Source organism: Mya arenaria, chromosome 6, assembly GCF_026914265.1.
Source record: "Mya arenaria isolate MELC-2E11 chromosome 6, ASM2691426v1".
NCBI lineage: Eukaryota > Metazoa > Mollusca > Bivalvia > Myida > Myidae > Mya > Mya arenaria.
In genome coordinates, this window is record NC_069127.1 from 80,661,067 (window position 1) to 80,722,014 (window position 60,948).

The window sequence follows — 60,948 nt, forward strand, 5'->3', positions numbered from 1 at the left end:
TGCCAAAATCTCATTATGAGTAAAGCGTTAGTAATGCTTTAACCATAAAACCATTAGTTACGAATGTAAATATGAAAAACATGATCTTATCTTTTGTCAGCAGTCTTATATCATCAGTTTCATACTGCTTTTCGTTAGCTTTTTCCAAGCCCACAAGTAAAAGAAGTTGTCAAACCCTTCAATCTGTGAGAGTTCAGCACTCTCACAGATTGAACGTTTTGACAACTTCTTTATTTTTTGTCTTGGTACGAGCCAATTTATGCGAACATGCATGTAAACCATTCATATAAGATTGCTGACAAAAAGTTAGTTACAATTTTTATATTTAAGTTCAACATTTGATGTTCTATGCATTTTTTTAAACTGTTAGTAACGCTTTAAAGCTGCACTCTCACAGATATATCATGTTTACAACTTTTTTATTTTTTTGTCGTGGAAAGAGCAAAGTTTTGCGTAAATATCTGCAAACCAATGATATAAGATTGCTGACAAAAAATCAGATCGTAGATTTTTATATTTTCGTTCGAAAATCAATGTTTTATGGCTTAAACCGTTACTAACGGTTTAAGAAAAATGCATTAAACATCAATTTTTGAAATTAAATATAAAAATCTGCGATCTAATTTTTTGTCAGCAGTCTTATATAACTGGTTTTCATGGATTTTCGCAAAAATTGGCTTGTTCCAAGACAAAAAATAAAAAAAGTTCTTCAATCTGTGAGAGTGCAGTTTTAAGCCATAAAACATTAATTTTCGAACTGAAATATGAAAATCTGCAATCTAAAAACGGTAGTTAGAGTGCAGCTTTAAATGACTGAATGTTTTGATTGGGCTCAATTCTCACCTAAACTTTTATAGTTTAATATTTGTGGCACCTAAATGGTTTGTTACATGTGCATATCTGTAAATTTGTTTTAGATTGGAAGATCTGGAATGTAGAAAAGGGCGTGTTATAAACTGTTATCACAGCCATGACAGAAACCATATTGAGGAGCTGTGTAACGACGCATAACAGCATCGCCGCATAACCGAAATCAACCACGTTTATGAGGTGATTTTCAACGCATAAACATGACTTTCTTATGTGGCAAAAAGGCACACTTTCGCCGCATAAAAAAAATACATACTTGTACAATATAAGTGATTGATAAAGTTTCATCAAGATCGGACTTAGGTTTTTGTGTCCACTTAACCAAGCTTTGAACTAGACTTTTAGAGACGTAAAGTCTGACAAAGATTTTAGTAAGATCGGTTTAAATGTGAATCAAACCAATTGATCTTTCTGCGAAAACGTTTGAAATGACTTTTGACCGACCAAAGGCGGGAATGTATGTTACGACAACGCACCACACCGTCATTTGGGACAATCAGAAAATTGAATCGTCGTATGACGTAACATATATTATCGCCTATTTGTCAGACTGACGGGCATGTACCCTTGACAATGTTCACTTTCAACGTCATTTCAAACGTTTCTAGAAAAGTCAATTGTTAACGATGGACAAACAACAGAAATCCAACAGTCCTCACAACTCCACATGTGCTCTTTGTGCTCAGATGAGCTAAGAATTATTTCCTTGTCAAAAACCACTGGTAATTTATTTTCAACTTTCAGTTTTGGCTCAACTTTAAAATTTTACCTTAAATTTGACCAATTTGCCTGCTTGCATCATCAATGCCATCACCATCGTTTTTGTTGAAATATTAGAGCTCTATTTTTAGCTTTATAATAAATGGTTATGTTAATCCTCTTTATGTGGCAAATAGGCACAGTTGCGCCCCATATAAGCAATTTCTGCTTTATGCGTTGAGCGGCACCGCATAAACGTGGTCGCCCTGTTTATGCGTTGGAAATCACCGCATTAACGAAAGAACACGTTTATGCGGTGATGCTGCTATGCGGCGTTACAGAGCTGTTCTACCCTAAGGAAGAATTGCGCTTCCGGTTGGAGCAGCACTATTCCCCGGCCATACACCAGCACTTTGATTGTCAAAGAAAGCATTTCTGAGCAGTTATGGAGACCACTTACTATGCAGGTATGTCATAATCAAAATCTTGGTTTAAATATTTTAAATCCCGCGCCAGGAGGGGATTATAGGAATGCACTTCGTCCGTCTGTCCGTCTGTCTGTTCGTCTGGCTGTAACATTTCGTGTCCGGGCTATAACTTACTAATGCATGGATGGATTACCATATTACTTGGTACAAATGTTGTCCTTATTAAAACGATGTGCAGTGACCTTAACCCGGGTCCATACCTCAATGGTTAAGGTCACATCTGACATTTAAAGGTCATAGTACACATGCTCGTGTTCAGGCTTTTTACATTAAGCAGTGTAGACATGTCAATTCTTACTGGAATTATTGACCTTATATATTTATACATGTACTTTTATCAACAATAACTGAATTTGATCCAAGAACTCGAACCAATTGCAATTTGTGCCAGTAATCCATCATGAAGTTTCGGGTCCATATCATGACAATGCTAAATATAGGATAAGATATAAATGTTAATTGAAAGTGTTAAACAAGTTGCACAGATTGATACATAGCGCACTCTACCAAGCATTATCATTATGTGCAACAAATTTAATATTTAAGGAAACAAATGGACACAAATGTGATAATATATTTATAACATGTGTTTTCTCTTCAAAAGCAATAAAACAATGTTATGACGTCACCACAATATATATGTATCACTTTATCGAAAATACTTAAGGCTTGCTATTTCATCAATGGTATAAATCAAGGACTCATTTTCCTTCCTATTTTTATCCAAAGTAACCTTGACATTGGTCTTACCTACACTACACACAATATGAAAAACTTTAACAAATATCCTTTTATAATATGTTCAAATATACAAAAATATTTATTCAAACAAATTGAATTTCCTATATTCCCACTCTTGACCAGTGGTTGTATACAGTTTTGGTCAGATTCAAGATACCAGTCAGGTTGCGAGAAAAACAAAATATACTAAAAAAACAACGGCAACCGTCCTTTGGACTGCCTTGTTGTTGTTGTTTTTATAAATTTAGCATCTGTTGAGAAGAAATATATTTCAAGATTGAAGGCACACACTAAAGATTGATTTCCCCAAAATACTTCTAATTTTAATGCATTATCATTTCATTTGATTTAAATGATCAAAGTAAAAAAAAAGTGTTAGGTGCAGATATACAGATTTAAGCATTATTTCGGCACCTTTTTAACCGGGGAAATTGTTGCCTCTTGTCTATTAATTAAAAAACACATTTATAATTAATATTGTTTCATCTGTATACAAAATATATGCCTTTTTGTTTTAAACCATCAATGTCAAAGAGTCTTACATGATAATGCATTTAATTGAAAAAATGCGTTTATTTATATAAACCCTTTAAAACAAAGCCATTTCCTAAATCCAATAAAAAATAATTGAATATTGATACAGAGTTCAGTAAGAATATAACATCTTTTTTTGCAGGTGTTACATTGTAATTTGCACCAATGTGTTTTCTGTGGAGGTAAAGAGATTGTGTCCAGGGATGAAGACCCAACTCCAGATCTGACCTTGTTAGGCTAATATGAAAAGTGTCAAATGGGAAAAACCTGCAGCAAGGAATGCACTTAAATCATCAAAAACAAAGTGTGAAATTAATCCTGAATAACTTGACATTTATTTTGTTTGACATATTTATCCATGATGCAGTGAATAATGCTTATTTTCTCATGGTTATTTTAATTTAAAACTGGTTGGAGGGAACATCACTATGTAGTTTCATTTTCATCGTCAGATCAAAACCCATGTACATGCCCAAATGAGCATTTGAAAATATCAAAATGGTACCTGTTGTATGAAGTGTTAGTAAATTAACATAATAAACAAAAATATTTAATCAATTTCAATTTATTATGGCCCCTTCGAAGAAGAGAAAAATATTGCTTTGGACATGTTGGCCGGTCCGTTACACTGCCCGCCAGTAGACCAAAGCTTGTCCGGGTAATAATTCCACTATTCCTGGACCTATTCTCAAACTTGACATGAAAATAGGGGTTAACCAGTAGATGACCCCGTTTGATTTTAGGGTTTGAAATTTAGTTTGTTTTTTTTCAGCACTTTTTGACTTTTATAATAAAAACAAACTTGAAAACATATTTTGAAGATATCAGTTTTTTTCTTGGTTTGATGCCACAACACCATGACAAATTGGTTTCACTTTTATATCAAAGAAAGAGTAACTAGAGCACACATTTTGTAGATATCTGGACTCTGTTGATAGAAGTTCTGGGAGGCATTTTCAGGCTAGAAAGAGCATCATATTAAAGTTATATTTTCATTCTGTCTCTTGAATCGTGGGTATAGATTGTATTGTATTTGCATTTTAAAGACATTGGCTTCAACAGACCCTAATTAAATGAAGGCATGTAATTGCTTACTGAAACTGTTATAAGCGATGTCAAATATCATATATTGAAGCATTTCTAACGTGGTAATAAATATGCATTTAACTGATTTAAAGCGGTTTAAACTTAGGAAACATGAATTTAGGATATTATTGGCCATTGTTTACATGGTTAAGTAGGGCCGATATATTTGTGCTTATTATAATCACATATATCCTTCTTCATCTACCTTAAAGAAAGTGTGGCCCGAGTGCGAGTATAAATAAGCTTACACACACTCTTTCCTGTCCTCTGACGATATCTTCAACTTTATTTTCATCAGTTTTGCGAATTAAGTGCGTGCGTTCCCTCTGGACCATTCACATTGTTTTACAATATCTTTTCAAATTTAGAAGTCTTTATTGTTCCTGAGATGTGAATTTTCTTTGTTGATCAATTTTAAAGAGTTATATATCATTTATTTTAGGGTTTTGTTTAGTTTTAAGATATTGTTCTGTTGATTGTCAATTTATGACACTCAGATATATTTAATGTTATGCTTACAGTCAACAGTTTACATTATAGCTTGCCTGAGCGGCTAGGTGTGGCATAGACACTTATAGTTTCATATTTATATAGTAAACATTGATACATCATTATTGCTATTTGAATGTCTTGAGTTCTGAATAGACTGTATGAAAAAAACGAACACATCTCAGTCGTTTTTCACTCCCAACCTCTCTGCCTTTGTACTTGGTCGAAACTGAAGGTTTATGTAACCGCGCGTGCGCTTACCACAGCTCGTTAAATAAGAGTCCGGTTATAGCAAAAAATCATAAGGATATTTACATAGGCTCAATATGGTCAAAATGATCAATAAAACATGATAAGTTCATAACGAATCAGTTTGGTTTTCAAAGGGAAAGTCTACAGTTGATTGGTTTTTCACTTTACAGTAAATTGTATCTAAAACACTTAATTCGAATAAGAAATTGTATTGTGCCTTTTTAGACAACGAGAAATGCTTCGATAAAATAAATCAGTTACTTCTATGGCAAAAACTATTTAACGAATGTATGTGTAACAGTGGTAAAGGCGTTTCAAGCTATCTATAGCGTTATCAAATCTTGTGAACAGTATAATTCAAACACATCACGGTATTTTGAATCAAATACCGTTGTTAAACAATGGTATCCAAGTTGTAGTCTTATGGGGTTTTCTTAATGACATTATAAACAATATTAAAACTGATGTGGATGGAACTTTTCGCCAAATAAAATTGAAATATTTCTGTTACCCGTTGCAGATGATGCGATATTATTCGCTCAAACACCAGAAGCATAACAGTCTATGGTAAATGACCTTAAACGATATTGCAATGACTGGGCATTCAGAATAAATACTACCACAACAAAAGGCATGATATTTAAAAACGGATATTACGCAAGCTTTGAATTCCTACTCTGTAATACTATACTAGACGTTTTAAAATAGTTCAAATATTTTGGTGCCTCATCTTCGAATATCGCAAATTGTTTGATCACAAAAACGACTAGCGCAACATGCATTATACGCTTTCCATAACTTGTTCATCGTCTTCAATCAAAATGAACTACATTCAACTCATAAATGTAAAGTATTTGACAGTCTGGTTTCACCAAGTATTAACAATAGTGCAGAGGTTTGAGGAAATCACGAATCTATGACTATGAAATTAATTAACTGTAAATTTCATCGAAAAATTCGAAAGGTAAAAAGTCGATCAATCTAGATGGATTATACTGTGAACTTTGAAGCTTCCCAATGATATTAGCTAGGCGACTATATTGGAAAATATTGGATTAAACTCATTCATACTTATGTGAAAAACAACAGAAACAAGTTCAATAGCCAACAGTTTAAACATAAACCTTGTTTAATGGCACAGGGTAAATGCCAAAAACATAGAACACAAAAACACAAATAATGCGCTATTGGTGAAAGAATATGCGTTTCTCAAGACTGACGCTGACAAAAATATCATTTACTGATGCAACATTTAGGCTTATCAAAATAAAGACAATAATTAATGAAATACGAATGACAAATATCTGGCAAAAGTAGTACACATCTGACAGCAACTTTGAATTAAATAAAACAAAGTATCGTCGATATCTACAGGCAAACCTGGTATGCAAAAGTTAATAACTCGTGAAGACTATCAATATACGCAAGGTTAAAGCATGACTTACAGTTTGAAAAATATCTAAATCGTGTCAATGATAATAAATATAGAATAGCTATAGCAAAATTTAGACTGTGAATATCACTTCTTACTTGTATTTTCTATATAAGAAATCCTCCAACAGCAATATCTAAAGCCTTATTACAACTCTTGGCCGAATCTTAATGATTTTGACAATCTAATATCTTTAACATCTGTTCACTATATCATCATCTTAGAGAAATCTATGTATTTCACATTTTGCTGAAGACCAAATGCGTAATAGCAATAACACGTAAATAAACGGGTCAGTTATCAGAATGTTTTTCTTAATGCATTTGAATGTAAATTTTTAACATGTTTTTTTTTCGTCAAATTACATCTACTTACTTGAATGATTGACCTCTCTGTAAATAAGTTGTGTCTTCACTGTTCCATGTTGTACTATTATATGGATATAAATGTGCATATGTCGTTTTATGCTGAATATGTTATGTTATGATATGTTATGATTACTTCGAGGTCATACTTTGACAAATTTTCCTGGAAGAATGTTCCAAAAACAACAGCAATGGCCAGTATTGAAATTTTCGCTGTAAAAAATACAATGACAGATGAAATACATTTGATAAGATGTGAAAAACCGAATAGCACTGTTAACGCATGACCGCTATAACCTGATAAGGGCATTTTAGAAGATGATTGTGAGAAGTTATTGATGGGAACTTAATTGTAACAAACTTAATTGAGTTATAAACATATAAATAAATAACTACCATAACGGTCCAACATCGGATATTCAAAAATATATAGATATTATGATTCAAATGTTCTGCGCATTTCACGCTACAATGAACTTGATGAAAATTTCAAGAGAGCATTGGACGCCAATTTGTTTATACGGAACTTAATCCATTACAAATCCTACTCCCACCAAAATGCCCAAGCAAACCGTAAAAATCCTAGGTAAGGCCCATTCCCTGTTGTTGTTTTTTTCAGGAAAACTAAACTACCAGCACTTCTCCCGCTATCCCTGGTTTACCGGACTAGCTTCAATAATGAGAGATCACGGATTATTCTTATGTATCCCAGTTTCAAGTCTACTGTAGTAAAAAAATCGTCTCGTACCCCTTCTATCTTTAAAACATAACGCTTTAAGTGTACATACCCCTGGGCCTGGTGTATTACTGACTTTTGTATTGTGTATATATAAGGGCTTTAATGATTGTAATTTATTGTAAGTATTTGGTGGTTGTTGGAATTACCGAAAGCACTCTCCAAACCCTGCCCCATCCTCCCACACACAAAAGTCAGTACATTCAATAAGTAATATTTATTTTACATTGCCACCATCATTTCGCTAACGTTGCCAACACAATGAATTTATAGTTTCTTCGTTTCAGTGAGTTTGGATTCTAGTCCCTCAGATAGTAATCAGTCAACTATAGAAAGGCAAAGGAGGGAGGGATTAACTCTGCAGACACATAATTTTTTAGCTTAAATTGATAATTGTTTGATTTAAAATTTCAATTGACTTTGATTGCTACACTGAATAGCTGTTATTAGCTTTCAGATCCACTTTCTATCTTCAAAACATAACGCTTGCATGAAGTAAGCTTAACACAATAAATGCAGTCTTATTTGCCAATGCATATCAGAAAGTAACTTGCTCATGTTGATAGCGTTTGATTATATCGTGACCGAATAATAGCATTTTATTATGACATAAAATAAACATTAATAAATACTTTACACCCGAAATCGGCTATGTCACTATTTTAGGCTTTGCAAATCTCTATTAAAAGTCTGACTTGGGTCAAACATGCTTTCAAAGTTCACAGCACATGGTTGAGTTCTTAGTGGAAAACCCCCCAAAATGTAACTAGCTATTTCAAATAAAATAAAATAATTATTATATAAGTGTACGCTACATTGTATTGAACACATGACATAAAGGATCATGGTTCACAATTGTGTGAAATGTCAGCTGTTTCACATGAATACAAACAGATACAAGGAATATCAATGATTCGAAATGTTTGCAATAACGAGTAAACATATACAGTAAAACAGCGATCATTCAAACAGTTGGTCGTTCGAAAACCAGCTGTCATTGGAGGTGGAAGCTCAGTTAAATATACTACGCTGGATTGAAAGTCGAGGAGTTGGGCATCATTGCCTGTCCCAAATTTACAAATCATGTGCGAAACCTTATGATTACCTCGAGATCATTATTTCAACATTTTTCGGAAACCATGTCCCAAATAAACAAACAAACGGCAGATGGTGACAAATTTTCAAAGTTGTAGAAGATTCAAAAGGTTTAAAAACAGATTTTCACCGTTTATATTTAACTACTAAGATTTCTACAACGCAATACATAATTAGTGCCGATCTAAACTTCAATTCATCAAATTTGAAAATACATTCTAAGTTTTTTTCATAACAGACTAAAATGGAACTTTTCGGTCATTCAAAAAACCCAGATCGCTCAAGGTTTTATCTCGTTCAATTGGGTCTTCAGCTATCGCAGTTTTACTGTACAAATAAAACCCTTGTAAGAACTGTATTTGACTTATAATCAACGTAGGGTCATTAGAAATAATAACGATTAACTTCTGAACAAAAAATAATAATATCTTGCTAATCTCCTCGGACACGGAGTTATGCACCTGGGCCATTAAATCGGACTGTAAGTATCTATCATGTGTTTCTGGTACGGATAGAAAAATCCGACCTGAAGGCATGCGCGTAAGCCGGTAACGAGGCTTGCCATGCACCATGTCCAAGGGTTGGATTTTTATATTCAGACCAGAAAAACATGATTGATGAATGTTTTTTTGCATATCTAAAAATTTTAATTGTGGAAAAAATGTACATTTCACCAAAAAGCTTGAGCAACGTTGATTACTGACGTCATAAATGGCAGTAAGTTTAAATCACCATTGACGTTAAATAGTTCCTCTAAAACGGTGTTTTTTACAATAATTAATTCACAATTTAAGTTTAAAGTATTGCATACTTATATATTTGATTGCGCTTTATTGAAATGGCATAATATACTTTTTATAAACCATACAATATAAAAAATAAAAAGTGGCGCGTTGTTGCACCTGACTCATCTATCATTGGGGAATGCAGGACGAGTTTTTCCAGCACTGGAAACATGACCCGAAACACACGTCGGGTATGCAAGAAAACTGTGTGATGTACCCCTCCAAAAAATATATTGCCTGTTTAAGCCAAAGCCATCCACCTCTTTGCACACACTAATATATTTATATATATGATAATGAAAATTTAAGTATTTTCTGGTTATGCGAGTAGTAAGTGAAACCCTTTAATAGCTCTTGCAGCTTCCCCGCCCCTTCCCCAATTTTGATATTCATCCCCCCTCCCCCAACACAATTTAGTGTAAACCCCAGCTTCACCATCCGAACACAAAGCCTTTAGTGAATGTCCTTATGAAAATAAGTTTTTTTAATTCCATTAACCAAGTATAGTGCATCGTTTTATGATCCAATTCCTTAATAACTTATTAAAACTAAGCGACAGGTTGGATATAGGAATAATGACAGTCCAGCCAGCCAAACTTAGATTGGAGTAGACATCATGCGGTAATTAATTAGTATTTCACAATCACTTTATGAAAATGTATCCAAACAGTAGCATTTTTTGAGCGGGTTTGATTCTTTTAAGTTAATCTTTTCTGTTTGTTTCATTCCTATATAGGCGCTAAATTTAGAATATATTTTCAGCTCAGTTCAATGTTGATTGTAATTTAAATCACCCTGTGGGTTAAAATATTATGTGAGGATTAGAAGCCATTGGTTTTTAATTACGCCTTGATAAGTTTAAACTTCTCTAACATACTCGGTCTTTAAGAAAGTCACATGCTATGGACATTTGATTTTGACTATATCCATTCAGAATATACTTCATGTCAAAAATGTTAAGAGAGGTCATAACATATTGGGCCTTTAAAGTCTAGAAAATTTTAACATTAATTTATTCATACAATTTTATTTCCCACCATATATTAAAAAACACAACCTTTTTATCAAAAGCAAGACAAAAATGTCACTGTGGGTGAACTAAATTTGTAAAGAATACATGTGTACATGCATATTTACCTGTCAAAGGTCTAAAACTCTTCTGTAATTGTATGTGTATTTTCCCTTAAAATCACACATTTTTTCATAATTAACATTTTGCAACATTTGGGAGGGGGTTATGTTTTTGCTACAAACAAATAAGAATACATTCTGAATTCTCACTGAGATGTTTTGAAGACAATTTGCCAGAGCTGCTTGGCTACAAATTGTTCATATACAATCAATAGTATCTTCAATGAATTTGGTTAGGGGGATTTGTTTTATTATAAGTGGTAATTGAGTAAACGTTTTGCCATGTTTTACCATCATATTTTAATGGATTTTTACCCATTAAATTCTAGTTAAAATTATAATTACCCTTGCTTGTAATATACTTCAGTGCAACATTATTGGTATGTGATCATATTATTTATTTTCTGTTTGTAACATATATTCTTCAAATGCGTTTGTGTACTTGATATCAAATGCATAGTAGCTCTATTTAACTTAAATAAGAAGAACAACTCCAAACTTCGATATGAAAAATATGGTAATGCATTATATATACTTTTATTGTAGATGGTTGTGTATATACTAAATAAATTGCTAACAGCAACAGAACTGCTTGTTATTTAACGTTTCCCTTTTACTGCTTGTGTGTTTCACTTAGCCATTAAGTAAACTTTAAAGTGTCCGGCAATAACACTTCAAGCCCGTAGAGGCATCACCTTAGTTAATATTAGTTAGAACAAGCACATGAGCCTAAAAAATACGTAAATGTACGAACAATGCGGTTTTTTGTTCCACAAACAATATTGAGCGCGTGAATTCCTGATACCAAAATTCCATCAGAGCGTGACGAAACTGCGTTTGGTAGTTTTCGTCATCGCAAAATCGCCCGTACCGTAACAAATTATTTACATGAAAAAATGAGCCACCAGATGCAATTTATAACCCACTAGTAATTCTCAACATATATTAAAGTATGCTTATTGACTAAGAATATGACTGTATATTGTATACTGTAAACTAACACACAAAAGTATATCTTAATTTTGGGAGATGTATACTTTATAATTCATTTTTCATTAAATATATTCATACGTTTTGTTTTCCAATCGAAACGAAGGTCACCATGAAGTGGTTTTCGGTTTTTGTCATTACATTTTTAGACCACATTTCGGACATTATTTGCCATGCATTATTCCATCATAACCGAACCGAATTAATTTCGGCAAATGCCTACACATAGAAGAGCTGGTCACGTAACATGTACTGTATTTCTTGAAAATATCTTGATAATAATGAAGTGCCAATTTTGTTTTTGCATTACTTTGACGGAGTCAGTGTTTGCGCGATTTTTTCAATGTGATTGAAAAGATGAATTAATTGATTGCAAGCTACCACCAGACTGATTGAGAGAAAATGAATGAATACACCTATCAAGCATTAGCATGGCTGTGTGGAGATATTGAAACTAATATGTACGGGAATGGTTCCCTTCCACCATGCAACAGCAATTGTGTGCGAAAAAATACTAAAACGTTTGACGTGGAGGTATGAGGAGGTGCGTCCCCTCCCGCCAAGAAACGCAGTGTCTGTGTAAGAGATTTTGACTAAAACACCAGGCGCTTTCCTTGGTTTACCTTAAGGGTGAAGGAGTCCCCTCATGCCATGCAACACACAGATTTGGCTCTATTGATCTAAAAGTTTAATGTGTAGAGGGGTGTACCGTGTGCGGCGGCCATGGATTTGAGCCCCACAATGAGCATATTTTTCCTCCAATGGCTTTTTTAACGTAGAGGATGTCCCCAAAAGCCATGCAACACCGTGTTTGTGTGACAGATTGCAACAAAAATTGTTGGTTTGGGATGGTGCAGTAGGAGTCTCCCCTCCTTACATGCAAACTTATGACTGAGTGCGTGTTTGTAATTTGAAGGATGTACTCGTATGCTGTAGGTGTGGATCGACACCGTGACTGTATCAGATATAATAGCTAGGAACGTATGTAATTACCTGCTCATCACCAGGCTGATTGAGAAATTGAAATTATAAATATAGACGGAAACGGTGTGGCGGGCCAAGCAATTCCGTGCGAGAGATCGTAACTTAAAAGATAGACGGGAAATGTGTTGCTTGCTATACAACACCGTGTTTGTGCGACAGAGTGTTACTAAAAGGTTTGACGGGGAGGATGCGGGAGGGGTCACCTCTCCTACCAAGTAACACTTAGGCTGAGTAAGTGATTGTGACTGAAGTTAATAATGTGGCAGGTGCTGACCGACATCATGACTGTCTGAGAAATGGTGACTAAAAGGATGGTTCGTGAAGTTATGTCAACACATGCCCACTAAGAGTATAGCTAATTAAAAGATTGTCGGGGGAAGTTCAAATCTGTACCGTATCATTTTAGTCAAAAGACTCGTATTCCAGTTGTAATGTTTACAGTAGAGCTGAACCATTACAGTAACATCACTCACAAACCTCGTGATTGCGATTATACTATGTAGACGTCCGTTAAAGTGCTCTTGATTGACTACGTTCGTTCAATTAGAAATACCTAAACCAAACTATCAATCACGCAATTAATTTCTTATATCTACATGGATAGCTCATTTATTCTTTAACGAATTGTTAAAAATATTTTATTGAAGAAAACCTTTCATGTATTCCTTCTCACCCATTCTGTAAATAGATCGACCCGAACGTAACCCGAACCAGTTCATCAAATGACGTCATGCTATCGCCTGAAAAAAATAATCACTTCATACATGATGCGTTAAATCATCTTTTACGTAAAATCGCTTACGTAATTACGCTTTTACGTAAAATATTTTACGTAATTACGCTAATTACGGCAAATTAACAAATCACCAATAAGCACTTTTTGACATGCTGATTAAAGTTTTTTTGTGACCTGCTGACACAATACAAAAAATGAAGATAAAACATTTTTACGTGATCCGAACAAACCCAAAAATGTTGCGTTCGTCGGAAAAAAATCACAATTGCTGAAAGGCCGTACATTTAAGAAAAGAAGAAAAGTTTAGGTGTAAATATATACTGAAATAGATGTGAAATTAATTTGTAATGTTTAATGCAAATGTCCTCATACATGCGTATGCGCTTCATGGATTAGAAACATCACTCCTAATCGTTGATACTTGAAAAGATGTGGAACAAATAATAATAATAATTATAGGCCGAAAACTGTAAGTTTTAGGACGCCTTTACTATTTAAATTGTCATTACCCCCTTTCCCCTTACAGTTGGTTATTGTTTGAAACAGGTAAAACTGAAAACGAGAATAACGGAGCAGGCAAATGTATTTTTATTCACATACAAAAGATTGTCATTTTGGTGCAAATTTATAAACTTTACAAAAGATACCGCATAGTTTTTTTTAGATTATACAGGAGAGCTTGAATGCGAGTGAACAATATCAATCACGAGGGTTGCACGTGTCGTGATCATTTTGTACTATGTTATAAAGGATACCATTCAATAGATAGCGTGGGTATTAGTGATTAGCGATGTTTTTATCTGCACGGTAGAAATTGAACGGGTCTGCCTATTTGTCCCTTTTGTGTTCCGATATCTTAATCTTTCAATAGTGACAGCAGAACATATGAAACTAAATATTGTAGCTTAAGATAATTCTCTAATCCAATCCCAGAAAAATCATTTCGATTCCAGGTATTGGAGTATTTTTCTTGGCGATTGGGGGAGCAGTGGTTCTAATGACAAATGCTTACATCCCTGTCTAGAATCACCCACTGTCTAAAGTCGTGTAAATAGACCTGCCATGCCAGTATAAATTACGTGAATATTTTGACAGAACTGTGTTCACAGAATCAGCCTGTAAAACTTGTTCTGTTTTGTAAAACCAGATTATCGTTGCCATGAAATTTAGGTTTTGCTTATATTTAATGTTTTACAAATTGGTATAAGGGAGAGATCATACAATTAAACAGAAGGGCGAGGTCATATAACATCTGAAATTATGTTTTCAATCGATTTGTTATACCTGAACCAAAACCGACATATAGTTTGTTTCTTGAAACAGAAGTAGATTATAAAATGAGTTAACTGCAACATACACCAATAACAGAATTGAAGTACACATAATACTTACAGCGAACACTTACATCTTTGAGTGTTAGCTGCTGTGTTTTGAAGGGAAAAAGGTATTGTTAATGCCTTAGTGTCGTTTTCGTGGGCGTATTTGGGCAAAAAATTAAACCATGGCCACAACTCTTGATAAGCCGATTGCTCATTTTTAAGTGTCAGTAGTCAACATATGGTAGTCAACATGCATTTCAGAGATGTCAGCGGATCTTGCATCTGTTAATTTGAGCTGAGGGAAAATTCTTGGATCCAGTTCACTAAGCACCCATAGAAGGAATTAGAAATAAGATGGAAAGAAAAATATATTTATATATGAAAAACTACAGACACAAGCTCAGTAGCCGAGAGTTTAACCATAAAGTTCATGCAGTGTAAACATTAAATATTCAGGTGATAGTTTAATTATAACAAAATAAATACATTCATTAAAAGAAGAAACAGCTGGATTTTTGATGTTCTTTCAATTTGTAAACCTAAAACTAGTTAATTCTGATTTAAAACTGGCTTATAAGATTTTTTTTAAAGTAATTGGCTAGTTAAAACAACATTCACTTGAATAATTGAGATTGTAAATGAGAGCTTTAGCACGATCGAGAATTTCAATCAAGAGTTTTGCGGTTGCCGTTCTGTACCATGTAAGGAAGGACAAGTATATAATCATTCATTAATTGAATAGCGTTACTTTTTATTCGCATATCAATATTGGTCAAAAAAAATATCACTCAATATGTTTGTAAATGTAAAAAAATAGGAAAAAATGCAGAAATGACATGAATTTACTATATGCATTTCAGTGGTTTATAGAGATTTCAATAACTAGTTCACATACTCGTTGGCTACGGTTTTTTATAGCTTGGTTTACGAACCTAAGAAACCGATTCATCAAAGCATAGAAAAAGGTTCGGAAGATGTTTTGCTTATTGAAAAAAAACTGATGTTTGTTAAACGCGTGAACTTGATAATTCAATGACAATTCATTACATTTAACGACATGAATAATATGATATAGTAGCTGTACGATACCCAACCTTGCAACGAGCATGGCCGTATCATTGTCTTACTACCTCCCTTTCAACAAATGAATATAATTTAGCTTACAATTTAAATAGTTTATCAAAAATAATAATAAAGTATGATTATTTTGTTTTAAACATTATTTAACCAAATTACTTCTTAGTCAAAATATGAAAAAATATTATCAAGTAAAATGGAATTCAAAGAATTAAGAAAGTCACGTGATGTGCAAATTTAGACTTTTTTTGGTTATTATGTGAATAAGTATAATTGATCATGAAACGTAGATTATCCATATTCATTTTGAAGTCAGTGGATCAAATAGCAAGTTGTTGGTGACTTTAAGCTGAAAATCGTTTTCCAATCAATATCTGAAGAACGTTATGGCGTCTGGCCAAGGACCTCAAATATTGCAATCAGGTTTGGCATGACCAACAGATGAACCCTATTGCTTTTGAGGTAAGTCAATGTCGTTGTGACCGTAAGCTGAAAATAAGAAGTTTCATATCAATAATTAAAAAAACAACACGCTTAGGCTTTGAGACCTCGAACTTGGTATATGACCAGCACTCTATTTTATTGTATGTTGGTCAAAAGTCAAGTTACTGGTAACCTTGAGCTGAAAATCCGATTCCGTTCAATAACTTAAGAATGCCTGTATCCAGGTACCTCAGGCTTGGTATGCTAGTGAACTGCATCTGCTTCCTTTTTGTCATGTTTCATTAACGTTAATGCTTTTTAATGCTTTGTCACAAAATACGTCTTGATTGAAATTTACAGATTATAATAAGTTTGCACCGCCGAACAATTAATTAATATACCCTAACCATACGAATTTAATTGAATCGATCTCCAGAGATGATTATGGAAATAAAACAACAACAGTAAAATAGTCGGCATCAGAGCACAGTCAGACCATGCAGTCCTGCCATGCCGCAATGCCTGCTGGTCATTTGGCAGCTAAAACATTATTAAGTCAATTCGTATCGTTTAATCACATTTTATCAATTAGATTGTTTATATTAACAATAAACATATATATTACAGACAAGTTGCGTACAGGATTGTCGTTGAAACAAGACTGAGAATGGGGAATGAATTGGGTATTTTCCCAATAATTTAAAGTACCAAGATGAAGACAACTGAAAGAACATAGCATCAGTTTCGTTTCAGTTGAAAAGCGTTTTAATTTTGTCATAGCTTTTCGGGTGAAATCGGTCGTGTTCTGTGCTCCTTACTGTATGGTTTTGAACGGAGGACAACGTTGCAGTCCAAACCTACGCTATAAACGACAGAGATCTTAAACCCAAAGGTTTTTAAAATCGGAAACATCACATTGACAGAATTTAGTATTTCTTTCCTTTTTAAAAATACATGTACATTATTTATCAACGTGATTTCATTTTTGATGTTTCTATATAATGCCAATATTGACAATACATGACATAAATGTACCAAAATACACCGTTGTTTGCCAATTATATGATGTCAATGATTGGCACGATTCTATAAACGAACAAAAGGTATACGTGGAAGGGGTGGAAATAAGTTAAGAAACTTTTGTATAAAATTAACAATTCTGTTGAAAATTATTGTAAATTGATTATGCCACCAACACATAGGGCAGCGTTAAGTAAATTTAATAGTAATACTCTGGGATACAATAAAACCTTATCTGTCAGGTAAATCTTGCACTGAACAGCCAAAAATCATCTTAAATGAAACTGACAAAATTGTCTCTCATGACTCAAATGTTGCTGAGATTTTTAATGATTTCTTTTCAAATGTTGCCGAAAATATTGGAAAAGATTATATGTATGACTGCAGAAACAACCCTAGCATCTTGGATATCAAAGACAGAAATTTTCAACAAGACAACTTTAATTTTGTACATATTAGTCAAAATCAGGTTTCCAAGATCATTGATAAATTTAATGTTAAGAAAGCCACTGATACAGACAAAATTTTAGTAAAACTCATTAAGCTAGCAAAGCCATCACTCACACAACCCATTACCAATATGATAAATTTCTCAATTACCACAAACTCATTTCCGGATAGACTTAAGCAGGCTCAAGTGACTCCTCTATATAAAAAAATGACACTCTTTTAAAGTTAAACTACAGACCTGTAAGTTTACTTCACATTCCTTCAAAAATCTTTGAGAAACTCTTGCATGATCAATTATCAACCTATTTTGAGTCAATTTTTGACAATTTGTGCTTTCAGGAATTGCCATGGATGCCAAACTACATTACTTCGACTGTTGGAGGACTGGAAGCAGGCACTTGATTACACTGAATATGTGGCTGCAATACTAATGGATCTATCTAAAGCATTTGATTGTCTGCCACATGACATTTTACTAGATAAATTGTCAGCCTACGGCCTTTCAGAGTCTGCTTCCACCCTACTGCAGTCATATCTTTCAAACCGTAAACAAGAAATAAAAAAAGGAAATATAGTAAATTCCTGGGCCGAAATAAGCAAAAGTCCCTTACAATTCAATGTTTTCATTAATGATATTTTTTACTTCATTCATAAAGACACCTTATACAACTATGCAGACGACAATACATTGTCTTATCATTCCAAGAATTTTGATGAAGTTAAATCAGTTTTACAAGATAAAAGTAAAATCCTTATAATTTGGTTTACTTGTAATGCAAGAAAATCCTGACATTCAAGCCATTGTTGTTGGTATTAAAACCCATTTAAAACATCCGGCCCCAATTTCTCGAAACTTCTTAAGTCCCTTATAACAGGATTAAGCTAATCTCACTATTTTTGTTGTTCTTTAAAATGTGTAATATTAACTTCTTCAAGAATTTTTAGAAATTATGTAAGAATAATCTGTACGACTATCAGAATAAACCATTTTGCATTTATCAAAATCCTTTTCAGTATGTATTTTGGCTAATTGAAATAAGCGACTTAAGCCTGTTAAGCTTAAGAAGTTTCGAGAAATCGGGGCCCGAGCTTTAATATTTGCAACACTGTAATTACATGTGAAGAGTCTGTAAAACTGCTAGGGATTGATATTGACTACAAACTTAAATTTGATCTCCACATTGGTGATCTATGCAAAAAGCAGCTAAACAGCTTAACATTCTAAAGAGAATCGGTCAAAATCTAAGTAAGCTAAATTGATTAACTGTCTTTCATACCTTCATTCTGTGTAATTTCAACTTTTGTCCAATGACTTGGCATTTTTGCGGTGAAGCTAAAACTAGGAAAATGGAAAAACTTAGACTTAGAAAACTTAACTTAAAAACTTAGAAAGGGCGCTTAGATTTGTTTATAATGACTTCTGCTCACCATTTCAAGATTTGTCAACAAAAGTAAATTTACCAACACTTCATGTTAGAAGGCTGTGTACCATGGCTATTGAAACTTATAGAATAGTAAACAAAATATTACCTGTTGTTCTTCAAAATCTTGTTGTTAAACGAAACTCATATAACATATGTTTCAAATACTCTATTATCTTGCAGGTAAGAACACATTCAGATATGCTGCGCCTGTGCTGTGGAACTCCCTTCCCGAAGAATATCGCTCTAGCACAACTTGTAATCAGTCAAATTGGAATAGTAAAGACTGTAAATGTGTTGCTTGTTCACGGGCCTAAACAACATAGCACAGGTATAGCTTTTTTATCTGTAGTTCTTGTTAGCAACCTACGTACATGTATGTTAAACTCATGATCTGTTCTTTTTCTGTTTACTTGCATTTTTTACTGTGTTGTCTGTATTGCTCTGTAGTGTTGCCTTACTTTGCATTGTTTTGTATTCTTATATAATTTTGCATAGTTATGCTTTTGTATTCCTGCCTTATTTTGCATTGTGTTATTTGCATTATTTTGTCTTTTGGTTAGCTGCTTTAGAAAATATCATGCATGTCTACCTGGATACCTGTAACCAAGCATTATTGTGATTTTTTGTGTACCATGTCAGTTATAATTTTTAAGCTCTTTTAAACATCTTTTGGTAAGATTAGCATGTCTCCCATGGTTTTTATGTTGTAATTATGTATGTTTTACATTCTTGTAGCTGCTTTATATGTTATCCATATACATTTGTTAAATAGTCGGTTATAAAAGCTCATCAGAGCTTATGTTGTCTTTATATCTGTCTTGCCGACTAAATAAACCTTATCTTATCTTTTTTTTATCTTATTTAGATGCGGGGTAGCCCCTATTCGAGTGGAAAGGGCCGATAATGTATATTCATTTGTAAGTTGTTTAATAATATACAAATGCCATTGTTAGAAAAGGCGAACACAATTAATCCATTATTGCAAAGTATGTCCGATATAGATAAGTTGTCTTATATTTTAGCAAATAACATGTTGTCAAGACTTAGTGCCAAAACCTGCAACGATATTCTTAATTATATAATGTTTTATTTGTGTTTTTCAGTATTTTATTTTGTTTGATTAAACTTTTAAACAAAGATTATCATTGGTTTCTATTTTCTTACTTTCGTAAATAGATACATGTTATCCAATATGTGTGCAATACTTTGTGGAAGACTTTGGGCAGTATCGGCCCACTACGAACATATTTATTCGGAATTAAACAAAGACAATGTATGTTTTGATTCTGGGCGATTCCCACGTTAATTGACTAACTCGTTTCGTCCTCTAGGATGCCAGTTCTGTGGAAGATGCTTTTCGTTTGACCCATGGTCAGTCTATTGTACTATTTGGACTCAGTGGTGGTCGATTCACAGACAGGCGTGTTTTTCTACTCTTTTGAAAGGATATTGTCTCTATATTGGCAGCCCTCTATTATCATTATGAACGGAGGAAACGACATTAACGATGGAATAATGGATCTCCATTTGTTAGTGTTGCGTATTGTAGCCCTAGTGTCGCTATGGCTAACCCGCTTCCATCTCCGGTTAATGTTTAGTCCACAGCTTCTTCCTCGACAAAGCACAAGAACATTAGTGTCGTGGAGTACAAAGCAGCGATGGTTTTATTGAATCGAGCCCTGAAACCAGAATTTGGACAACAGGACCGTATTCATAACTGAAAATTGCGACGTCTCTCGGACACTGCCAAGGCTATCTTCCTGGATTATGTACATCCTAACGCCAGAGGACTAAATATCTTGTTCCACAGCATTCGGGCGGCTGTAATTCGGTGTTGGCCACAACATTAACTTTGACAAACGCTAAGCTCTTGCCGAATGTCCCCACATAGTTAAAGAAACATTTGTTTTCCTTTTCAAGCATGCCAATATTTGTTTTTGTTTATTTATTACGCTTCTGCTATATTTCTGACTCGTAGTACTGATAACACAATTGCCAATTTAGTGCACAGTCTGCACGACAAAAATTTACAGCTAAATTACCTCAAAATATTTATTTCCGGTCAAATTTGACATTAATTGCTTTTACATATATATCTAAAATTATATGTATGTATGCTAGTATGGTACATATTCCCTTACACCATATTAGAATTTGGGCTTCTCGTTTGCTTCCTTTTTCAGGAAATATGACTTTAGTGGCCGTCTGTTTTCATTACTTTTTGGGCGAGTATGGCTATTGTGGTTATTTGATGTATACAGTACTCGAATGGGGGTTAGGGTATTGGGGCCGTTTGTTGTATTACGGTATAGGCAAGTTCGGCCATTGGGGCCAGCAGTATGTAATGTGTTCGTCGTAACCCACTTTTGACCAATTTGGATTTTACTAGAATCGAACGTTGCAAGATAGTAGATTTTAAATGAATCTACAATTCATTGACTAGTTCAATTATTTTGGTACTAAACCATGTAATGCTTTGTAAATCGACTATCTGGCAAACGCTCAACACAAGTAAATTCCAAATAAATCCCTAACTACGAAACATTACATACTACTACGGTTTTCTTACTGTGTTAACCCTTTTACAGCTATCTTTATAAGGTGCTTACCATTTTAAAGTTGCCTATTACAGACACACTTGTTTGGGTCTCCAATACATACTACCTTTTAAAATAAAAATAATATAATGACAGATTTTAAAATAGAAAATGTAGGACAGCTTTTAACTCATTTAACCAAATAAGTCGCACCATATAGAAAGAGCTATAATCTATGTGGAAATGAAAGCACAGCTTTAAAAGAAGTCGTCGGTCTTATTGGATGCACTGCTGTTTTAACTTTAGTACCGTCCAAATCAGAAGTTGTAGCAGGTGCTGGTACTATTCCCGCAGTAATTACCGTTTTGCTATATTAAACTCATATTTAAGAAAAAAGCATTACTTAAAGTCCAACAAAGAAATTTCAAACAACTCAATTCATACACAAAAATGCCAATGCCACAGGATTAATAATACAGAAATATTTAAATCAGTATATATATATGCTTTAAAAAATATAAGCATTAATATAGATGGAAGAAATAGTAAAACACGTTACTTTATTATGACTGTAGCTTCTACTAAAGAACATATTGAAAGTAAAACGAATTTAAGCGACGATGAGAAAAACGAAAAAAAAACGTTATGAGAAAATGCAGAATATATAAAAAGGAATATGGAATAAAAACATTGCACCACCAGCTAGTGAAGTTATTTTATCCACAGATTTCATAAATTTAATTTCTTAGGAAAAGGAGATGTACTGCGATACCAGTTGAAGTATGTATGCTGCTGGCGAAGATTGGAATATAGAGCCTGGATTAATTAAAATGTGCTGCGACGGTACAAACAGAGTAAAAAGTGCCTTTTCTAAAAATGATAGAACAAGATGGAGATTTAAAGCGTAAATATTTTCTTTTTAAGTATATAGTGATGAAATTACAAGAACCAATTTTAATGGTAGACAAGATGGTATTAACACCGATACAAGTATCTAAGGATACTTAAATTGCTGAATCTGAATCATATATATATTGAGTAAACACGATCCTAAAATACAGCTGGAGGAAACAGAAAAGCCGCTTTCTATTGTTTTAAATAGTAAAGCACCAGAAACATGGTATAAAATTAAATCTAGCACTAAAAACACAAATATAGACAAAAAACAAGTTTGGTTACTTTCAATCAAAGGCTTAACGGTTTATTAACGGAAACAATACAGTTGAAAAATTAAATTTTATAAACAATGAACTTCTAAACAGAATTGTAGATTGCATTTCAGAAGGATCTGGTCGGACAATTAAAAGTGTTGATAAACATAGCATAACCATTGTTAAGTATAAGGCTTTAAGAGGTTCCTCATATTACCATTTCCAGCAGTCATTAAAAACAGACAAGGATTGTTTTCGCTGGTGTCATTGCTTTCCCGCAAAAACAAACCCACAAAGAATAACTAAATATAAGAAACGCATAGAACAACTTAACTATGAAGGTATTCAGTTTCCAGTAAAGATAAAAGATATCCCAAAAATAGGAAAATCTAATGAAAATAGATTTAATGTCTATGGAGTTAATTGTACCAATAAAAGTTGCCCAATTTATCCATTATTTATTTCAAAGACTATAAAAACCATAAATGGGACGTGTGATCTTTTATTAAAAGAGCACAATAAAGTATCCCATTATGTATGGATAAAAGATTTCAACACAATAATGAATACACAATCAATAAATCATAATAGAAAGTTATTTTGTAAATACTGCATACAGCACTTAACAGAAGAAAGAATACTCAAAGCTGATACAGATGTTTGTTTAGTGATAAATGGTGCGCACAAGATCCAATTACCAGGAAAAAATAAAGTAAGGTTTGACAATTATCACAAGCAATTAATGGCTCCATTTTCCAGAGATACACCTGGACCGTTATGTCAACATGCCAGAATTAGATTCATAAGTAAATAGTTTACCTGTACGTAAAAACTCCGATAAACAGTGTAATGCCTTGGTTTAAAATTATTAACTTTCTGTAAAGAGAACAATTTATGCATTTTAAATGGGCGATTAGAGGAGGGAAAATATACGTACCATGGTGTTTATAGAAATAAACCTGTTGCCAGTACGGTTGACTATCTAATTTGTAATCATGACTGTTATAACTCAGTTATTAATATGCATGTTTTAGACCTGTCCGAGTTATCGGATCATTGCCCGATGACGTTTAGTATAAATATTCATAATACGTGGATTGATAATAGTTCTGTGCACAAAAATAAAGTAGTTTGGAATACAGAACAAACGGACATATTTGATTTGAATTTACATAAAAATTCCGAGATATTTAATGAAATAAATACTAATTTGTTGTCTGGTAATATGTCTCTTGATGAATGTATGGAAACATTTTCAAATACTGTTTACGATATATCGTTTAAATGCTTTGGTAAAACATATGTTACAAAGGCTTCAAAATCCCGATACAAATGTCCTTGGTTTGATGAAAATTGTAAAAAGAGCAAGGATTTATTTTTAAAAACCAAGCGATTATTGTCTTTAGATAACAGTGATATAAATAAGATTGCGTTTCTTACTGCACGACGTAATTTTGCTGCAGCTAAGAGAAAATCTAAAGGATTGTTTTATAGCCAGGAAAAATCAAGGTTGTCTCAAATGAGTAAATCTTCTCCACGCAAATTTTGGAAATATATTAAAAAATTCAGAAGTACCTCAAGCAGCAATAATTCTGTTGATGACTTTTTAAAACATTTTTCTAAAGTATCAAATTGTACTGAAGGGCAATTTAATAGGGATGATCACGATTACGTTAGAAACGATACTCTGAATATTGATCAACTCGACTGCGCTATTACCATTGAGGAGATTAGTAAAACTATAAAACTGATGTCCCGTTACAAGTCATGTGACTACGATAATAATGTAGCGGACTTTTTCATAGATGCAAAGGGTTTTATTTCACCATATTTATGCACATCTTTAATTATATATATATGACAATTGTTTTTACCCTAAATCTTGGTCCAAGGGAGCTATTGTCCCAATATTCAAGAAGGGGGATAAATCGGATCCTGCTAATTACAGAGGTATTACATTAGTTAATGTTACTTCTAAAATATTTTCTTTAATTTTGAGGAATAGAATAAATAGTTGGTGTGAACTGAACAATAAGTTTAGTGATTGCCAGTTTGGTTTTCGTGAGGAATTAGATGGAAAATGACCAATATGATCAACTGTTTTTATAATGACGTACAGTCATGTATTAAACTATGCTCTGCTGGCGAGTTGGAATTTTCCCAATTTTTCGACATAACAGTCGGTCTGAAACAAGGAGAACCTCTTTCTCCTCTTTTATTTATATTGTTTATAAATGATATCTTTGAGAGTTTAAATTTTCAAGCATTTACTACTAAGGATTTAGAACTTTTATCAATGTATATGATTTTATTCGCTGATGATATTGTATTATTTACCACAGATCCAGCAAGTTTACAAGCCCAGATGGATGCTATTTACCATTATTCTGTTAAATGGGGTTTAAAAATCAATGTTAATAAAACTAAAATTTGTGTTTTTGAAAAACGGAAGCAAGCTAGAAATGTACAATTCTATATTAACAATGAATTGGTAAATATAGTAGATAACTTTACTTATTTAGGTGTTAACTTTCATTATACAGGCAATATGTCACATGCAGTAAAAATGCTAAATGATCAAGCTATAAAGGCCTACCATAGTCTCTTGTCATTGTTTGACAAAGTTCATCTCGATGTTAAAACCAAATTGTCTTTGTTTGACGCTATGGTTGTTCCAATTTTACTGTACGGTTCAGAGGTATGGGGGGTATATATCTTTAAGGAAGTTGACAAGCTACACATAAGATTTCTTAAGTATATTTTAGGTGTAACGCAACAAACCCCTAACGCTGCTGTATATGGTGAGTTTGGCAGATTTCCTTTATCCATTTTATGCAAGGAACGATCTGTTAAATTTTGGTTAAAAGTAAAGAAAAATGTAAATTCACCAATACATATGGTATATAATGATTTGAATGCTAATATAAATAATTCTTCTTGGGCAAAGAGAATAAATTCCATTATTGATCATCTTGGTTTTATGGATATGAGACTTAACTTCGATGTAAACATAAATTATCTTCCTTTACTTAAATGTAGAATTCGTGATCAGTATATTCAAGAATGGAATGCTTCTATAAATAGTATGCCAAAACTTTCGTTGTATTGTAAACTTAAAAAAAAAAAATCTTTTGAAAATTATCTTGTACAAATTAAAAATGATAGGCTAAGAAAATATATGACGTGTTTTAGATTATCAGCACATAATCTTGAAATTGAAACTGGTAGATATATTGATACTGCCAGAGCTGACAGAAAATGTAAATGCTGTTCTTCAAATATGATAGAAGACGAGTATCCTTTTATGTTATGTTGTACACTATACAATAGATTGAGACAAACTGACTTAGGCAACACCTCCTGGCCTTCTATAAAAATGTTAAAATCTGTTTTACTAAACAAATCAACTAGTTAGTTACTTAATACTGTAAGATTTATCAAATTTGCAATGGAATTAAGAAAAACTACCCTGGAACCTTAACTGTTTCTAAAATTTACTGAAATAATTAAGTATAAATCAATTGGCTTATTATTATGTTGTTTTTTTGTGTGTGTTTTTTGTGTTTGTTTTTTTGGCTTTATGTTTTTGTGTCTTTTTTGTATTATGATCTGTACTGTACTACTGAATCTTTGTGTGTTTCTATTTGTGTATATTATCACCATGACTATGTGTTTAATGGCTATAGGCATTTGTATGCCGATCTTTGCCAATAAACTTTGAACTTTGAACTTGTGTTTTTTGCTGATTTTGAGGCGATAGTTAAACCAGCTACTAAACCATCAGAAAACTCAACCACGCTTATCAATTGCGGGTATGGATATGAATAAGTTTGTACGTATGATGATAATTATTCTATGGTCTTAATATATCGTTTCATACAGAACATGTTAAAAAAAGAGGAGTATTGTGTCAAAATAATGAAGGACCATTTTAATTAAGAAATAATAATAACCGACCAACAAGAAAAATATTTTAAGAAAGCCACATCTTGTCATATTTGTAAAAGGAAATACAAAGCATCAGACTATGGGGGTGATAAGGAAAGACCAGTTAGAGATCACCGTCATGCAACAGGATTATACAAAGGGTCTGCGCACAATTTTTGTTATAGATTATATAGATTAAGATCCCAGTAGTGTTTCATAACTTACGTGGATATGACTGTCAATTTATTATGCAGGAGATAGGTAAAATAATGAAGAAAAATGCAATTATTGATCTACAATTTATAATAGAAAGTCAAATAATTCATCAGGATTATTGTAAAATTTCGTTCCACATTCACCTTTTATAATCTTGGAATATTTTTTACTTCTTTTATGTGGTTCCTTCCCAGAAAGTTGTGTTAACCTTTTTAACATATCTTTAAAAAGTTATATAATTTTGAGAAAACGTCTTTGGTATCAACTCTTTTTGTAATCAAATCAATCAAATCAAAATCGACCTTTTCATAACGTTCAACATGGTCATTGTTTTTAGCAACAAATTTATTGTTACTAACTAGTTGTGGAATGTCAATTGATTAACCCCCGTATTGTCCGCCGTAAGTAATTTTGTATGCTTTTCTTTGAACATTGCCTTTTACATATCCTTTCCCAGATAATGATTAGTTTTTTAATTATATCTTTAAGATGAACGTTGTACGTTTTGATAACAATTTTATTAAAGTTTTTATTAAGTTCTTTTAAATAATAACCTACTTTCATTGGTTCTGCATCAGTTAATTCAATAGTTTTTGCCGGATCTATTTTCTTTTATTGCTAAGTTTAGTACATATACTCTTTATCTTATAAGTAACATTCCCTCTTGTTTTACCCAAACTTCTTTATCTTCACTCAATAAGTTTAAAAATAATAGTAATTCATAATCATGAAATACATGTATAATAATATCTTTGTTTAAATCAATTCCTTTTGTTTCTCAGTCAGTTTCTTCATCTGTTTTTGTTGTTCTTCCAGATACTGGCTCATGTCATTAGCGCGGTTTAGTTGTTTCTGTTCTTACTCTTCCAATAGTCATTTTAATTCTTCATTACTTTACTAGATTAAGTAATAGGTGCACGAGTGAGAAAACCCTCTATTGCTTTGGGAATATCCTGAATCTTTTTACCAAATTCTTCTAACTCTTCCAGTAGTACATCTATGTTTTTTTGTCACAGGTTTAAATAATAAGTCATACATATCACGACTAGCATCTTGTTTTTATTTATAGTTATAAACGTTATCATCAAATTCTTTAATTATTGCTGTAGATTTTGTTTCTTTTCAAGTAATTCATTCAATTTTAGTAAAGACATTATATTATATATTATTTTTAATGTTGTTCTAACATTATCTTAAGTGTCATAATTACACTATCTTTAGTGTAAATTTACATTATCTGTAGTGTTAAAATTACATCATCAATTACATTATTGTCCATACATTGTTAGTTGAATATCTTAAATATTTGTATTTTTTAAACGAGTTAGAATATGTAAATCTTAACCAATTTAATTTACTTTTACTATTTTCACTATAATTTCGAATTATTTAATTGGTTCTCAATAGTTCTGCTAAACCTTTTTTGGGCTTAATGACATCTACAATAATATGTAAAACACACTTACTTTGTACAGTGATATTACCATCATTCAATCCAAAACAAAGTTGTTTATTATTATCGTTCCATCTTATTAAACCAGAGTCTGTTGATTTCCTATCATATGTTAGGTACATAGGTACCAATGATTTTTTTTAACTCTAGACTCAGCATCAAGTAATAACCTTTTAAACATCCCCATGTTCTATAAAATAATTCTTAATAATGTGTTTATTTTTGGATGGGTTTAACGGTTCTAGCTTTTTGTAGAGTACATGTATGTCATAGTTAAAATAGGGTTAGGGTTAGTAAACTTAACTTTTCTTGATATTGTTTATTGATTGTTGAATTTCAGGCGCAGCACTTCAGAAGGTGGGGTAACCGAAATGGATCAAAATAAAGTGAAGAAATTATGCAGCACCAGTGTGTTCCATTGCCATTATAATCGTCAAGATTTAGGATCGGACATTCTTTTTTTTGTAGTATTTGTAATATAATCTTTACTGTAGCCACCTTTAAAATTCTTAATTCCTTACTGCTTTACCCATAACATTATGTTAAAGTTTGAGATGGGAATATTTTTAAATAAAATTAGTTATTTTTATTCGGGAAATTCTTCTGAATTATTTTATTTGCGAATCAACTTGTAGTCCTCGTCCACGATCAACTTGTTAACCTATACCGAATATTCTTCCAGGTTTTGGGTGCCCCTAATGCCCCCAAAAGTAGCGGTAGAACCCCCCCCCCCTCCCTCATTTTTCTGTTGAATTTTTTTTTATCTAAGTGAAATGTTACCGTTTGTTTTAGTAAGCGCAATAAGTTGTCCCTTTGTAAGATATGGAGCAGCTTTTGCTATAAATGTATGTTGTTTGTTTCTATCAATAAAAACCATATCTGAACCAAATAGTTTACCTATTCCGGTAATTGCCAAACCACTTAATGCGCTCGTAGCTAATGGAGCCAATATCTATGGAGCAAACTTTGTTGCTTTTGGAAGTACTGTGTTTGCTTGTAGGCCTGCTAAAGCCCCAAAAAGACCACCATTCTTTGATTGAGCACTTAATTGTGTCTTTGATATTGTTAAGTCCATTCCAGTTCTTTTTGCTTTTGATTTTTTTATGTTATTTATTTGTGTGTCTGTTAACATAAGTGGAAAGTTTCCGGTCAACTGTTCATGTCTTAATATAAGGATAATTGGAATTTTTTGTTATATGCTTTTGCAAAAGATTGTTTTTGCCTATCCGTTAAATGTATTAACTATAGGTTGCTATTATATTAACATATCATTTTTTAAACTATGACATGTTCGTTTCCAACTGTATCAATATGAACTTTTTCTTCATATAAAAGTATTGCAAATAATTTGTAATCTGCTCCCGGTACACTATTTAGTCTGTACAGTAAAACAATCTGCTTTGGATCTGGATGAAAGGAGAAACTTCCATATTGCAGGTTAGGCCACACCAAATTAATGTTTAGTTCCTCGGATTTTTGCCCAAAAAAAATTGGAGCGAGCGAGCGATAAAAAAAATAAAAAAAATTTGTCAGTTTTCATAAAAACCGAAGCGAGCGAAGAGCGAAAAATATATTTTTCCTTATATTCAATATAAATAAGAAAGATTGTTCAAAATAATTGCCCTTAAAGCCATTTTAATGCCATCTTGAACTGAACCTCTAATGGACATTGAGAAAATGTCGGAAAACATACTATTTATTCATCCGTGTTTAGTACAAACATTATATGGATAAATCTAATTTCTTATATAATTAAAACGTACTTTAATATGACGATCATTCATAATAATAAATAACCCTGCTTTTAGTAAAGTTTGAAACGACTTATAAAAATCTTCCTGAATCAGTTTAACATAATATGCAACTGTATTTAGACATAACTTAGGATTGATTTTGGATTTGTAAAAAATGATCACTTACACACTGGCATCATCAAACATCAGACTCCATATAACATAGACTAAATTTTGTTTTTATTATCACAGGAAATGCAATGACATGTGCTTATTAAAACAAAAAGAACAAGGGTATTTTTCAGATTTCTTATTTTGGTTATTTAGATGTTTTTATGCACCAGCCAATTGTATATGCCCCCCCCCAAGTCCAGAATAGCGGGGACTTTGACTTCCGGTCTCTCAAAACCCGGGTAAAATACCCGACCTGCAGGGACACACTGCTGGTAAAATCCCTGCCAAATGGCCCCGCAACCCCGAATACCTATGTGAGGCCCATTCCCGACTATTTTCAATATGCCTCTGCTGTCCCTGGTATACCCCTGGAACAAGGGCGAGGGGTGGGCGGGGCAGTGGTTACAATTGACAAGTGCATTACAATCCCGGATTATGTTGCAAATAAAAACAAAATATAAGGTGATATATTTAGGCTTACTTATGTTGCGGTATATACCGACCAGTGTTTATATCGCTATTTGTGAAAAGATGTTTGTTCAAAACTGTTGCTTTGTCAGAATTTGATCAAAAATGAGCTTGATACATCAATTTGGACCAAACAATGACTCATGTTCCAGTTAAGTTGACCTGTGACATCTTCAGCATCGTCGTAACGAGGTATGATGTTGGTCCCTTGTATTATGACTTGAATAAAATGGTACTAAGTTGATCATTCCGATTTCCATTCAAAACGAGTCACTAATTACGCAATATAATCACTACCAGTCTCAGATACATATGCTTTATTGCATAATGATTGCTTTAAATAATGATCCTTTAGTGCATGAGACGATCAACAATGACTTCAAGCATGCTCAAAACATATTTATTTTCAAAAATAAGATTTAATTTCCAAACTTCGAGCCACATTGTTTATACCGGAAGCGGCCATTTTGATTGAATTTATTGAACCCATGCTAAACCGATCGATATACAGTATAAAAACACTACGCATCGGTAACTTCCCTTTACAAAAACACGAAAACTAGCGTAGAAAAATAAAACTTGATTATTTTTAGCCTTTTAATAAATAATTACCTGAAAAAAATCTGCTTGGCGATCAAAATGGAGGTGCGGGCGCACAAAAAAAAATAAAAAAAATTTTTTTTACATTTTCAAAAAAATAGGAGCGGTAAATCCGCGGAACGAAATATCAATTTGGTGTGGCCTTAAAGTAAATAAAACCAAACAAGCTCTGAAAAATTGATATATTTAGTAATGTTTCTGTGTTTTTATCATTCTGTTTGTGATTGTAATTAATTGCGTCTCCAAAAATTCTTGGCATTTCACTACTTGAATACTCTATTTGTCTGCTGCTTTGTGATTATTGCACCATATCGTGTAGGTATGTCCACTGTAATGGTTTCATGTAATTTTCCATAACCTATAAAATTATTATAGAAGCGATTATATAGTTTAAAGTTTCATAAATAATTGTCAAATTCAGTATGTGCATACCCCGTAATCGGTACTATAAAATGAGCTTTCAAATTTCCCGCCGTCCGCAAGATTTGGTGTGACGAAAGAGGAAGTTATGGTGAATTCCTTGCGTATGCGAATAACGTGTTTTTTTAAAACAAACAAGAATTGTCGTTAATGTCAATATCAAAGCACTTAATGTGCTGAATACATATTTCTTTGACCGAAGTAGGGAAACCCCCCCTAAAGAGTTTTACACCAATTTTATCATTTTTGTCCGTAGTTACCCGAATTTGTATAGTATAATTCACTTATAGTCCATGTTTTACTGTAATGACTCAAATTGCTAGATGTATCGTAATCAAGTGTCAGCGTGCACTTTTAGTGTTTATTTATTTTAAACATTTATTCATGAGAAAAAAATCACCGAGTTTCCAAATACTTGGATGTAGAAATTCCATTACTGACCTATGAACAGCGGGGAAATACCTTCTGTTTCTAAAAATAGCAACATATGGTACAGTATATATGCAAAAAGCTGTATACGCCCGATGTTCGTCGCGATCTGTTACGGCGAGTGGCGATATATGTCGATATTACCCGATGTTTCCCGAGTTGTAATACATGGCTAATACCTTAAGGAGAAAAAAAGCAGTAAAATAAAACAAAACAGCAAATGCTGAATACAGAATATTTCACCAATAAAATCATAAACAAAGCAACATACAGTAGGTCATAACATGTACATAAAAAGATGAATCCCCCAACACAAAATTTGACATACAGATTTAATGTCCTTAAACTTTGATTTTATTTTAGTTCTTCTAAATGACAGTGACAATATTCATAACAATGGTCATAAAATGGCCATGTAACATTACTATTATTAATTATTTGAAAAGTGTAAACTTATATTTCTATGAGCAAAAGTGAAACAGTATATTAATACCATGTATGGAATAGAATTGTTAAAAATCATACACAAGTTTTATAATTCTCTATTTTATGTATTAGTTTTTATTCATTACAACAAAAAAGCATGTACACAAGCATTTTATTTTTTTTAATTTTCAGAAAGATTGTTTTCAATGATCAGGACAATGAAGAAATTAAAAAAATTAATAATTATTAATTGCAACAGAAATAATTTATTGCAACAGAAATTAAAGCATATACTTCTTTTCAATAAAAAAAAGATAATTGTCAAAATTTGGGAGTGACAGAATACAGACATTGTCTATTTCACTCATTGTACTCAATGCATTTAAAGCAGCTGATTTGTTCCAAAATAACTTGTATAAATATAGTAAACATAAATTTTCAAGTGGAGGTTATTTAAAATAATTCAGAAAAAAAACTAAGATTTCAGTCAGCTGTACATCAAAAATTTAGAATGATAAGAAGGTTGTCTTATTTAGGTTTTACTGATTTGTCACAATTTTGATAGAGAATTTCACAAGCAGGTCCAGTGGGGTGGGGGCATACTGGGCAAGCCCCCCCCCCTCCCAACATCTTAGATCACTTTTGTTTCAATATAGGAGAAATGAGTAATAAATTACGCCCAAAATGCACCATTTAGGTCTAGAAATAGATAAAAGGGAGAGGGGTGAAGTTTGTGGGTTATCCTTTACGAACATGGGGCATCGGTTAGAGTGCTGTGTTAGTGTTTTAGTGAGCATAGGTTCGAGCCAATCATTAGACACACTTTTCCTCACAGATTTACTGTTAAGTGTTATTGTGGAGGTCATTCTTTGATAAAATACAAGTAATTATCAAATCACTCACCTTTATCACTCACAATTTGATCTTCCTAAGTAGAGTGCAACACAGCATTCCATTAAAAATGCTGACTTAAAACTGCCAGAAGTTAAGCAATATTATGGAATGCTGGTTGTTTCAATTTCCTTGTATAAAAAAAAATCTCCAATGTTTATAACCTGTCCAAGTCCTCGCAAGTATTACGATTGAATGTCACTGCAATTATTGTTTGGTAAATCACTCCATTTCAACCAGCTGCTCCAACATACGAGCACGGTCGTTAAATTTTAAGATCGTCTTCATTTCATTATCGCTACCTAATTTGGTGCCACTGACTTGTCTGTCATTGACGGTTTCTGAAAGTAGTGTTGCCATGGCCTCCATTTTAAATGGCTTATTTTAATCCAAGGGAAGTAACATGTTTATATTTATCGCAAGGATACAAACTGACTTCATATAAAACACTTCGTATCGCTATTCAAACCAACTTCGTAGATTTAATTCTTATATCAATATGTTGGCGATATCAGAAACCTAGAATATGTAACTTTTTCCGGATAATTAAAGCAATGAATTGTGGTAAATGGTGCAATGCATTGTGGTACTCGCTGGGCATGCGTACTTAAAACAAAGGGAGACAACAAAGTCTCCACTCATTTCAAGGGCATTAATTCATCTAGCAACCATAAGATAAGATAAGATAAGATAATCTTTATTTAAAGTCGGTTATGATAAACATAAACAACACTAGCTAATAGCTATTATCCGACCTAATAGATTATCCAATAACAGACAAACAAAAGACCTGAAAATATTCAACATCATAATATCACATGTTAATTAAAATGTTAAAACATAGGTTATAATGAGATTATAGGCTTCATTATAAAAATAAAATACCAGATACTTCAAAAGTTACAAGATAAAACATATTTATAATTTAAATACTGGTCCAATGCATTAAGTGAAATTTAAATAAAAGCAACAGTAGTTTAGTTTAAGCATATTTATTTTACAACGATTGTGAAACAAGTTATTACAACATTATATTAATCACTCTCGTTGGCACGATTTTACGCGAGAGTGTGGTCTTGTGTTGTGTGGGAAACCGAAGAACCCGGAGGAAACCCACTTGTCCGGCTTGGTGACCACAAACCAAACTCACATGCGCCCAGGCCGGGAATCGAACCCGGGTGGCCTAGGTGAGAAGCGAGTGCGCTAACCACTGCGCTAACCGGACAACCAACAAGCAACAGTAAGACACAAAACATGTAATTCAAACAGCAATACATATTTAAGTGATAAGATAGCGGTTATTACAAAGCAATTCAACATATAGGACAGATTTTTACTATATACACAAATAAGATGCTGCAGGTGAACGCTTATCGTTTTCTAAAGAATATATAAGACGAAAAGAAATTAAGACACTGAAGAAAATCCCGCATTACAATGCATAGATAAAAATGGGTATAAATGATCCTATTATCACCACGGTCAGACCTGTGGTGAACTGATTAACATTCACTTCAAGCATAGGAATAAAACCAGACTACAGAAAAGCAAAAGTTTTTTTGCTAAGAAAAAGATGATGCATTACTTACATACTAAGACATTCTTCTTATAATAAAACAGGAAAACACAGAAATAATATGGCTATAAGCTATGAAGAGGTTATTTTATTGGTCATGCACATCATTTGGAGAATATATAAACAGATAACAAAAGCACATAGTTCACATTTCATGCATAAAGCAACTAAGACACATTTCATCTACAGCCATACATTTGTTATACAATAGAATGGGCAGAACAGAGGCTAGATTCCGTGGTAACGGTAGACCGTAGAAACAAAATTTACGCTTCGTATATTAAACCTGAGCGCGTTTAGTAGAAACAATGAATAAAATTTAGAACAAGAAATTACAGTTCAGTTCACCTTTAAAAGTGTGATCGGCCTATAATTTTCTGCGCCTAGCAGGCTTCCTTTGTTTTTAAATATTGGTTGAATATTTCCCTGTGTCCACGATTAAGGGACATAACCAGTAACACTATGTTGAATATTTTTACATATATATTATCAAATAAATTCAAAGTAGATTTAATGTGTTCGTTAAAAAACGCCACCAGCCTTGCCATTTTTCAATTCTTTAACCATTTCTTCCTTAGTTATTTGGGCGTTAAGAATACTATTTATATGCTCCGGTATCTCAAAAGGTTGGTTATTATTTGTGTTTGTTTCATCGTTAACAATAGTTAAATTAACATTTTAGAAATTATTATATAGGTATGTCAGTGATGCTTCAACAATAGTTTTGCTTTTGCCATTCAATATTTTCCAGAATTGCTTTTGATATTTTTGTAACATTGTCAATTTTATAATTTTTAAATGTTGAATTGAGAGTTTTCTTGAACTCCTTACTTTCTCTTTTTAGTTAGTGTAAGTTTCAATGATTCTTATTTAATTTGTACTTATATTTTGCTCAATGGAATTTCTGTCAGGCTTTTTTACAGTTGTACAAATTATGTGTTGTGTTGTTTGCTCTGTGTTTTTTTTTGTGTTTTTTTTTTGTCTTTCGAGTTAAAAGACAATTTTGCACAGTCTACAAAATATTTGATAATTCATTTGTGATATTATCAATATCTTATAGTGTTACATAGTTACTATTTATGATATCTTCTAATTTTGCATTAATTGAACACATTTTGGTTTCATCAATATATTTTCGATGAATAGCTCTGATTTGGTTTTATCCCGCATTACAGGGGTCGAAGCATGATTGATTGTATTTTATTATGTTTTGAGCTTATATGAATTGTGAAAGATATCGGACAGTGGCCGTCTGACATCATTGGACAGAAATCAAATACATCAAACTGGTCAATAAATCTAAACACATTCGTAAACATTGGTCGAAAAATAGACTGATTGAAACATACTCTATGAAACTTTTTGGGGGCATTCGTTAGGAAATATATACGGTTTAAAATACTGGTTCAAAATATTACATTGCTGTGACAGAAAGTATTCAAAGGTGTGAGTCAGCACTTTAACTGGATTGAGTTATAACGGCAACGGAAAATCGGGAAAGGAGGTAAATATCAATTAATCGTTGTTCATGATTTAATGTTTCGATATTTTACAAAACAGTTTGTTGTATGTTACTGTTTTAAAAAATTAAAAGGAATGTGCATAACGCAAAGTAGCATTATTGTCACTATCAAATCTTTTCAGATGTGCGAAGGCGTGAAAATCACCCGTTATCTGTCATTAGAAAAACATCAATAGAACAAACTATTGCGATGGTAATACCGTATGGTTGTTTGTTCGCACTTTACCAGACGTGCCTTCCGCTGGCAAGGCTAATTACCGACACGCATTAATTATGCCGACATGCTTTAGTCCGCGAAGCGACAAGCCTTATCAAAACAATCATCAGTTTTGACAATACATTGTTTTGCAACGGTTGACTGTCATTCAGAGGGCATGTCAGGACTATTGCAACGGTTGCAACGGTTGACTGACAGTAAGAAGGCGTGTCGGAACTATTACGGCATTTGTATAAGTCTTATAATATGCGTGAATGTTCTCAAAATGCCAAGACTTTATCATTGTTGTGTATACTAAATTCCCGAAATTTTTGTTTGTTTTTTACTTCAATATATGTTATAAATACTTTTCCAACCTCAGTTTTTCGGCTCCGATTTGGACATTTTTCCGTTGCGTCCTATTTTATATATTAAGGTTTTTTACACGGTTTTTTTCAACTATTTTTTTGCCTGCGTCCTATCTATGCTAGCGTCCCAGACATGATATACGGTATGTATAAAACGATGTTAAATGAAATTGAAATAACCCAAGAAAAATTAATTGGGCAGTAAATGTTAAAAATATGTTGTGCAATTATGGTTTTCATGAAGTCTGGATTGCCCAAGGGGTGGGAAACACAAAAACATTTATCAGTATTTTTCAGCGTTGAGTTAAGGATATCTTTATCAAAAACTGATACAGCAGACTAGAAAAACTCATCTAGAGCGTCGTTCTATAAAGTGTTTGCAAATTTTGAGTTTCAGTCATATTTGACGAATGTAAACGTTAATAAATATAAAATAACATTAACTAAATTACGAATATCATCACACCGGCTCTCGGTTGAGACCGGAAGATGGAAAAATATTCCTAGAAATGATCGCTTATGTAGAGCATGCAATAAGTTAGAAGATGAGTACCACCTGTTATTTGAATGTCTTTTGTACAACAACATACGATGAAAATACATTAAGAAATATTATAGGGAGAGACCGAGCATGTTTAAGGCAGTTTCTATAATAATGTCTGAAAATGCAAACATCTTAAAAAAAATAGCTGTATATATATTTAATGCATTTGAAATAAGGAAAACGTATGTTTACGTATAGATTTCTAATGAGTAGAAACTATGCGTGCTAACATCTGTATAACATGTTCTTTGAAATACAGCCATGCAGTTTATTTGGTAAGCAAAACAATACTAAGATCGACATAGCTTTACCCTGTTAACCCTTCTAATATTTCGTTTTCGCCCTTTTAGTGGGACATATTCATAAAAGTTAGACACGTTTGTACTTATAAGAATATAACGCATTAGTAGTACATTTTGTAAAATAATAAAAAACAATCACATTTAATACATATCATATGCATGTTGTATTATTGTATTATGTAGAAATTATAGTAAAGACTCAATATTTCAAATATCATTACGAAAGTATGCATTGTCTGATTTATTGTGCAAGAAGTTTATAGTATTAGTTCCGTTTAGTTATTCCAGTGCATGGATAAAGTGCATAAGTCAGGTGTCTTTTATGATATGTTTATCAAATTCTACAGATACTGTTGTTAATAATATGATAAAAATATAATATTTCATAGTTAAGCTCATTTATGTATTTATGATATGTATATCAAACTCTATAGGTACAGCTGCAATTTATTTGATACAATTATACTTGTTTATTGTTCGCTATTTAAATTTGTATACGTAAACCATTGTATTCGATGAATTTGATCACGGGTCATGTTGGCCTTTTTCAAATATACAGTGTGTGTTATATTTCCTGGAATAAACTTTCTTCTTCTTCTTCGTGCAATGAATGAACAGAAACATTGATAAATTCTCGATTGTCACAGGCCCACAAAATATACAAATACAAAACCAGCATTAAATTCGATTGAGAAATAACTTCAAATAAGTGTGCGTTGTGCAATGTGCTTACTTACTGGGAAATAAGCATTAATGACCATTTATTGAAATGACATAACAAATATACTGTATACACCGAACGATGGAATGATACAAAGGTCGATTTATTTTCTTGCATCAAAACAAGACTATATAAATAAAGAAAAACAATAATCTATATGAAAAGGTTATGGCACCAAAAAACACAATGCATAAACAAGTATATCAGAAATAGTATATTACTGCTTAACCAGTAACATAATGCAAATGTAATTCCCAAATTATATAATAACTATTATCTATACAACTCTTGGATGTGTCCCATATAGAAATTAAAATAAAATCGAAATTATTAATAATGCTGTCAATCGATATTATAAACCGCATTGCGATATTTTAAATGTCGTGTAAATAATAACATTTCGGATATCCAATCCGTGCTTAAAGACTCATAGAATTACTCTTTTCCAAATGGACATCTTACAACACGTAAAAAACAAGGTATAATAACAATTATTCCAAAACCCGGTAAAAATTTAGAAAACCTCTCCAATTGGAGACCGATCACTCTATTGAATATTGATTATAAAATAGCAACGAAAGCAATAGCTAATATGATTAAAAAAGTAATACCTAAAACTATTGATTTTGAGTAAACTGGTTTTATCAAAGAAAGATACATCGGCGAAAATGTTCGACTTATCATAGAAGTCATGCTATATCTTGAAGAAAAACAACAACCTGGACTCCTATTTCTGCTGACTTTCAAAAAAGCATTTGATAGTATTAAGCATTCCCTAATACTTGACAGTTTGCGATCCTTAAATTTTGGCACAGAGATAATTCAATGGACTAAACTGTTTTATACAGATATTCAAAGTATAATGATAAATAATTGCCATTTATCGGAGGCCTTCAAAATTAAAAAAGGAGTACGCCAAGGGTTCCCACTTTCTTCAATTTATTCATCATTTGTCTACAAATACTTTCCGGCTATATAAAACAAAACGTTGATATCAAGGAATCAAAATCACAAAGGGAACATAAGAAACTATCATTAATGGGAAAAATAAATATTTTAATGTCCCATAAAATATTATTTATGTGTACTGGAACTGAAGTTCCATGTTTGTTTTCTATTATCTTTATTCAGTATTAAGTAATGTTTTCTTGTTTAAATTTGATAATTTGAAGTTACACTCGGGGCTAAGTTTTACTGGTTATTTACAGACCACTGTCGATTTGTAAACTGTTGAGTGCTACTCGATTGTTTTGGTTTTTTGACGTTCCGTCGTGTCGGGTGCGCTCCGCACCACGAGTCTAAAACAAGCAAATTCTAGTCCTATAGCCGCTCACAGTGTAAGTTTACTGCATCAATATGTCTTATATTATTCCTTATAACTTTCTGTATAGTTAGATTTTGACCGTATACTCTGAAAACCCTCACATTCGTTCCGAAGCCGGATTATTACCCAACCACGTTCGATTCGTAACTCGTTTCGTACCCTAGGTTATTATATACTATTACGTGTAATTTCTATAATTTCATTTGACTATTAAGAAGTTTCTTTTCTATGTGATATGCTGTATCCTAAACAAGATTTCAGTCATATTGTTAAGTGTATCCTTGTGTATTTTCAGTTTTTAACCGCAATATCTATGACGAATAAATGGTTAAACTAGATGCGTCGTCCTCCCATTGATGCAGTGGCATTATAGTTAAAAAACTGTTGGCAAGTGGAGTTTGCAACTGTTTCGAGTATTGGCAAGTCATCGCAAGTTCTACTACATGTAAATGAAAAGAATAAGAACGCTTATGCCAAAAGCAATGGCGCAATATGAAGAAAAAGTTGACGCCTACAAAGCTAAGATCAAGTCGATGCAAGATAATATAAACGTTTGCATAGCAAAACAAATTGATGAAAGTGATATTAAAGTTTTGACAGAAAGGAAAAAGGAACTTTTAGACTTAACAGCAAAGTTTGAAAACATTTATGGTGAATTTGAAGAGTATTTGACGCGAACTGGCACAGAAGACAGTACAAAACAAATTACAGAGTTACATGAACATGGAAAAGAGATAAGAAGGGTTATAACTCAATTTATGAACCACATTGACCACTTGATTGTATTGTTTAGCGAAAAAATGTCTGTTAAAAGTTCGAAGAAAAGTCTAAGTTCTGTGTACAGGAGAAAGATGGAATATGCGGAAAAAGAATTTCAGTTATTAAGAGAAAAGGCCGCGATAGAAGAAAGGTTTCAAATAGAACAAGCTAGTGAAATCAGGAAAAAAACAGAGATTGAAGCTGAATTAAATCTGCTTAAAGTCAAACAAGAGAATGCAGAAACAAGGGACTCAAGCAGTGAAACTCGTAAATCAGATAAACAGTTACCAGTTCAGTTTGAAAATCCCAAAGAGAAGGTAGACCGGTAACTTAACATTGATCCTGTGACACATGCACATGACACAAGAAGCGATGTAAACTTTCCCATGGACATAACAAAATTCTTGTTAAAAAAGGACCTTTTAGTTGCAAGGCTGTCTAATTTCAGAGATACACCAGAGACATTCCAATCTTGGAAAGGTACTTTCAAATCAGTAATGAATGAACTGGACGCATCACCTGCAGAAGAAACAGATCTACTTATCAAATATCTTGGTGCGGAATCATCCAAATATGCCATAAGCATCAAAACGGCAAATGCCCATGAGCCGAGCTATGCTAGGGACGAAATTTGGATTCGCCTTGAAGAAATGTATGGAAGGCCAGTGATGGTTGAGGTTTCTATCAAAAAGAAATTGAATAGTTTCACAAAAATATCAAAAGACTACAAAAGGCTCTATGACCTGTTAGACATTTTGTGTGAGATCCAGTATCTAAAAGCTAATCCTGTGTACACAATGATGTTTTCATATTTCGATTCATCGTCCGGAGTGAATCCCATAGTTTCCAAACTACCATACAACCTACAGGATAAATGAACAAATAGAGCATCTCAGTACAAACACAGCCACAAAGTAATGTTTCCACCGTTCAGCTTCTTTGTGAATTTTGTGGGGGAAATAAGCAGAACCAAAATAGATATGTGAACAAAAGCCTGAAATTTCCAAACCATTTAAAGTATTTGCAAGAAAAACTGAAGAAGTCCAATCTCTACCCAAAGAAAAGGAAACCAACATTGATCAAAATGCAGCCACCATAAAACGTTGCCCTATACACAATGCACAGCACTCCCTGTTGCAATGTAGAACATTTCTTCAAAAAACATTAGAAGAGAAAAAAACGATTTGTTAGAGAGAAGAACATTTGTTTCAAGTGTTTAGATTCAGTTAAACACTACGCAAGGGACTGTCGAGTTGCCGTGAAATGCTCCATTTGTGGAAAAGGTCACGTTGCAGCACTTCACGGCGGGGAGACGCAGAACCAACATGACGTTACAGCAAAGTGCACGACTTTGTGTGGCGATACACTCATCGGAAGGTCGTGTAGTAAAACTGTTCTTGTCGACATATATCCAAAAGGAAAATTTGAAAAGACTGTCCGGGCATATGTTATCATTGACGATCAAAGCAACTGTAGCTTGGGTACTGGCGAACTATTTGATAAATTGAGTATTTATGGACAGACCACTCCGTACACGTTATCGTCATGCAATGGCCGTGCTACAAAGTTTGGTAGACGCACTAGCGATATATGTGTTAAATCGATTGATGGTTCCACAGAGATTGATGTTCCTCGAGTCATAGAGTGCGATGATATTCCAAACGAACTATCAGAGATACCCACTCCAGACGTGGCAAGAGCGTATAGTCATCTGAACCACATTGCGGTTACAATTCCTAACCTACAAGGAGACTGCAAGGTGCAGCTTCTTATTGGACGTGATGTTCCTGAAGCCCACCATGTTATGGACCAAGCCATTGGATCCCGTGGCACTCCGTTCGCTCAAAGGTTAGCGCTTGGTTGGGTAATAGTGGGAGAGGTGTGTTCAGGGCGCGTGCACACAAACGAAGATGTCTCCGTGTACAAGACCTACATCATGCCCGATGGCAGAGGCACACACATCAAACCATGCCAATTCAACCTGAATATAAAGGAAAATCAAGGTCCTGATTTTCAGTCGCTTGATGATACCTTGTTTGTTCGAACAGTTGATGACGATACGACTGGACTCTCTGCAGAAGACAAACAGTTTGTAAAACTTATGGACTCTAAAATGGAACGTGATCAGAATGGCTTCTGGACTGCACCTCTTCCGTTCAAGGATGATAGACCCGAGCTACCTAACAACAGAGCACAGGCGTGGCGCCGAGCTCAAATCCTAGATAAATAGCTTGAAGAACAATTCGGTCAAGAGACAGCATTTTGTCACCTTTATGGGCAAGGTCATCGATAGCGGAGCTGCTTAAGTTGCACCCTGTGCTATTCAACAAGAGTGTTGGTATCTTCCACTATTTGGCGTCTACAACCCGAAGAAACCTGGACAGATAAGAGGTGTATTCGATTCGTCGGTAGTCTACCAGAATATCTCATTAAACAGTGTTCTCATGTCAGGCCCTGACATGATAAACAGCCTGCTAGGAATTCTTCTCAGATTCCGTAGAGACGAAGTCGCTGTTTCTGCCGATGTAGAGCAGATGTTTATCGCTTTCGAGTCACTCATGAGCATCGTGATTTCCTTCGTTTTCTGTGGTACAGAGATAACGATCCTGACAAAGAACTCATTGAATATAGAATGTGTGTTCACGTATTTGGAAACTGTGCTTCCCCATCTGTTGCTACATATGGTCTACGCAAAGCTGTACAAACTGCTGAAAAAGACATTCAAAATCTGGTTGACAAGGACTTTTATGTAGATGACTGTTTAACGTCTAAGCCTACTGTTGATCAAGCAATAGTTACAGTGAAAAGAACTCAGACAGCTTTACGTGATGGTGGAAACATTCGGCTACATAAAATTGCATCAAACAATGTCGCTGTAATGCACGCCTTCCCTCAGGAAGACCTTGGAGGTGATTTAAAATCACTAGATCTTAGTGTAGATCCTCTTCCTGCCCAGCGAAGTCTCGGATTGGCCTGGGACTTGAAGAAGGACGCCTTCATCTTCAATATCGAAATGGAAAACAAGCCATAACTGGCAAGATACTACTACGTGAAGCTACACCATCCGGTGTAGACTGTGATGCTCCTCTCCCACCAAACCATTAGATGAGATGGCTTAAATGGAAGCAGTCCTTACAAAACACAGAGACAATTGCTATTCCTCGTGCCTACGCTACGATTTCCTTCAGTACAGCAAAGAAGAGTTCAGTGAATATCTTCTCAGACGCTTCAGAAGTAGCTATTGCTGCAGTTTCTTATTTGAAAGTGACCGACCAAGTTGGTGAATCCAGTTCTGGGTTTCTGTTAGGAAAAGCGAAGTTAGCCCCTACACAAGGACATAGTATTCCTAGGTTGGAACTGTGCGGCGCAGTTTTAGCCACTGAGTTAGCTGTTATAATATCTAAGCAGTTAGACATACCGATAGCATCTATGACATTCTTTACTGATAGCAAAGTGGTGCTAGGATACATTTGCAACGAAACTAGGAGGTTCAACGACCCGTAATCCTGCCGATTGTGCAACCAGATGTCGACCAGTTTGCCTAGATGTTAGCGACAGTACGTGGATCAAAGGTCCTCCTCTTCTGAAAGATCAAGAGCTTCAGATAGAGGATAACATCGAAGAGTCCAAGAACTATGACCTGATCAACCCTGAAAATGACAGTGAGATTCGACCTGAAGTTCTCACGAGGAAAACAGTGAACGTTGAATCCAGTATAACTAGCAAGTTTGAAAAGTTTTTTACTTGGCAGTCTTTGGTGAGAGCATTCGCGCTCTTGAAAAGGTCGTGTAAAGATCACAAAAAAGTAGCAAAACCTGATGTCGTTACGAGTCACATTGAAGCAGAAAACTTCATTGTACGTACAGTTCAAGAGAGCAGTTATGAAAAGGAAATTCAGTTATTGTTAAGCAAGAGAGCTGTACCTGCAAGTAGCAGTCTGTCTACATTGAGTCCATTTCTAGACGAGAAAGGTGTCTTGCGTGTTGGTGGCAGATTAACAAAGGCAGATGTTCCGTCTAACAGCAAACAGCCAATCATCATCCCGAAGAAGTCTCACATAGCTCTTCTTCTTGTGAGACATTTCCACGAGAAAGTTCAACACCAAGGCAGACTACTTACTGAATCCACTTTGCGTAACAATGGCTTCTGGATTATTGGTGCGAAGAGACTTATTTCCAGTACTATTCATAAGTGTGTCATCTGCAAAAGACAGCGTGGTAAATTTCAAAGTCAATACATGTCCGACCTACCTGAAGACAGAGTTACTCCAAGTGCTCCCTTTACAGTGATTGGCGTAGATACATTTGGACCATGGCACATTGTTGCCCGCAAGACCAGAGACGGACTTGCAGAAAGTAAAAGATGGGGCTTGCTTTTCACATGCTTGAGTACTAGGGCAGTGCATATTGAAGTTATTAAAGAGTTAAGCAGTTCATAAATGCATTTAGAAGATTTGTAGCCATAAGAGGACCAGTCAAAGAGGTTCGATCAGATCGTGGTACGAATTTCATAGGGGCGCTTGATGATCACAAAGCCGAAGGCATTTGTGTAGAAGATGGACCTGTAAACAAATACCTTCACGACTCGAAGATAACTTGGAAATTCAACCCTCCACACTCGTCACACATGGGAGGAGTGTGGGAGAGAATCATTGGACTCACGCGTAGAATCCTAGACTCTATGCTCCTGAAGACACACGCGCAAAAGTTGACTCATGACATTTTGTGTACATTCATGTGTGAAGTGTGTGCGATTATCAACTCCCGACCTATTGCTTCAATCTCTACGGACCAAGACGATCCTGAAATGATTACCCCGGGAATGCTGCTAACCCAGAAGAAGGAACCTTTGGAAGTATTGGACTCAACCCTGAGTATGAGGGACATATACAAAGCGCAATGGAAGTACGTTCAGGTGATGGCAAACACTTTCTGGAAACAGTGGCGTAACGGATACCTTGCTTTGCAAACACGGCGAAAGTGGCCAAGTGTTCTAGAAAATTTGAAAACCGGAGACGTTGTTCTTGTTAAAAACATCGAAACCATTGGCCATTGGGGATCGTTGTTCGTGTCTTCCAAAGTGGAAGTGACTCAAACATTCGTTCAGTGAAAGTACGCATCGTTAAAGACAAAAAATGTGTAAATCATGTTAGACCAATCACGGAGTTGGTACTCCTAGTGGATTGATGTACTTTCTCAAAATAAGTCAGTTTATCTACATACACAAACATAAATGTGAGACAATTTTGAGTGCTGATTAGAATATGTCTTATTGTTTTGCATACATGCTTTCATTTGTTATAAGATACATGTATTGGCTTCAATATTGTTTAAAGCAATAATTAGGGTTTGCATCTATTGTTTTTAATAGTCAATATTTAACTGTCTAAGTCAATTATAATTACTCTCATAGTAAGAAACTTGAGTAATATTATATTTCTTTATTTTGTAAAAGTAGGTCAAATTTATGTATTTTCATATACACTTGTTAGTGAAGTTTTATTAAAATTAACACTAATGTAGGAACTTTATAATTTCAGTTTCTTTACTGATGCTTTGTATCTTGGTCATTTTGTTTTGTTTATTTAGGGCTTGTACTTTAAGGTGATTAAGTTCAAAGATATAGCTTTTTCGTCTTAGGTTTAATATGTGAATCTCTATATATGCTGTTGTATTAGGTTAAAATTTTGGTATTAGAATACCAGACGGGGAGTGTACTGGAACTGAAGTTCCATGTTTGTTTCCTATTATCTTTATTCAATATTAAGTAATGTTTTCTTGTTTAAATTTGATAATTTGAAGTTACACTCGGGGCTAAGTTTTACTGGTTTTTTACAGATCACTGTCGATTTGTAAACTGTTGAGTGCTACTCGATTGTTTTGGTTTTTTGACGTTCCGTCGTGTCGGGTGCGCTCCGCACCACGAGTCTAAAACAAGCAAATTCTAGTCCTATAGCCCCTCACAGTGTAAGTTTACTGCATCAATATGTCTTATATTATTCCTTATAACTTTCTGTATAGTTAGATTTTGACCGTATACTCTGAAAACCCTCACATTCGTTCCGAAGCCGGATTCGTACCCAACCTCGTTCGATTCGTAACTCGTTTCGTACCCTAGGTTATTTTATACTATTACGTGTAATTTCTATAATTTGATTTGACTATTAAGAAGTTTCTTTTCTATGTGATATGCTATATCCTAAACAAGATTTCAATTATATTGTTAAGTGTATCCTTGTGTTTTTTTCAGATTTTAACCGCAATATCTATGACGAATAAATGGTTATACTAGATGCGTCGTCTTCCCATGGATGCGGTGGCATTATATTATGTGTTATCAAGCGTACATAATGACTGTCACATTTCTAGCTGTTAATAAATCAACAAAATACCACGTATGTTTATAATTGGGCATTTATTGGGATGTCGTAACAAATATATACATCAATTGTCTACAAAACTAATAGGTGTATTTCTTATCTGGCAGCAAAATCCGCCAAAAGGAACGCTGCCAGACAGGGGATGTGACATTCTCAGTTTGATACTGGCAAAAGGAAAACACTATTACAAACTAAAACGGCTAAAAACAAAACAAAAAAGAAATAATTATTACAGCTGAACTAATAATGTTTTTTTTAACCAGCCAGCATTAGGCACTCTTAAGGCAAATGTAATTCGACAACCATACAGTCATATTACTGAGCTTGAACAACGCAAGTTACAAAGAAAAATAAAGAACAATAAAACATATATATATATTGTTTACATGTATAGGTCAGTATGCATGGCAATATCCAAACAAGAACATGAGATAAACCTAAACTATCTGTCAGAAAACATGCATAACGCAAGCACCTGATGAATAACGCAAACTAATGCAAAGGGCAAAGCCCAAACACATTAAACAGAAACCATAAGTAACTACTTAATCGCTGCCGTCTCAACCAGTCAGCTGGTATCCCGGAATGACAAAATAAGCCTAATGATATGCTGGCTCACCAGTCAGATTAACACATTAAAATAATATGGTATGGCATAAACTGTATGTATCCTAAACGAGAAGAAAGTTCACCAATAGTATTGACCATGTCCGTTTAACGGATAGATAAAGTAGCTGGACGAATATACTTTTTGAATGCATAGGATATCCATCGACCTTGTATGGTGGTTGTGTGCGTGTTTGTGGAATGCGCATGAGTAGCCGCATATATGCGAAATAAATGTGGTGTATATTTGGAGGTGTCAATATTGCAGTACTCAGGGCAAGATTTGAAACATTCCCTGAAGTAGGAAATTGCAATATGTGAACCATTTGACAGTTTGAACGGTGGTCCTGGTAGAGGTTCGGTGATTTATAAGTAACTGAGCAAGGTTCTTACAGGACAAAGTTTGCGTGACTGTGATTGACGGGACAGCGTGAATTTTGCTGTGCGCCCTTGGATGTGCTTGTCACTAAACATAGACACGGTTATGTCCTGAGCTTGACCGTTTTTATTCTGTGTGAACGTAATCTGTTTTCGTTGTTGTATCAAGTTGGACGGAGCATTGCGTGACAGTGCAAGTTCGCCTAACCGGAAAACCCCAAAGAATGCCGTCACAAACATGGATCGCAGAAGCAAACGCATGTGTCGTTGCTTCGTGACGTGTTTTACCAATTTTCAAAATGGGTAATGTGACCGGCAATCGTTCTTCTGTGGAAACTGATCGACGGATACTGTGTAGTAACTTTTTGATGATAAACGACTCTGCCGGGTTGGTGTAATTGTTCATTTTATGAACGTATGTTATAGCGGAAACGTATTTGGTAATTGTCGAATATTTCAAACCATTCAGTTGGGCAGTATTGGTATCAGGTAATACGTTTTTTACTCCTTGTATATGTACTGCTTCTACTAGCACATTGAATTTCATACAGGTTAGTATTAACGTTCTAACTAGGGCCATGACCGCTGAATCTTTGCAAGTTTGTTTGTTTATGATATGTTTTATGACGCTAATTTTCGTCGTCGTCGAACTACAACCCGAAGACGGCACAGCGAAGATAATGCTAGAGGGGGTCGTCCCTGTGAATAAGATGACAAGTACCCAAATCAGACTTCCGATGTTTATTGTCCAAGGTTAAATGACCAATTATAATAAACAAAATATTAAAGTAAATCAGCATAATGATGTAAATACATAAATATGTGATTATTAAGAATATTTACAATATTTGGGGAATATTGATAATAACAACGCTTAGCAATGTGAAAGGTACCAATAAATATGATGTATTAAAATAGAGAAACAACTTGTATGACTAATATAAAGTACAAGTGAATTATAAAGTCAACAGTGTGTATTTGCAACATAATTGTAACAACAATATACATAACTTATTTTAGCCTATTTAAAGAACTTTTAATTTAATTCCAAGCTTTTAAGTCAAAAATATAATAACAATCTAATAACAGAGTAAAACCAGATACCTGTGAATAAGATGACAAGTACCCAAATCAGACTTCTGATGTTTATTGTCCAAGGTTAAATGACAACCTGGACTGGGAAGTCATGGGTTTAAATACTAAATTTGAGGCTAAGTTGCCAACAACTGGCACTGTCATCTTAAGAGTTTTACTCAGCTTAGAATTAAGAGTTTCCTTTAGATAATCTTTGTTTCTTTGATCTAATATATGCTTATTACAACTTGTCTGGCTTGCATAGGTGTTTAAGCCTAATTCTTATGATTAGCAAAACCATAGAACAAAAAAGGTGCTAAAATATAGTGACAACAGTCAAATGTAAGAATTTAGTGTTGGCTTAAGAAGTTACTGAAGTTATGCAAGTTGCAAATATGATGACAAAAATACAAAATGTTTATAATGTCAAGAAATGATATTATAAGTTATCTGAGTCAATTAAATAAATAATCATTTCTATACTAAATATGATAGGTCTATTTTAAAATATAAATGTTTTATTTTTATTGAACTAAAGAAATTATTATTCAACATTTTGCAACACAATATAATGCAAAAAGAATGATCATAATATATGCACCACTGCCATATTGTCTATATGAATCACTATATGCTAGACTGCAACAACCTTTAAAAGTAGGTGACACAGCTAGGATTCAGCGTCTTAATAAAACCTGGAGTCCAGCTTCTGTGGTGATCAACACAATGAACGATCATATGTGGTCGAAACTGATAACGGTCAAATTAACCGCAGGAACAGGAGTGATTTAATGAGATCAAAAGAAATTCGTAGTAGTTCTAATGGTGCATTAATTCCTGATTCGGTATTGCCAGGTAATGAAGACCAGTGCGATTCAAGCTTAGATAGAGTATTGTCCAAACAAGAAATGCCAGCAAATGCAGCTCACCGACAAAAGTTGAAAATAATGAGCCACAGTATGTAACACTCTCCGGGAGAGTTGTTAAGTCACTAGTGGTAGCAGATGTGTAAATAGATGGTGGAAACCATGAAATTTATAAATAGATAATTAGTGACTGATAGTAAAATCATAAGTTATGATTGGTGAAACGATAACCAAGTATACAGACAGTTATCGAACATATTAAGATACAGCTGTTGATTCAAATTTATGTATATATTTGTTGTTATTTCAATATTGTGCATGCCTGTTCTAAAAATGATACTTTTGAATATTTTCATTTATAAAAACAACGGAGATGTTACATGATAGCTTTATCATCATAGGGTTATCTGCCCTAGTGAGTTAATTACCTAGGCACTGCCGCATGCTTATCAGTTCTAGTTTAGATATTGTACATTTATACATATCGCAATAAATAGTTTAGCACATTTAGTGTCGTTCTTATATTTATATGTATACCTCCATAACTAAACACAATACATAGGTGTTTTGTATGAGTGTACCCAAGGTTTGTAAAGCCAAGACAATCGGGTAAAGCTCTTTGAATGTGATGGTGTGATTGGTTAGAAGATGGGGGCCATAAACCATGGAGCCAATGTGTCTGGAAAATTTCTCCATAACCGATAGATCCAGCTGCATCTGTATGAAAATGCAATGACTCATTTGTAACCCAGCGGTCCTCAAGCATGATGTTTTTTCCCATTAAAGTGTTTTATAAAGATAATCCATGCTTTAAGGTCCTTTCTACTTTGTTTGTTTAATGTGATACGATGAGAAGGATTGGTCACCTTAATACGGCCAGGGCGGACGACCTGACAGCAAACATCAAACAGGCCAATGAGGGATTGAAGTTCAATGGTGTTCAAAATGCAATGTTTGCATCAGTGTCAGTATATCAGTAGCCACTGTCATTCGTTCCAATGAACATCACAACAAAGTTTGGCTTAAATTCGTCGATCACATGAAATTTTTCTTGTTAAATCTGACAATTTTGGTCCAGAAAATCCCGAATATCGTATGTCCGATAGATGACGCCAGTTAAAACTAGCACTATATGACCTGGATCGATCCAAAAACTTCTTTATTCGATAAACATAAAAATAACCGAAAAGTTGGATTTTTTTGTCCGCAATCTTGAATCTGTCATTGAGTAAAAATATTATAGATAAAAGAGACACATCAAGCCTAAACAACTCATATCTCATAATTAGTAAAACTCATACAAATAAAGTAATATTTTGAACAAAAAAGGGACTTTGTGTGTGTGCGCGCGTGTGCGTGAGTGTGTGTGCGTGTGTGTGTGTGTATGTGCGTGTGCGTGTGCGTGTGTGTGTGTGATAGAAGATTGTTTTCTATAAAACATAGAGATGTTTAAGCATAAATGTGTTTTTGATATATTATGTAAATATGATATATGTTGAAAATAAATAAGAAAAAAACCATCTCGGATATCCAATGTTCAAATATCATGGACGGTTAAGGAAGAACTGGGTATATACTTTTATCTCGCAGCAAGACATGGCGAAAATTCACAAACAATGGCAAAGTTTGTTCGACTGGTTACGCGTGATAGAAGCAGTAATACTAATAGGCCGGCATGTTGTTAAATACAGAAGAAATTCTTTATTCGCAAAGACCAAACCATTAAATCTTCATTAGCCTTGCAAACTACATTTTATGTGTTCTACCAGGCGCTCACACGGTTTGCACATCCCAAGCTAACGTTTTCATCTCTCTCCTCAGCGAGAACCTGACACAAGCAGTTACAACAGAAAGCTTTCAAGTACAGTCTTATGACTTAAGAGGACAGTATGCAGCTTCGGTCATTGGCTATTTCTTTTTGGCCACCACGTTTGATTCGGAGCCATCAGCTTTTGTGCGACCATGCTGTTCGGTGTTTTATTGACAAAATGTAAGTATGAGTCCTTTACGCAAGATGCCGGTCAAACGATATTTAAGGCTATCTTATCGCTTAGTTTTTGTAGGACGGGAAATTTGTAAAGTTGTTTTTGTTTATATAGTGATTGGTTTACAGTGATAAGTATGTTTGCTGTGATATTTTTTTTACTTGTGACAAAATGTATTCGTGGTGCTCCTGAGAACCATTTAATGCCAAACGTAATAGATGTGCCACAAATAGTACCATGATGCGTGTTTTGTTTGTAATGAATATTGTACTTTCTTTTTTTAAACTTGTATTGCTTTGGATTGGCCACCAACTATAAATGGTAAAAAGTAAGCTTGAAGAAATCAAGGCCAAAGATGGTTAGGTAATGTGATTATCCATTTGCCCCATTGTTTTACCAAATAGACCTTTAAAAAAGCATATACGCACTTGTTATGGCATTGAAAGTAATTTTAAAACATACTTGATAGTAACGTATCATTAAAAGAATATGTTGATATTTTTAAAAGAACAAGTAAAATTCTAAATTCCGATTGTTCGCATTGCCCTTTGTTATGTATGTACAGTTACATTTAATTAAGAGTAGTGTTACCTTATATTTCGCAATATAATAATACTAAAACAGAACTGTTACAGTCAAAATATGAACCAAATAACAATTAACTTTGTTATTAGAGAGTACTAGCATCAGTAGTCTTTTATCAATATCTGTAGTTTCACAATTGTGTTTCGCATACATATTTGTTTTGGGTCAGAGGGTTGCTATGACACGGGGGGGGGGGGTGAACAAAAAAGTCACGTGAACGCAAGTAGTATTTTGGCTCGATTGATCGTCAATCCAGGTAAGGTTCTTATCGATTTTACTACTCGAGAGTTCGTTAAAGTAATATCGTGCAAAAAAGAATGCATTGTTTTGTCTTTCGATCGGTGTATTCATCACCATTCATGTTCGCATAGTTTCCAAGAACACTTCGATACAAATAGTGTCCGGGAATGCAAACGCACGTAGCTAGTGTTAAAATGTCATAGCTTTAGACACATCGTTTTCAAATGTATTCCTTTTAATTGCTCAGTGATGGTTTTTATTTGTTTATGAATTTTTTGTGTGATGCGATTTGTACAAAAATGAATATTTTCCATGAGGCAAACGTACGTAGTCTACCTAAAATGGCAAACAAGTCGTTTATGAAATGTTATGATAGGTAGAGCACTTTAATTTCAATCCGGGTAATCAAATAGAAATGAATAGTCATTTCATCCTTAACAATGCATTAATTTGGAGAATTATTTAAAAGAGTAATTTGTGAGCATTCCACAAAAAGAGTGTGAGGAAAAGACCAGTATATGCACATTAACGAAGGAAACATGAACTAAACTGGTACATATAAAAGGACATAAAGCTTGAATTCTGTGTTTTGTCCGAAAAAATATCATTCGGCCGTCTGTATAATGTTAAATATGTTTAATGGCCAAAGGTATTGTTATATGCCGATTTGTCAATAAACTTTGAAGTTTGAAGTTTGAAGTCCCTTTAACTTACACTTTTTCAACATTTTTCATAGTGGCGATTCCTTTAACAAGATAAAAAATATGATTATTGGAACGTTATATCGATATTAGAGAGAGAGAGAGAGAGAGAGAGAGAGAGAGAGCTATTTATCATGCGCAAATATATTGATAGACATATTTCCGTGTTTTGCCTTTACAATCATATTTAATAATACAATGAAAACTACTGGGCCAAGCCTAATAGCAAAACAATTTTCGATCACTCTCTTATATGTTAAACAGACATTAAACGAGAAACAAATAACGTCTTATCATCATACCACGAACAAAACAACACAACACACGTATATGTTATTTAAATTTACTTACGGGTGTTTGAAATAGTAGGCATTTATTTTAATAGTTGCATTGCAATTATTTTCATGCACCCAATATGTGGTTCCCCGTTTCATTACACCTTTCTGTGTTTCCTAGGTGTTCCTATAAAACTTTGCCCGCATCAATCCGCTGAATTATGGCTTGACTTAAAGTCTTTCTAAATGCAAAAAGCGACATTAATTAGAATTCACCGCAATTTCAAGGTACAATTAAATATCATCAGAGATGAAGAAAACAGAGTAAGATAGAAAGAGATCCGAGTGTGGTACTCTAGCTAGTTTCGAATAAACCTTTTGGTTATTCAATGTGACCTGTGTAAAGCATTGGTACACGAGAGTTTAACATTTTATTGGCGAAAGCCATGCAAGGGAGCCACTGATACCATCTTTAAGGTATTTTGGTATGACGAGATTAAGGATTGCGCCCGGGTCCTTCTTCACATAAAGTGGACGCTCTACCGATGAGCAATCGGAGCATACTTCTGACTATATGTTTTACTTAGCCTGTCGCTTATTGAAATGACCTAATCTCTTTATTCTCAGTAATTACTGTTTGAATATTGTCAAAGAACACACTGGCAGTTAAATTTCCATTTGCTTTATTATATATTGTTTATGTACAGGTCAATATCGATCCATTCCGAGTTGATGCATACGCCTTTCACTAAAAAAGAAAACGTTACATTATAAAAATGTAAACAATATGTAAATATTTGACATAGAAATACGTTTGGTATTTATTTTAATTTTTTAAAACAAAATCTAGAATGAGCATATTTCGTTATAACAGTTCCATATAACTATTATGATTTTCAAGGAATGATAATTAAGTATCCATTATGTTGTAAGAATTCAGAAGTATAAACGATTTTGAAATGTGCTTTATAGAGCCTGTACTAAAACATGTTTATTTTCCCTAATCTACTCTAAAGATATTACAAACTCGGTTTCTACATCTGGGTAATATAAAAGGTAAACAAGATGCTTTCACGCTGTGGACACAAAAGACATGGTATAAAATAAAGGGAATACATATATTTGTACTTTTAGCCTTTGACGGAAAGCATGATCTAGATGATAGAAAAAAGTTGTGTACCAATCAATAAATAACAATCAAAAGAAACTTCAGTTTTTAGAATGAAAGAGATCAAATTTCTATCCAAGCATTTATTCATATTAAAGTTGATGCATGTGTAGTCTGTCTTTGTTGTTTTGTAGTTGTGTGTTCTATGTAAGGGGTTCGTTAAGGAGTTTTACAACTGGGATGTCCACCCACCTAGTACTTGGATATAAAGTTTCTGCCAGGGAAGATTAAAAGATGGTTTCATCCCAACTTGATTTTTTTTTAATACGGGTACTTTTTTATGTTTTTGCGTGGCAAATGTTACTGAAATGCATGTCCGTAAACTAAATAATATGAAAAGTTAAATATATAAATAAATTGTAATAATATTAATGAGTAAGGGGAACCGACCCGAATGTATACATGCGGAAACAAGTAACGAAGCTTGCTGAAGAACCAACTTAGCTGAAGGGTTGGATTGTTTGATTTATGTTGCAAACACAGTGTGCTGTGTGTTTTCTTGTAAATACGTGTGTATTATAACTTATAATGTTTTACCATCATTATTGAAATTAAACATTGTTTGCTCTTGCGCCCATTGGGTTTAATTTTAATAGCTCTAGTAGTAGGTTATATTACTATAACGTGACTGGTCTGGCATGATATTGTTGAAAAAGTAAGATTCAAAGGAATAACCAGTCCGTCGATAAAATTGTGAATGTTCTAAATATTTGTTCCACAATGGGCGAGTGAACAAATCCACATGATTAACATAGAGTAAAAGGTAATTCGCCACAATTTTCAAGAGAGTTTTGTAGAAACTGCTGTGTATGTCTGAATTGAAATACATTTCAAGGGAAACAACTGTTGATGAAATTAATGTAGTTCTATGCGGTGTTGTTTTATGTCATTTTAAAAATGAAGTATTTCATCTATGGTTCATCAACGTTCGAATTTGACCATTCGTGATAGAATTATACTTATGAAAATAATAGTAAAAAAACAGATATATTTACCTTCAAATATTGATCTATATCTCCCATTCTTGCAGATTCTGCATAAGAAAAAAAAACAAGCTTATTTTATGATAAAACATATTAACTATCATATTTAACTTATATTACATATAAAGCAATTACCTTCTCTACTGTTTTAATGCAAAATGTATTTGTAAGCATTTTAGGTCATATCCTTTTATCCGCGGAATGCGAATTAATAAATTAACATACTGGCAACGTTTTGATTCGTCATCCGCTTACGAAAGTCTTATGTTGTGCTTCAAGAAGACAGGTTTTTGTTCTCCAGACGTATGTTTAATTTACAGTAACAACTGCTACTTAGTTTTGTAACAACAACAGCTATGTGTGTAACAATAAAACTAGGTAAGGAAAATTACGTGTCGCATATTAACAAAGTCTGCAATTTTGTGTGTGTTATGACAAGCTATGAACGTATCAAATAATAGCTCCAATTACCCAACTCCGTCCTAGCGAAAATAAAGAATTGATCACGTGTGCTCCTAACCTTTGTTCACATAACCCTCAGACAATCAACCTAGGCATTCAAATTTTGACAGCAATTGCCACAGGATATTGTTGGACTACATATCCAGTAAAGACAAAAGACAAAAGACACACTTACTGGCGTCTCCTTTCTCGCTCTTTTCATTCTTTTTGTCTGTAAAAAAAGAAGATAACAATAACATTCTGATATTTTATGAAATGCTTCTACTGGAATGTCATTCCTTTCAGGTTATTGAACTACTAGAATATATGTTAAGACTGAAGTGTAAGGTTTAATTAAAATGTCCTCATCATTTATTAAGTATTCCGTTGTGATACATAAGGAAATGTAACATCAATCTGCATTCATTGAAATGATATTGCCTTTGAATGCCTAAATTTAATTCCAAAGATATAATCTGATTTAACATTAACCGAGAAAAGCATTTATCGAGCATAGAAACTGTAAAATAAAACATATCTAATGCGAATAACCAAAGATATGCCTTTCATTTAACTAAAATAACAGTTTACTTTTCATAGTTATACTTACCACCATCGCGGTCACTTTTGCTGTCACCCCCGTTGTCAGCGGCTTGCACGACGGAAGTTGTTGTCAAAGCGAGACTAAAAACAAGCAACAACGTAAGCAGCACGGTCGCCTTCATCCTTGGTATCTAGAAAACAGCTGAAAAGACGTAAATGGTTTCTTTTTTGAATAAGGTCGATAACGGCTCCGAGTAAAACCCGTAATTAACCGATATATGACGGACATAAACTTATTCAAAGAAAATGGTTTCTTCATTCAATGTTTTTGAGATTATTACGTCAAGAATAATCTGGATCGACCTTGTATAAACATATCAAACATATACTTTTTAAATGTTGACAGCGTTTAAGAATACATATTTACACCTCAATTTCCATGCCTTAAATAAACTGCTTTTCAGCAATTGCGAATATTTTCCGATGAACACAATAATAACGTATACGTTCGGATCACGAATCGTCGCGTATTAATATACATGATAATTGAAAAATGTTTATCTTCTTATTGTTTGTCTTGTGTCAGCAGGCCAAGAAGAACTTTCATTAACATGTTGAAAAGAACTAATTTATGATTTGTTCAATGTATTGTTGTCATTACCATTTCATTTTTTACGTTAAAAATAATGTAACGTATCAACTTTAAAGTGATTATTTTTCCCGAGTCATTATGAAGTTGTCCTTATACTGTTGCCCTTTTGAGAGTCGTGTTGTGTGTATAGTGTGCATGTGAAAGTTAGGTGACTAGTGTTGTTAAATACACCGACGCTATTTTTTAAACTTTCTGGGTCGATATTCCCCAGTAAATTGAATTTGAAAAATACGCAAAATCTTTGAAAGATGAATGTGTCTTAAGCCATGTGATACACCAGTTAGTACGATTCCATGTGATATCAATTTTGTAAGTTTTTGACAATTTTGTTTTTTTCTTGCATTTGTATCATCACCAGATTAAAATCGCTTGATTTGCCCAGCTTACGTTTGTAACCGAAAATAATGTATTCTGTCTTTCCTAGATGAAAAAAAAAATGTTATCAATTAACCATACACGCCATGCAATTTAAAAGATTTAGGTGCAGCAGGCAGATTTTCCACTATCGAGAATAAATCATTCAAATGGTTGTTTTTTACAACAGTTTGGTGACAATTTGACGACAATTAAAAGGACTGTGTATCAGATTGTTTTTGTTTATAACAGTTTGTGTATAGTACTATTATGGTTTCATCTATCTATAATCTGGGAGTATTTAAGTATTTTTTCGTTGTGCATCATTGATATATTGTGCTTGAACCAATACTTACATACTGTTTACTAAAATAAAATGAATAATTGAACACTGAGAATATCTAAATGTAGATATTGTTTCTGAAAACACATATGCCTTAGTATGCTTGTAGTACAAAGCGTTACACGCGATTTTGAATTGCAATAAGTTCTTATTCACTTAAAGATGCACTCTTATTCCCAAGTAAGATTTACCACAATTAAAACTTTTGTTTTAATATTTCATAAAAGATGAATAAATGTCAAAAACAATGGTTCTTTTGAAGGATACCGAGTTTAATTTGATAGAAATGAACATAAAACACGGTATTTCTACCTTATGAGACTATAGAAGAGCACAGAAATTTTTTTAGCATTCACCAATTATTTAATATTAATTAATATTTACCATTGATGCATTATTTCGTGAGTGGTGCAAGGTTAATTAGTTAAAATGTATATTTGTAATTCACTTGAAGTTGAATTCCATTTTCTCTTAGAATGTCCTTTATATCATGAATTAAGAATCTTATAATTAAGCGATATTATTGGCGCAATCCAAATATTCCTAAATTAATCGAACTGATTTCGAGCGAAAATGTAACTACTATTAGAAAACTATGTTGTTTTGTCTATAAGGGCTTTGAAATGCGTCAGTTTAGACATTAGACACTTTTCTCCACGAACTATTTTTCAGTATTTTAAGCAAATGTGATATAACTTTACTTTGTTTAAACATTATGATTGATTTTGAAAGTTGTTCTATCGGAAATGTTTATATACTGTACATGTTTATATTATATGTTACTGATGGGCTGTAAGCTTATAGTTAATAAAATCTTCTTCTTCTTCATCTACATGTGTATGTATTGATTTTGAATAAGAGTGTCACTTCAGATGATTACTGCCGTGCAAACAGTTAACGAACTTATATAGAAACTTAAAGAATTAAGCAAAGTATAGGCTGTAACAGTTTTGCTCATATGTATTTTTTTAAATCTTGTTTGTAATATAAAACTTTTCATCCAAATTCTAGCATGGTAGACGTCCTTATTTCATAATAATTTCATGAATACTCAATCCTTGACTTAATTAATGTCCTATGAACTACGTTAATTACAATCAATATAAGCATGAGCTTAATTGCTTACACCATAAAGGTAAAGGAATTCTCGAAGATGTAATCACTTCTTGAAATTCGTGACAATTTTACTAAATACGTTATCATTCTTTTTTTAAGCCAATAACCATACTTAATTTATAAACAGCATATTCATGTCTGTATGAAAACAAACAATGAAGCAGTCGCCGAAAATCATTTTGCGAAAAATGCCACTTAAAACTTTAAAACGTAAACAAGAATAATTAATTGTCTTACTGTTGGTGAAGTAGTATCGCACGGTAAATGGTAAGCGCACACTTTTGGATATGATCGGGTGTCTTGCCTTATATAGCCGGAGGGTATAAACCTTGTCACAAGACAACTGTAAATGTAACCGCAAACAAAAAAAGAATAAAAATTTAATTGCTCGTCATTAAGTTCAATATTTGAATACAATACGCATAAAACATGATACCCATTGATGGTCGGCAGTATAATAATTTTACATCGTGTTGTCGGGTTTCGGTTATTGAAAGTGTTGTAGATCTACCTCGCCTGTGTGATATGGATCCAATGCTGTTTAAGCAGTGTTGAAGATCGGCAAAAGAAGTGCCTCAAAGGTGTATTCGTGTACGAGTGAGTAGTAAGTATAATTTAACAGGTTTCGCCGAAATTTCAAAGGATCCACAGGCCTTAATTATAAGTCTAAAAACACTGTCAAAAGCGCAGTTAGAAAATTAAAATTTGTATGCGCCGTAGAGTGCGCCATATAAGCGCGATAGAGACGCAGTTTCATCCCAAAGAACGCCGTACGATCGCCCTGCAAGCGCCACTGATAGCCATTGCGTTCGCATTGACACGTCTGTGCGCACCCGCGGCGATCCTGTGGCGTTGTAGGATACCTAACTTCGCTTCTACGGCGACCTTACGACGATCCCACTGCGCTCTTATCAGAACGCCGAACGACGGCGTTTGTTTTGGGCATGCTCAGAATGCGCGGCGTCGCTCGGCGTTTTGTGCGATACAAACGCGTTCAATGGCGATGACATTGCCTTGCCGCGGCGATGTCCTCGATACTACTGCGCGCACATCGGCGTTCTGGCTTTTTCTTGGACGCCGTGGGATCGCGGTCCTAGTATGACAGGGGTTTTACTTAATTGAATATGGACGCCCTAAAATTGGTATGTCGACCGCTTGAATGGCATTTCATTGACCATGCACACTTGTGAAGACGTTTGAATCTTGGATAAGTGCATATACGGATAATCTGCCACTTGTCCAGAAATTCAAGGTCTTTTAGTACGGCCTGTGCATTTTTTTCAGATCTGACATGTCCGTAGAGCAGTGACTGGTTAACTGTTCCCTTATATCAGTAGTGACGTCAGCATATTTCGAGGTCTTCACATTAAGTAGGTCCCGCTGTATTGCTGAGAGA

General features: G+C 33.8%; 2 protein-coding genes and 2 long non-coding RNA genes across 4 annotated transcripts; 3 read left to right on the top strand and 1 right to left on the bottom strand.

Annotated features, from left to right (window-relative positions):
• Positions 1 to 19,388: 19,388 nt before the first annotated feature.
• LOC128237113 (uncharacterized) lies at positions 19,389 to 20,620 on the top strand. The gene is made up of 3 exons (XR_008261498.1): positions 19,389 to 19,454; positions 19,992 to 20,043; positions 20,458 to 20,620. It is a non-coding gene; the product is annotated as an uncharacterized LOC128237113 (long non-coding RNA).
• Positions 20,621 to 43,495: 22,875 nt separating this feature from the next.
• LOC128238087 (uncharacterized) lies at positions 43,496 to 43,894 on the top strand. Its single transcript, XM_052953660.1, has one exon. It carries the CDS (start codon positions 43,496 to 43,498, stop codon positions 43,892 to 43,894), a length of 399 nt encoding a protein of 132 aa, XP_052809620.1.
• A 74-nt stretch (positions 43,895 to 43,968) lies between these two features.
• Positions 43,969 to 45,972, top strand: LOC128238088 (uncharacterized). The gene is made up of 3 exons (XM_052953661.1): positions 43,969 to 44,165; positions 44,389 to 45,218; positions 45,608 to 45,972. Exons 1-3 carry the CDS (start codon positions 43,969 to 43,971, stop codon positions 45,970 to 45,972), a joined length of 1,392 nt encoding a protein of 463 aa, XP_052809621.1.
• An 8,646-nt stretch (positions 45,973 to 54,618) lies between these two features.
• LOC128238906 (uncharacterized) lies at positions 54,619 to 60,054 on the bottom strand. The gene is made up of 6 exons (XR_008261790.1): positions 60,020 to 60,054; positions 59,790 to 59,895; positions 57,155 to 57,289; positions 56,741 to 56,776; positions 56,116 to 56,153; positions 54,619 to 54,700 (listed from the first exon to the last, which is right to left on the bottom strand). It is a non-coding gene; the product is annotated as an uncharacterized LOC128238906 (long non-coding RNA).
• Positions 60,055 to 60,948: the final 894 nt, after the last annotated feature.

Excerpts from the sequence above, each read along its gene's own strand:
- LOC128238088 (XM_052953661.1), top strand. The coding sequence starts at position 43,969 with ATGAGATGGCTTAAATGGAAGCAGTCCTTACAAAACACAGAGACAATT. Across the intron at positions 44,166-44,388 it reads GAATCCAGTTCTGGGTTTCT|ATGTCGACCAGTTTGCCTAG; the intron begins GTTAGGAAAAGC and ends TTGTGCAACCAG. Across the intron at positions 45,219-45,607 it reads CAGAGACGGACTTGCAGAAA|TGTGTGCGATTATCAACTCC; the intron begins GTAAAAGATGGG and ends TCATGTGTGAAG.
- LOC128238087 (XM_052953660.1), top strand. The coding sequence starts at position 43,496 with ATGTGTGTTCACGTATTTGGAAACTGTGCTTCCCCATCTGTTGCTACA.